Consider the following 60,948-nt stretch of genomic DNA (forward strand, 5'->3'; position numbering starts at 1 on the left):
TCGCAATAGGGGATCAGGAAATTTAGTTGTGAGAGTTCATAGTGTCTTTTTTTCGTTTTTTATTGTTTAACCTTGGTAGAACATTAGGCAGTATAATAGCAAGAGCTTGGTGGCGCAACCCACCGCCCCGTTCCAAAGGGGACGCTCATAACATCCATCCATCGTTGACGCGCCGCGCCGCTACACTGTAAACGGAAATAAATCCGAGGTGGGAGTATACTGCTTGTCCTCTAGCGACCCCCCGGTTCGGAGTTTATTATGCTCCGTATGATCGGAGTAGAATTTTTACTCCGCACGAGCGGAATTTTCGCGTGGAATTATGGGAGGTTTTTTCTGTCTTTTTTATTTTTTGCTTTGCAATTGACGGAGTTTTTTCGAGGTGCAACGGGAGTATAAAAAGAGGCATCGCGTCAGTTTGCGCGAACATGTTTACATGCAGAGGCTGCTGGTCAAATTTCGAAATATGCACACGAGACCGCGTCAAATTCGATGAAACAAGTCAATGAAAGCACATATATCATGACATACATAAACATTCCAGAAACGCCCAATGCAGAAATTTGAAAGACATCCCACGTACACGCGATACTCAAGATGCAACGGTGCCAGTATATATAGCCACGATACTGTGTGCCTCGAAACCGCCAAGGGAGCAGCTGCGCTGTTTTCAGAATTACGACTCACATGCTCGTTCATACGAGATCTGCCTCTTTGAAACTAACAGAATACCTTAATCAACACAAAACTGTTAATTCAAAATAGGGAGAGAAAAAAAGTTAATGGCGTTATTTTTCAAAACTATGCCATTCTGTGAGTGCTGAAGTGACTTCGCACACTGCCGGCGTTCGCGGCCAAAAAGTAGGGCGTTAGTTACAGTAGGCTAGAAAAATGTAAGTGCATGTGCTGCATAGCAAAATTACATTTTTTCGATATAGTGGTAGCGTAGCAAGAAATTATTACGTGTGAGCATGACCCGCAGCAGCCGACGTAACACCGAAAAATGCGCAGACATACATTTTATACACCGCACTACTTGCTCTGAGTACAACCGATCTGTCTCGGTTGCGAAAAGGAGCAACATCGCTGATCTGTCGAGTGAACCCCTAAACTCGTAGCCAGCAGGCATGCGTCTAAATCAGTGTCTCGGATAGAGCGTAATGTTAATGCAATATCGGAAGCAACGACGTGACCAAAACCTATATGCGCGATAACAATTCGATTCACATCGCTCAATAAGAAGCTTTATTTTAAGCACACATATATACTTATGTCCTACCGTTTTTCTTCGGGCGAGGATATCCGTTCACAGATAAATAAAAACAGTTGCTTGCACTCCGGTCTTTCTCACTGGCAACACAGCACCGCAACGAACTTGGGTTACGCCATTCATGCGCCACTAGCACGGATGTCGTCGCTCGAACAGTGGCTGCTGTTGCCATTGCTACGCGGTCCTTACAAACATTACACCGGACGTTGTCAGCATGTACTCAAAAGGACATAGAAGTGGCATTTCACGCACTGAAGAACACAAGACAGGGTGACGCAGCACGGAAACACAGCCAGAACGTGAGCCGACATCACGAGCCAGTGAGCAGCTTCGAAGTATACTTAAGCCTTTTTCCGCACTTGAAAACGTGGTTCTTGCAATCATCGTTGTCAGCAAAGTGATCACAGCTAATGTACTTGGAGCTGAGATACAGTGAGCTTCAGGCATGCCTATAACACTTTCTGGAAGGAGATACGGGAAACAAATTGACGAAACGCTGTCACGGAACGACACTTCACAGACGTAAACAAACCGTCAGCCATGAGCACTGCCCGCTCCGCCGAACGCGCCCGGTCGCTGGCGAGGCGCACAGCCTCATGGGAAGCGCCACGTGACTAACCTGTGTCGGCGGAGGGGATTTTTTCAAAACTCCCTGTCGGAGTTTCACGGGAGAACAAAATTTTTAAGCGGAGTAAAATCGCGTCATGTCGCCTTAATACTCCGGCAGCTAGCCAGCGGAGTGAAACGAGGGAATGGCGCTGTTTTGCTCCCATACATCGGAGTAAATATTTGAGGAGCGGAGGTTTTAGGGCACATCACCTCTTAAAAACTCTCAGCTGGGTTTATTTTCGTTTACAGTGTAGTGTCTAGTTCACAGGCGGAAAGTTTTCACTTTACCGAGGGGGGTGTAGCCCGACCAGCCTCATTGATATATATATTGTGACGTAGCAGTTGTCACTACGTTTATTCCGACCCGAAGATACGGCGAAGCGATCACGCCCACAGCACGGATCACACTCGAGAGCCAGCCCCACAAGCGATGATGAAGAAGAACCCCATATGAGCCCCACATGATGATGATCATGTACAGATGACAAAGAATAGCTTATATCTCGCTACACTAATGTCCCCTCGCGTGAGAGCGGCCATCCTGGCCGCAATTCAAAGGGGCGGCGAACGCCTCGTGAAAGGCTTCATACGGGACACGTGGACAACCTCAGCAGCGCGGCAGCGGCGGTCACTTGGAACAATAACTGGTACCACGCGATAGTTAACCGGGGAAGTCTGCTCCAAGACTTTGTAGGGGCCGATGAACCGAAGTTGAAACTTGTCACACAAGCCAGGAGTACGAACTGGTGTCCGGAGTAGCACTTCGTCGCCTAGGGCGGAAGCACACGACGCGATGAGAGGCGTCGTAATGCTGCTTGCGGTCCTGTTGCTGTGCTTCGGTGTTGATGCGAGCGAGCTGGCGACAACGCAGAATGCGGGACACATATTCTTCACAGGAGGATGGACATTGATTGACAGTTGGCGCGAAGAAAGATGCGTCAAGACAGGAACTGGGCGAACGACCATAGACAAGGTAGAATGGCGAGTAACCGGTCGTGCGTTGAACGGCGGTATTATACGCAAAAGTCACGAATGGCAAAATTGCGTCCCAGTTTCTGTGATCCGGTTCGATGTACATGGCTAGCATGTCTGACAGCGTGCGATGAAATCGCTCTGTGAGGCCGTTAGTTTGCGGATGGTAACTGGAGGTAGTCTTGTGGGTGGTTCCGGAGGCTCTGAGTACTTCGTCTACTAGTTGCGAGAGGAATGCTTTTCCACGGTCGCTCAGGAGGACGCGAGGAGCACCGTGGCGCAGTATTAAGGATTGAAGTATGAATGCAGCAACTTCAGAGGCTGAGGCAGAGCTCACACAAGTTGTTTCGGCGTAGCGTGTCAAGTGATCAACGGCTGTCACAATCCATCGTTTACCGGTGGGAGTCACAGGAAGAGGACCATACAGGTCAATGCCAACGATGTCAAATGGTTGCGACGGACAAGGAACCGGTTGAAGTTGTCCGCTTGGAGCTGATGTAGGGAGCTTTCGACGCTGACATAGGGCGCAGGAAGCGACATACCTCGCTACACTGGCGGACAATCCAGGCCAGTAGAAGCGACCTTTGATGCGGTCATAGGTTTTCTGGAAACCAAGGTGACCAGCAGTCATGTCGTCGTGAGAAGCCTGCAGGACATGAGCACGTAGAGAGCGTGGCAGGACAGGAACCCAGCGCTGACCGTCAGGGTGATAGACATGACGGTACAGGACGCGGTTGTCAATCCTAAATTGCGTCAGCTGTCGACGAAGGCGGGCGTTAGGTGGGCGCGAAGCTCCTTGAAGGCGGTCTATGATGCGCCGACAGTAAGAGTCCGCCAATTGATGAGATTGGAAGAATCCGTTGTCGTGTTTAGGCATCTCGTCTACAGTGGCCAACAAGAAAGCATGTGAAGAGGGGTCATGCGAAAGCTTGTCACGGATGGTAGTTGGAGGTCCATTGCATGGTGTCGTAGGAAGCGGACAGCGAGAAAGCGCGTCTGCATCCTGGTGTTTTTTTCCGCACTTGTAGGTAATAGTAAAGTCGTATTCCTGTAGACGAAGGATCCACCGACCAAGCCGTCCAGACAAGTTTTTCAGCGTCGAAAGCCAGCACAATGCATGATGGTCTGTAACGATGGTGAAATGGCGGCCGTGAAGATAAGGTCGAAACTTCTGTACAGACCAAACGATAGCTAGGCATTCCTGCTCTGTGATGGTGTAATTCCTTTCGGCGTTTGTCAGAACGCGACTTGCGTATGCGACGACCCTCTCCCCTAAAGCGTCGTCTGGCTGTAGGAGAATGCCACCAATGCCATGACCACTAGCATCCGTATGCAGGAGGGTAGGAGCAGCTTCATCAAAATGGCGTAGTACTGGTTCCGATGTGAGAGCGCGCTTCAGATGGGCGAACGCAGATTCACATTCGGGAGACCACACAAAGGGAACATTAGAACCCAGTAATTTGTGCAGAGGTGACGCTATTGAGGCGAAGCCTCGTATGAATCGGCGAAAATAGGAGGCGAGGCCTAGGAAACTGCGCAAATCTTTGGTCTTTTCGGGACGAGGGAAGTGCCGAACTGCCGAAACCTTGTCAGGATCAGGACGAATGCCATCTTTGCTCACGATGTGACCGAGTACCTTAATCGTCTTGCTCGCAAAATGGCATTTCTTGGTGTTTAGCTGAAGTCCAGCGTTGGCAAGGCATGTGAGAACTTCATCCAGACGTTGCAGGTGCTGAGAGAAAGTTGACGAGAAAACAACAATATCATCCAGATAGCACAGGCAAGTCTTCCACTTCAGGCCACGAAGAACGGTGTCAATCATGCGCTCGAACGTTGCGGGTGCGTTGCAGAGGCCGAATGGCATGACATTAAATTCGTAGAGCCCATCTGGTGTTGAAAACGCTGTTTTCTCTTTATCGTCCTCATGCATAGGTATCTGCCAGTAGCCGGAACGTAGATCGATGCTGGAGAAGTACTCGGCACCTTGCAGGGAATCCAAGGCATCGTCTATTCGCGGCATAGGGTATACATCCTTGCGTGTGATCTTGTTAAGTGCTCGGTAGTCGACACAAAATCGAACAGAGCCGTCTTTCTTCTGAACCAAAACAACGGGGGAAGACCAAGGGCTAGCAGAAGGGCGTATTATGTTCCGTTGGAGCATGTCGGCGACGTTCTCGTCAATGACTTTCCTCTCGGCTAGCGATACGCGATATGGTCTACGGCGCACGATGGATGTACCATCTGTCTCTATCCGATGCGTCGTAATCGAAGTCTTTCCCAACGAAGCTGAATGCACGTCAAACGAAGCTTCATGTTTCTGGAGCAAAGCAAGCAATTGTTGTGACTGCGAAGGTGTCAGGTCGGAACTGATGGCAGCTGCAAGAGCTGAAGGAGATGCGGTCCGTCCGGTACAAGGAACTTCAGAGGAAGCTGGTTTAAATGAAACAACAGATATAGACTCCGATTCGGTGGCGGAAGCCAATGTAGTGCCTTTAGGGATGAGAATTTTTTCGGATGTCGGGTTTGTAGCGTAGAGAAGCGCAGAGCCATGATCAAACCTAACCAGCCCTGATGCAAAGGTAATCCCTCTTGCGAGACAGCGTGCAGATGGTAATACGAGCACGTCGCCGCAGTCAATCACATCAGACGTGATAGTCACAATGCTTTGATGGCGAGGAGGTAGCGCGGTATCTTCTGCAGCAAGAAAGTGAAGTCGTGCGTCGTCTGCATGAAGTGAATATGTCGTGTCGGTCATGTGGAGAACGCGTTGCCCACAGCAGATGGAGGCGGAGGCAGTAGAAAGAAAATCCCATCCCAATATGAGCTGCTGCGCACACGAACTCAGCACTGCAAATTGTACGTAATGCAGAAGTCCATCGATAGAAATACGAGCTGTGCACATGGCGATAGGTCGAATGGCAGCCCCTTGAGCAGCGAGTAGCGTAGGTCCATCATAGGGGGTCGTAACTTTCCGAAGTCGCGAACACAATTCCCAGTGAATGACTGAAACACTAGCACCAGTGTCTATTAAAGCTTCTACTTGTACACCTTCTATGACAACCAATATCACATTGCACGGACTCGATGGAGGAATTTCTGTCCTGTCGTTCGATGCAGCTTGTCCTCCAAAAGCTGCATACTCTAGTTTTCCGGACGACGATCGGCGAATTGAGAAGCAGGTCTCAGTGGGGACGTAGAGCGGCGAAGGAAAGCAATAGCAATAGCATTTCAATAGCATTGAAAGCAATAGCTCCGATGCCTTTGAGAGTGTGGCGAACTCTGTCTGATTCGGTCATAGCCGGGTTCACACGTCGACAAAGAGCAAGCACATCCTCGATGTACGACGTATAAGATTCACCGGTTTGTTGCTTGCGAGTGTCGAGCGTCTTTTTTGCGAGGGCGGAACGAACAGCCGGTGTGCGGAAGATTTGGCGGAGCTGCTGTTTAAAAGCGCCCCAGTTCGTGAAATCAACCTCATGGTTGAAAAACCAAGTCTTCGCTACTCCGGTGAGATAAAAGGCGACGTGACGTAGCTTGGACGCATCGTCCCAACGGTTAGCCGAACTCACTCGGTCGTAGTCGTCCAGCCAATCCTCGACGTCTTCCCCGCGAAGTCCAGCAAACAGATGGGGATCACGCTGGTGTCCACTGACAACCCAATACGGGGAGGCTGGGGTAGCCGAGGCCGAGATGGTGGAAGTAGAAGTGCCTGTTGGCTCGTCCTGCGACATGGTGGCGGACAGCTGGCACAATCGGCGACCCGATCGAAGCTCCAGGAGGTTGAGCGGGGAGGCAGAGGACGGAGGACCGAAACGCACACTCCACCACTTGTGACGTAGCAGTTGTCACTACGTTTATTCCGACCCGAAGATACGGCGAAGCGATCACGCCCACAGCACGGATCACACTCGAGAGCCAGCCCCACAAGCGATGATGAAGAAGAACCCCATATGAGCCCCACATGATGATGATCATGTACAGATGACAAAGAATAGCTTATATCTCGCTACAATATTTCTTGCATTTGAAGAAACTTCGTGTGACCTCGAAGAATTGTTCACTGAAGTGACGCCCTTATATGAGAATTTAGAAGACCTCATAGTAGGAGACAATTAACTTTCACCGCCTGAGTCCTGTCTCACCACCAAGAATCTGGCGTTTCTCGGTGGTGTAACATTCCTTCGTGTAATTGTCGTATACTTCGCCAACACTATTACTACTTTGCCTTTCCGGTGAAACTGCAGCCTCTTGCTCTCTCTCTCTCTCTTTTTCTTATTCTGTGAGTCCAAGTACAAGCGCTACCGCGCGCGACTGCTGCGGACTCTTATTTCGAGTGAATCTTGCTTGGCCTCTTTTCGATTACTGAATGAATTATACAGGCTGTCCCAACTATCATGCACCAAGACTTAAATTAAGAGCACTTGCGTTGCTCGAAGAAAACCTACTGCATATTGTTTCCAGTACAGTGGAGTAGCCTACATTAATTCTTCCGTTCCTGAAATTTAATATGACAATTGCAATTAATCATCGAATTCGAGAAGCACTACCCTAATTATCAAAGTGTCAATGAGGCATTTGTAGGCACCCCCAGGCACCCCCGAACGACATCTAACCGCTGCGTTTTCAGCGACGTACTCATTGCTTGCAATTTTTTTTCCGACTGGCAAACAAACCTCCCGAAATATGAAAAATACCACGACGTCTACGCTCCCACCCGCATCATAAAGCAGCGCCCTCAAATAAGCTCATTGAAAGCAACTGTATTGCCTGTCGCAAACCCGAAGAGCCAGCGCATCACCTTGACCATGGTACGGAAGGAGCACCAACAGCAGGTTTCGCGGCTTTGCAGCTATTCCTTCCTCTCTACGTCACATTTATTATCCACCTCTCAAGGCGGACCGATCACACTGATAACAAAAGCCCCTTGATAACGCGGTCGAAGCGCCGCTCTGACCACGCACGAAACGCGAAAAGCAATGTAATATGCATAGAATGTTTCAAAATCCCGGCTTTGTTCTCACCGCATCGAAAGAGTGCGCGCGAAGCTATATTTCGCGCCAGAAAGTTGCTTCGGACCAAAGCCAAATTAAAGTGGCGGTTTTAGTTTTCATGAGAGTGTATGCGTGCTGCAAAAACAGGGTAGTGGGAAACAATAAAAGCGAAATAAACAGACTGGGAAGACCCACGTGTAGAGAAAAGGCAAAACCGATGCGTTCAAGAAAGTAAATATAGCACTTCTAAATGAGCCGAATTGGCAATCGTGACGCCTGCACGAAAAACAAACTAAAAAAAATACATCAGATTTCAGTGTGCCCTTATTATATATGAATTCGTAAGCGCCGTTGAACACCAGCTGCTGCCTAGAGGACATGTTAGCATAGGGGCCTCCTTCTGCAGCTACGCAGTACTGAGATCGCTTTATCACATCTTCAGTGGCTTTCTTGATGACCGACGCTGGAATTCGACGGCAGACATTCGTTATCCTTGCCTTGACCTAATCTGACGTCCGCCTCGATCATGTAAGCACGACCTTTCACATAACCTCAAAGAAAGAAATCGAGTGGAGAGAGGTCAGGTGGCCTGGCCGGCCAATTTCGCACGAAAAGTCGCATCCAGCCAGCTTTGATCGTGCTCGGCTGCTGCTGTGTGCTGGTGCCCCACCTTGCTGATACCACGGAAGGGGAAGACGTGATAGCGGGACTTCTCTGAGAAACTCATCCACCGCTCCTTCCAGTATTTCGTCCATCCAATGCTGTCCTATAGTGTGTGATCGAAGAATATGGGACCGATCATAGCACCGGCGTAAATTTAGAGAAACGCATGGTGACTGGGACGAAACAGAGCGCAACTTTAAACATTTGCACCGACGTTGTCAATTCGCTTTTGTGGTGATATAGGTCTTGTGGCAAAAAAGAAAAAAGAACCATCCGTGCACTTTATCTACGCTAAGATAACAGCTATCAGAGCTTGTTTCCCACTAACACCAAACGCGACGTGTTACTTCGACGGAGGCGCGGCAGATAAGGCACTAGCTCAATCACGATGTTTTACAGCCAAGCTGCATATGGCTAGTATAGCTGGCGACGGTACGAACGTATCCGGGAGCAAGCAGAAGCTGGCTGTCCTTCCGTATCTGCGCAATGTCATTTGCATGTTGGTTGTTTTAAAGGCTTAAAGAAAAATTCCGGCAGCAACCTTCTCAGGATGACTGCCGACGTTAACCCTTTACCTGACAGCTCAATAACAGTGTTGACCTAACAAAACCTTCTGTAAGAAACAAAAAAAAAACAAAAAAAACTAGACAAATCCGAATATTGGTATACGCCTTTACATGTCCATTTGTTCGGGTACCTGGTCAGCAGCGGTATTCGGGAAAATGTCGACCGTGAGCAGTATAGTGAACCAGATCGACTATAGTGAGCAGCAACAGGCGACGACGATGATGGTCATCTGTACAAATGGCACATACCTTACCGTGGGGGATCGGCCAAGCATTGGGCGCATTGGAGCAACAGATGTTCTGACACGCTTCGTCGTTCTCTTATTAGAGCACGTGGTGAATGGTCATATTCTCTCCACTGCGGAACTTAATTGCTTTATTTAAGGAAGTGCTTTTTTTCTGTCTGCAAAGATGCATCTCAAGTACACACACTGAAGTTGTCAAAGCAAGTAACAAGCACCAGTGTTTGACCATATACACTTACCTCAAACGCAGCTTAACAATATGTTTGACCTACTGTAGATCGCTTAATTTTTGTAGAAATATTTTTATATTTCATTTGGTGTCTACTTGAGCATAGCGTGAAGAACAAATAAAATAATAAGAAATGCTAGGCCAAGTCTTCCATATCTTTCCAGTTAAGTGAAGGGTTAAGCCGATTGGCATTGGAGAAATCGATGTAGCGACACATAGCATTGCCGTCGCAAAAACACGTCATGTACTAGGCATATGCTGCAGTAGGCCGGGCGCGCTTCCTATCAGAGTTACTTTACATGTTATCGAACGAGAAGAGAGGGGGTTAACCGAGGGGCCCGATTTTTATTAATCACACCTTAAGGAGCCAACAAGCAATGAAACCAAGGACAACGCGGGGGAAACTACTTGTACTTACTGATTGATAAATTAATGGCAATGAAAATGGATGAAAAGACAGGTTGCCGCATGTGGGGAACGATCCCACGTCTTTACTCATCGCATGTGCGAAGATGTGGCATCGTTCCCCACCTGCGGCAATTTGTTTTTATGCGAAGCATATTACGAGAGCTCAACCCAGCTCCTCAGGCGCGGCGGTGTCGCCTTGAAACCACGTGACACCGTGACGTCACGAAAGAGGAGAAGTGGCTTTGGCTCAACTCTTGCAAGACGGGCTGGGTGGGAATCGAACCAGGGTCTCCGGAGTGTGGGACGGAGACGCTACCACTGAGCCACGAGTACGATGCTTCAAAGCGGTACAAAAGCGCCTCTAGTGAATGCGGTGTTGCCTTAGAAACGAGCTGTTTCTAAGGCGTGCGTCTCTTGCTCAGGCGCACATTTCGTTGTCGCGCCGAACGCTGCTTTGTTCGACGCTCACCGCGTCCAATGCGGGGCGCGTAGTCGCTGCCCTGTAGCCCATTGTCTTACACCCCTTGGCGGGTCGACGGGAACGCTGTCGCGTTCCACTCTTGAAGGCGAAGCAGTAATGCATGAGTTGTTTCTTCGTCTAGCCGAACCAAATATAGCCAAGCAACAGCAGTTCACCAGGCTAAACAGTGGTTCAACAACTAAAATAAAGGCTAGTATGCTTCGCATCCTGGGCTTAACCTTACCTAAGCCACAGCCATTTTTTTATCCCCTTTCATTGCCATTAATTTATCATCTCTTTGATTGAATTGGTAAGTAGGAGTAATTTTCCCTGTGTTGTCCTTGGTGTCATTGTTGGCATCTTACGATATGCTATCGAGTAACTCTATTCGGATGGATGGATGCTATGAGCGTCCCCTTTGTAACGGGGCGGTGGGTTGCGCCGCCAAGCCCTTGCTATATTCCCAATGGATGCGTGGCGCCATCTGATGGCGCCGCCGTTATAAGTCCGCGAGTGGTTGAATATATTATATTCAGACAAGATTGCCTGAATATTCATGACACGAGTTCGATTGCTCCGATCATCATATATATTTTAAAGGATCTGTTTTTTGGCGGAGGGGGGGGGGGGGGGGTAGGGTAGTCAATCAAGGGTGACACTTATGGCGTTTTTCACTGGTCGATTCGGAGCAGGATTTCTTGCTCCGTGGCAACGAATCCGAATTTCACTGGTCGATCTGGAGCGGGTTCGCGCGTTCCGCTGGTCGTTTCGGATCAACTCGCTCCGCGCCGGATCGCTCTCACTTGCTCCGCCGCCGAGACGCGGATTCGGGCGGAAATAGCTCGCGTCACTTCCGCCTTCAAGCGAAATCGGTTGGTACCCTCCGTGGTTGGTACGCACAACATTGTGTTGCTTTGCAACATGGCTGCGTTCGGTGCTGCTGCAGCGCTCGCGTTTAGCGATGAGAACGCGGACGACAGCGATTACGAAGCGACGCACGTGCTGTACGAAGACTTTTAGGCACGTTGTCCATGCACAATCCTTGCGGGCGCGACATGGAAATGACGTACTATGCGACTGCCATGGTCAAATTACACACGGGGGACGGCGAGTTTGGTTGCCGTGGAAACGTAAAGAACGGAAGTAGGGCATGGTTTTCGGAACCGGTTCGTGCGACGTGTACGCAGACTTCCTGTCTGATCCACCGCAGAGCGTTTTTACGCTCCGCTGGGCGATTCGGATTTGTGAAACCCGAGCGCTCACTCGAGGATTTCGGCGGCCGCTCCAGATCGACCAGTGAAAAACGCCAATACACTGAGGCACTTATCCAATAACCCAAGTGGACACATACCGAGCGACCAAAGTTGGTGAGACGGCCGGCTTCGAGCCCGGTTCTCTCAGCCCGACGCTCTAGCTCTACCCATTAAATCGTAGAACACCCAGCGACACAAGGGGAAGTGGTGCAAGTGCTTAGATATGGATAAACAGAACAACACAGAGACGAACATGCCGGAAACTGGGTGAAATTTGCAGTGAATGCCGATCGCGTTGCAATCGAAGTAAATTCTGGGGTTTTACGCTCAATAACCGTAACCTTATTATTAGAAACGCCGCGTTGCTCGGAGGGCTCCGAATTAATTTTGACCATCTGGGGTTCTTTAATATGTGCCCCCAGCGCCAGGTAATCGAGCGCTTTTGCATATTGTTGTTGTTTTCTTGCCCCCCATCGCAATGCTGCCGTCGCGACTGGAATCGAACCCACTACCTGGAGCTCAACAGCGCTACGTCATAACCACTGAGCCACCACGCCGGGCGTTAAAAAAAAAAACTTGATCAAAGCAAAAGCAATATTTCTTCTTCGATGCCGTCCAAGTATGGTGCAGACGTCCGTCGAACTGCTCAGTGCAGCAACTTTACAGATAGTACCTGCCCATTTCATAAATAGAAAACGAAAACTATTGTTTTGCGATTGGAAATAAAAGAAGGGGCCACAAGTTTTCACCTGCTCACGTAGTGATAACTGTGCGGAGGACGCCAGACAGACACTCTGAAGCCTAAGCTTCGCACACCTTTCCTGTCGTTTGCTGCTGCTGTTCTGGTTCCTTGTGTCGAAGATGTGGCTCCCACCCGCTGTGGAAGAACTGCTGCGGACTAAGTGCTGTAGAAGGTGAAATTATCTGTTAAAATTAAAGCAATAGTAGCAGGATCGAAGAATCGATAATTAGCAATTGAAAAGTACACAAGGAAGAAGAAGAACATACGACTTTAACAGGAAATTTGGTTGGATTCGACGAGAAAATTCTCGACAGCGGAGCGTAGGTCCCTGTGGCTGAATCCCAGGTTGGCCGAAGGAAAGTCCAGGACAAGTCTTCGAAGTGGTAGCTCCAATATTCTTTTTTCTTGCCGCAGTAAAGCGGCGACAAGATGGCAGGAAGTGACGAAATGTTTCTTCCTTACCATAAAAAAAAAACCAAATGAGCAGAGCGGGGGGCTATATATATAAGGCATCAAACGTACCTTACCTGTACATGTAAAAGTTCGGGGAGCGAAAGCTTCAACGTCGCTATTCTTTCGCCTGCACGTTGGTCGGGTAACCTTCTTATGCATCACATCCATATACAGCATGTATCATTTGTGAAGGGTTAGGAAAGGAAGAATATTTATCGCTTCGTTTTGGCGCCGAGGCCACCAGAATTCCAGTTAGTCACGTATATATATATATATATATATATATATATATATATATATATATATATATATACCCACGTAGAGGCAATCATTACCCACCAGAGGCAATAATACCCTCTTACAATAATTAAAGTCAATCTCATCCATTTGCTCTGAATACTTTCTGGCAGATTGTCTTCTGGGTTTGGATCCCATATCAACCAAAGTTTATTCGGTAATTGGTAGAGTCAGTGCTTCGTAAGGCAATTGCGGATGGTAGCCCGTGGCGCCCTTAATAAATGCCAAACCAATCGCATGGTCTGTATGAGAAAGGTGCTGGTTTCTTCCGAACTAAGGAGTAATTACAAAACAAAGAAAAACTCCGGCAAAGCCCACCGGATTGTCGACCTCAATGCGATTAACACTGAAGCCACGTAGCGACATACCGTATATTGCCGAATTCGTCAGTTAACTGCGTATTGCCCGACTTCTTCAATTTTCTGTTACCAACGTGCATGTTCACTTCTCCTGCTCAACTCTCCTCGCTGAATGCACGGTCTTGTCCCATTCTGTTCACTTGACTTATTTCTTCACGCTCGGCTTGTTTTGATGCCGCGACTTTAGACTTCTCCGTAGCCGACTTCAATTCTTCCCTTGCCGACCTTTGGCCACTTGTTCTGCTTGTGTTTTGGGGCACCTGTTATGCCCAGTGGCACACTCACATTTAGAAGATTGACGATTATTGTTCATCTATACCTAATGTCGCGTGCCCAGTTGCAAATACCCCAATGGCTCAAGTTGGTCTATTCGGGCACTCACCCAGCGGCACATATGACCAGTTGCACATAGCATGTGACCCGAGTTGTATGCCTATTCTTGCTAGGGCTGTGCAAATAGTAATTTTTGTGACCGAATTGAATACGAAACGGATAGGACGTCCAGGAATTTTGGACATTCTCCCTTCGCCTATCCGTCGGACTTCAGAGCGGTGGACCAGCGTAACTCAATGGGAAACAAAAAAAAAATGTTTCATGCAGGCCGCCCGAATTTCAACAAGTTTTAGTTAGCAACGTCGAGAAGGTACGCCCCTTTTATTACCACGCGTATTAACGCGGCACTTAGTCGTAACGTCCTTGCTCGTTATAGCAGCGTTTTCTTCAGGTTTAAAACACTGCTATAATGCAGCAGGAAAGTTACGAATAAATGCGAATTAACGTCGTCATTCATCGTCACGTGGGTTCTGCCGGAACATTGTTTTCGCCGACATCTGCATGTATCTTTATAACGAGTATCGAATGCAACTAAGGTATTTTAGTGACCGATACGACTTCGTTATAACAAAGTTCGACTGTATTCAAGGCTACATACCCCTTCTGCCCTCTTGCCACATCCATTCTGGAGAACTGACCAAGCACATACCAACATCGCATACGTGGTGCCGAACTTGGCGGTTTGGGCGCCTACATTATGACCCATACCAAGTGACCCAACCTGTCTACTCGGCTCCATATCAAGTGGCCCATATTGCCTGCTCGGCAAGACAGCACCCAGCAAATACCTAGTGGCCCAAAATGGTAGACAGCTTGGGTCACCGGGTGAAAGAGATTACATCAAATAGAACTACTGAAAAGTGAATAAAGTTCCCAAATAAATGCTAATCGCATTAAAATGCACGCCCTCTGAACAGCGGTCAATAGGTGATGTCAGAATCCACGCTTCAGGGGCAACTACGGCGATTTTTCGATGTCACCGGGTGTCAATAAAATTCGCTAGGTACGTCCCACTGCTCACTTCCATCATATCCTGAAAAAAAAAAGCAGGTTAGAGATTTGTTCATATTTTTCTTTTACGAATGAATTTTGTTAACAACTTCAAACCAGCTCGCTTGCCTGCTCCTCTGCTACTGGCCGTATTTTATGACGTGAAGGGCGGCATAGGCAGTGCCATTTACGAGCTCGGGTTCACAGTTTCAGCGTATCTCGACATGCAAATTTTATTTATGCTTTTGTACAGGAAGGTATACACTGCGTGTATTCTACCAATAAAATCGCATGTCCTGTACACTCACTTGTGGCTTGCTTGAACGGGCGTCAGTAGAGGCTCTCCGAGGTCAGCTGGGCGAGCGCGGTGCGTATACCAGCGTACGCCACCTGTAAAAAAGCGGCCATATAGGAATTTTCACTAAAAGAAAGAAAAAAGATAAGTCCCCTTTCTGTTTGAGCAGCGCCATCTGTCTAGATCCTGCGTAAGATCCATGCGCTTCCGCTGCTTGCTTTCGTAACCCCTACCCCCCCCCCCCCTCTGTGGCAATTAAAGGCATTACAGTTTTCCCTAGGTTATTCTATGATGCCGAGGAGCCGCGAGAAGTTGCAGTCGCGAAAAGTTGCTGGCGCTAAAAATTACGTTATGTGTGGACGGGCAAGTGATGGGTGGTACAGTGATGTTGCGTTGTTGGCTGCACCAACTTCGCCGGTTCACCCTCGCCAGCCGCACATGCAGTTTGAGCCGATGTCGATCGCGCTCAGCCGAGGTTAGGCCTATCACAGTCGCCGAGTTCGTGCGGACGGACCTGAACGACTGGTCTGAAGCCAATCAAGCAGTGAAGCCAATTAATGTTACACTGACGAAATTCACCGACGATTACAGTACTGCCTAATGCGAAATTTGAGCGCAGCTCAGTCTATAGTGTTTTCATTTCGCGTCTCGTGTCTGTATCTGTCTCGTGTGGCACGTTGCAAACGGAGCCAAGTGCGGCGTGACTGCCTCGCTAATGTGGAGATCGCGAGAGGCAGCGCGTGGGTGACGCGCGGGCGCGATTCACAGCAGCCGCCGAAGATAGACCTCCCAGACGACGCGCGCTACCCTGGTGCACATGGCCATACCCTCCTCCTCTGCTTTCCACCTCACGATTCCGCTGCACCCTCCTTCTCCGCTTTCCTCCTCGCGTTCCGCTTTCCTCCTCGCGTCTTTCATCCCCCGCTGCGCTCCGCGTTCGCTCTCTCCTCGGCTGTGGTCGTTCCGACGCTCGCCGCAGCAATAGACAAGAACGGCACCGAGAGCGGCGCTGCTGCGCCGGCGTTGAGAGCGCCGCATGCGGAGCAAAATTCTATTAGCCGGTGGTACCCCTCTCCCATCTCTCGTTCGCGCCGCCTTGATTGCCTCCTGCACTGCGCGTGTTTGGGCACGTTTCGCGCCGCGCGCGGTGTGTGCGCGTGGACATTTCCTTCGATGGGCGGTGTACAGTCTCTCTGACATTTAGGGGAAAACTCGAAGCGCATTGCATCGCGATGCGGCGAGCGCTTGAGTCAGGCGGCGGCAGCAGCTCGCGCAGATGCTCGAGGAGCGGGATCTTGAACGGCGTCGTCTGCTACGGCGGCGCACGCTGGCCGCATTGTCGAGAAACCTTCTACTGTCAGGTGCAGGGCGCTGATCACATCGTTACTGCGTGAAATGAGCCGGTGGTCTTTGCTAAGCGTTGCGCGACGCCCACTGATACGCCTCGAATGTAAGTTCATCGCTGCATGGCAGGCATAGACGACGTACTGATTCCATACATTCTTGACGGCCCGTTTTTGGAAGGCGACTATATATTCTAACGCGATAGGACGCCGATCCACACTGCTCGTGCTGTGCAAGAACTGCTAGAAGAGCGCGCAGTCACTCTCTTGGAGCGGCCGCCTCAATCCCCGGGCGCCAACATCATTTAAAATGTGTGGGGCTCGTTGAAAGTATCTCTGGCGAAACATCCCCTCTATCAGTCGCCCGAGGATAGGCTTCGATCCACCATCGTCAGTGACTGAGACGTGCAGCGAATGAACACATCCCTGATCAAGTCATTCTACACTTCACTGCCTTCCAGGATGAGCGCTGTCATCGCTGCCGCTGGGGACATGACGAGATACTAACTGAAGTTCCGAGCGTGACGTGTCCAATTCCCCACCGGCGGGCAGGGTCTGTCTGGTGTAGCGAATGATTATCGAGAAAAATCACTTTCAGCTCATTGTCTGAACCTAAAACGTTCATTTAATCGTGTCCGTTTTTTTCATCGTGTTCGACTCCCATTGTTGAGTGCTTTGTTTTCCTTTCGAGTCAAACAAAGACTGAGCACGTTGCGCGCACATCTTGGTGCCTTTTGTCGCTGCTCATTACGGTAGCACACACAGTGAAGAAATATACGTGCACACGCTCAGTACTCCGGCCTTTCGAAAGAACAAATGAACCATGTTGTCAAAAAAAGTTTGTGGAACTCCATTATCGCCAATGAAGGATCAGAGTGTGGCGACGCACAACGTTTAGTAAAGAATGTCAGCTCAGATCCCGCAGTACCGATGAAATCGATGCACTGCCCCTGACAGTACCACGCTTCCCGAAAATGCGGCCAGCGCGCGCCGCCGTAGCAGACGACGCAGATCACGACACTGCCCCTCAAGCATGTGCGCCTGCTCGAGCTGCTGCCGCCGCACGACTCCATTGCTTGCCGCATCGCGACGCAATACGTTCCGAGTTTTCCCCTTAGTGTGAAACAAACTGCACACGCTATATTTGCCTTTAAGAAGATCGGTACGCTTGACGATTATTTTTATGGCTGCAATGCGGCGAAAGGGCAGCGTCTGCTTAACCATGTAAGGGACGCTGAGGAGGTAATTGGAAACGACATCGTATGTGCCGCCGGAAAAATCGTCAGCACATACGATGCGGCACATACATACGGCACCTACGAGCTAAAGTCATTTTTGCAGTTTCTCACATTATGTTTGCTACAAATCCGTGTTGTCTCTGATGGCGACAACGGACTTCTATCGACACTGTGCGGAAATAAACAAGATATATCGCTGCATAGCACAAGTACGACATGCGCACACAACTTTAACTAGTACGTCCCCTACAATATGGAATAGAGGCAGCAATGTAGACAGCTTGGCCATTTTTTAACAGTACTCAAGAGACGGAAGTTGACAGTATTATTAATCATTCCTGCTTCAGCAATGCCGGCGCGACCAAGACGCGGGTGTGTATCGTCCAGTAACCCGATCGATCGGTGCAGTGGTGAAGCGGGAATGAACTCCGGTCATGTTCAATGCATCATGCACATATTCAATTTCTCGGCACGTATGAACTTCGGCCACTGCTAGCGCATACAACAGACGTGGTTTCCATTCTTGGACAGCGCACACATAAACGAAACACGAGAAAGAAGACTGGACAAGCGCTCGTTTAACTTAATGTTTTTATATGAATGAAAGGATTATGTACCGAGTAATTATTAATTTCACGTGGGTTACATATAGAAACCGTCATACACTCAGGAGGGATCAATGAACGAGCTCGCTTCGTTTGCCAGATGTTTACTGAATTCGCTCGGCGCACCGCAGTAATCCATGTCTGTCGTCTGCTTCTTTCGTACCATTTTCTTGTGAATCGGCAGAATTTCACTGGTGGCATCAACCTTTTCATGTTTACATTGCTGTCGTGACAGTTAACAACACAATAATAATTCCCGGTCATCCGAAGAGGTGCCGTCGCAAACAAGAGACGTTTCGCGCGCAGCGCGAACTGAACGCGGGCGCGACCGCGAAGGGAAGCGGCGACGGAAACCCCCGCTGGCATAGAGTTTCTAAAAATACCCTAGAGGGAAATGTGGCGCTAGTGTCTACGGGGGTTATCATGAGCGTCGCCTCAACCTACATGGGAATGATGGGAAGTACAGGCTTCGGATTGACTTCGGTCTTTAGACTAGTGGCGTTTGCTTTTGGCGCAGTAAACAGCGCTATACTCAAATATTATCGCGTAAAATCTAATTATATTTCTGCAGTATGTTACATAATGCACAACACGCTACATAAACTTTGCATGACTTTGAGATGGAAGCATGGTTTACTATAGTTTGTCAGCAGGACACACCAGGGTATGCATACTTGTGCAATTCTGTTCCCAATTTAACGCCAAAGAATAATTATTTATTCACTTTTGCAACAGCAAAACAACCGTGCATGTACTTATATAAAAATACTCATCAAGTAGTTCTGGAAATAAAAATGTATTGTGACAAAGCGTTGCGCCCTTGAGAGGAATGCCAAGGTCGGGAATGCTACAAGTGTCGTCTGCTACGACGCCTGCTCGCTGCAAACGCGAGACTTTTCTCGCAGACGACAGGCACTTGCGAACTCTCTCGCTCTTTCGAAAGGTTGCGTCGGCTGTCACAATTGCTGAACGTCTTCAAGTACTTTTAAGCACATCTGCTGCAGTGCTAGCTAGGACGCTAGTGGCGTCCTACGAGTATGCTCCATCATATTTTATATTGGCGTACCGCTTCCGAAGCGTTACAGCGCGGCTTTGCGGGTACCCATTGTGCGACACTAGACTACAGCTAGGAAGCAGCTATCTTTTCTACCACAAGTAAGTTTGTGTTCTCAAAGTCCTAAAACACGCATTTCAATGAGCACATAATGAAGCCCTCAATAAAATTTGATTGTCAAGCCACTAGAAGTACAATTGTATATGTCTTGTATCAGTAGTGCCTTCTTTGTTCTATTCTGAAGTTTCATAAAGCACCTAACGCTAAAGGTCTAAACGCTCAAAACATGTTCTTTCAACGTTTACGATGCCGCCGCTTTCTCGTCACGGCTTCGACGCCACACCGCGACCCAAGCATCGTCCCAGTCACTGACCCAGCGCGCTATCGCCACTCCGAGCAACATAACAAACGCAGAGAGCTTTGCGTTGCACTGTCGAACTGCAGGTTATAGCAATTGCAGTTGGAGCGAAACCGAAACTTTTAAAAAAAATACTTGTGCACTAGTTCGCCAGTCAACAGAATGCCAATCCGAAGCCTGTACTTCCCATCATTCCCATGATGGTTGAACGATCGCAGCGCCAGATTTGCCTCTAGGTATACTAATATGAAACTCTATGCCCGCTGGAGATGAAATCGCTCCGCCAGGAGAGAAACGAGCGCTGGCGTCTAGGATGAAACTTGGCGTGCGGTCGTCTATGGGGGCGCCTCAGAGCTGCGCTCTAAAACTGCTTTTGTAGTTCAGTCCTACCACACGGATGTGAAATGAACTGTTCATTTTGAACAGCGCACACACAAAAAGCGAGAAGCGACGACACGGCGCACTGTCAACATCGGTGCGTTGTCTTTCTCGAAAGCTGCCAATCGCGCGCGGCCCTAAATTAATTATGTTATTTCGCACGTGGCTGCAGTATTTTTACGTATTGTTATGCTGACTCATCATTTAGCTTCCGAGATGCACCGTTTGCCTCTTATCCCAAATAGGCAACAAGCGGACGCCCCTTCGATACTGCAGCGTAAACAACTGCCTTGTTGAGCTGCCAACGGTGTCAGTACTGTCATCGTAATTTCCACAGCAAAACTACGTACGCCTTCGCAAAAGATCGTACGAGCAAAGTCTTAACCTACCCCTGCTTTACGGAACACATGAATTGCGTGCGTGAAAAAGAGTGCGATGGATGGTAAGTAGGTAGCATAACACATATACCACGGTCTTCCGCTCGCTATTTTTGAAGGTGTCCAGTCGCTCTACCAGCGCGACTCGGAGTAATGCGACAAAGCTTACCTGTACAAAAGCAGGGTGTTTCGCTATGATCTGACATTATTTGATGTCACTGACGCGTGGACTTGCATATATTTCAAGCGAATAATGAGCGATCGCTGCACCATGCCGATGTAAACAGATGCACCGGTCGGTGATTTGGATACCTGTGACGTACTTCCACAAAGTTACGCGCTAAGAAATGGACGTACAAACACGGAAAGCAGAGCTCCACAACATCTTATGGAGAGTATGCGAAACGCTTCCTTGAATATTGTTAAAATACCTTATTAGCAAGCACCACGTATAAACTCAGTGGTTAGGGCTATCCTTGGTCCTCATGTCGCAGCGCGATGTGTTGCGCTCGGCACTGGCTCTAAGTGGCGGCGAGTGAAATACGAGCGGCTATTCATGGCGTTGGAATTATAGCTGTCACTGTTTGACAGCTCCAAAGAGCTGGGGAAGCTGACATTGTCACCCAAAGACATTGATCAATGGTCCGACGCGGTCACTAATCAACTGAGCGTGTGCTCTTCACCGCTTTCGTTGTCCGCGCTGCGCCATCCTTGCGCGTCCTCCCCTCCCCCCCCACCCCCGCTTTCTGTGACGTCACGCAAAGTTCGCTCAGCAGCTCGGGCACGTTTCGGTTTCATTCTTGCATTTCTATTTCAAATTATTTTCGAATTTTCAGAACAGTTCCCACAAAAGCGTGACAGGGGGGCTCGGGAACCATAGAGTTTTCATTGGTTTGATATGGTCAAAAAATCGTCGCAGTTGCCCTCTCATCTGCGGTTGCTTATGAGTTACAAAAACAAATCTCGAAGGATATGCTTTTACAGTCTGCATACACCAAAAGCGAATGCGGAGCCAAAATGCATCATAGCCGCCCTGTTTCACGCAACACCTTTAAAAACTGAAGAAAACAGCATAAACAGGATAAACATGACCTCCCAGAATTAGTTTGTCTAGCAACTAACAGTGCTTTATCAATCCATCCACATGCGAATCCAAATCCACACTGAAGCCGAAAATGGCAGCTGACAGCGTCGATTTCGTGTTACGCTTCTGAAGCTGCCGGTAAACAAGGTAAACAGCGGCTATGGCTGAGGGCAACGATTGTACGGTTTTACCTACGCGATGCAGCAGCCCTTCTATCGACCGCCAGCGTTATAATGACGACGGTCACCCGACAGCGTCGTCTGAGGAGCAGGTATGACGTCCGTGACGGGACTTGTTTGATAGGATATAGAATCTTGTTTTGTTTTGAAAGGGTGTAGAGTCTTGTTTTGATCGGCTTTCTTTGATGCGCTCGACGACATCATTAGTCGAAACTGTTACAGCCACTTCCTCTGCGAAATTCGTAGACTTGTCAGTCTTTAGACGACGTTTGCGTATTCGAATCGCAAGCAGTATCGTTTCTCTGGTTACTGAGCCCGGGACGTGGCTGGACGATAACACATTGGTACTAACGTAGTTGTGCTACACTTTCAGAAAAAAGTGGAGAAGTCTGTTGACAGCTTCTTCAAGGCCACTCAAGCCGCGCTAAAGCTACACGAAGGGTAAGTCGTTACCACGCTTTGCTTTCCGTACTAAGAATTTAATATTGATGTTTCTTTGTTTTAGGATGTGACCGCTGTAAGAAGCCCCGCTTTATTATCTTGCCAGCGTAAACAAGAGAGAACATTCGCCGAGGCCACAGATAGACACTAAGATAGTGGGTTTTATTAAGTGATGTAACCTTACCGAATCCGTCAAGTTAATCGGGCCTTTGTGATTGAGGATTCATGATGTAAATGAAAGCGACATCCATGCCGATTTTAAGTATAATTTAGTTGCTCTTACGTAGAAGTTAGCATTAATAGATGAAGCTTATAAGGTCGTTGGCAGCATTTTATTGCTATTTCAAATTATCATTCTGGGTGATGGCTCTCTAACCTTCGAAAATGTGTTGTTACTGAGGAATGCTGGACTTGAGGGGTGGTGCTAATGTTCTAATTGGTATACTGCGTCCACCGGTCAACTTTGATTGCAGGTTCCCTCACCATGGGGCATTTGTTCACTCGGTTGTTCATTGTGTCGCTACACCTACAGCCGCAAATTGTACACTACGGTCTCCCGCAGCATTGCAGCTGCTGCCACATGCGGATCCAGAAGGACGCCCGAATGTCCTGACTCGTACCCCCTACGACCTATATTTTGTGAGCGTAGCGCCAGTGTACGGTGCTTGACAAAACTCCTAGAGTCCTTCCCAGCTGTTACTGTTGTTTTGCTCTGGAGAGACAAGAAAGGTTTATTCATTATTGAAAAGATCCCGCCAAAATATTTCTGTTCCCTTTATATCCAGCCAAAACTGGCATAGAGCTGCTACATTATTGCTGTCTCTGTACACGTAGAGAGATCAGTTGCGTCTGAGCCAACATAGAAGTAAGGTGGCATGCTCGAATGCCAACACTTGTTTAAAAAAAGAAACATGTTGTTACAATGCTGATTAGGATGCAAATAAATTTATTATGATTATTAACTTCACTACTACTTCTACTACTATTATGATAGTAATCATCTGTGAAGTCACGATCATCAATCCCATTCTAAATGTCAGAACCCCTCCATTGAGAAAGAACTGGATGCACACCCAGCTGTTGCTGTTGCTGCAAATGATCTTCAGTTTAGTTTCATTTCAATCATTCATATTTTTTTTTAGATGCCCCCGTCTCCAAAGAGAACGTCATGTCGCCTTCCTTATGAAGGGACTGAGCCATTTGCCTCAGGCGTATCAGGTAAGTGATTTATCTGCTTTTTTTGCACTGTTCTCTTTCTCCTTAGTAATGTTTTCATTACCTTCTGCTTACGAGAGTTTTTCATCATTCGGTTCTCTGGCATTGTTCTCACAACTTGACTGCATTAGTGAGCTCAAGGCAAGCTGCTGGGCATGTAGGGGAAGGAAGAAAGAAATGCCACCCGTATGGGAAAGTAAGGGGGCATTCCTGGAATATAAAAAAAAAATAAAAACGGGCAGAACCCATGTCACAACCAATGTCGACACTCATGCGATTAGCGTGGAATCAGTATAGAGGCGTACGGTATTGCCACCAGTGAAATGCGTCATGTGTGAGGTGTGTGTGCAGCCAGGCTTCTCTCTTGCACAGCCCTGCGGATGCACATGGTGCATGTCTGAATGTTCATTCAGACAAGATTGTTTGAGTATATATTTCATATAGCTTCGATTCTGCCCAGAACCAGAGAAATGTTAAAGGTTTTTCTTTTTTTTTTTTGGTCATTGAAGAGTTGAACATACCCAGTGACTCCAGTAAGTGTCAAGGAAGTATTTTGAAGTGCAGCGTACATCTAGTGGAACACACCCAGTTACCCAAGTTGGGATGAAAGATGTCCATTGTAAAGCAACACATACCCATTGTCACATACTCGGTGACCAAAGTTGGGCCAGCAGTTGGTCTCGAACACAGTTCCCCCAGCACAGCATTCCCTCGACCCACTCAACCATTGACTACCCGGTGAACCGAATTGGCAGGAAAACAATTAGAGACATAGAAACAAACATTCAGGGAAGTGCATGAAGTGTCCTAAGAATGCTAATTGGATTGAAATTAAATTCTGAGGTTTTACGTGCCAGAACCACGATCTGCCATGCCAATCTGTCAACCTGGATTGAACCGATGACCTCGAACTGAGCAGCGCAACACCATAGTCACTAAGCTACAGCGATAGGTTTGCAACACGCTTGAGCTTTCTTGGCTATTGTGTTGCCAAAAGTGGGTGGTGTAGCTTTTCATTGATAATGCATGGCGTTCTTATATGAGAGATTGCAGCACACATATGTAGTTATCAAAACAGCAACTAGTGCAGCCTCCATGCTTGCACAGAATGCACTAATTCAAAGTGACTGACATAGTTGAAACTTAAATTTAAATTGAATTGACTTTCATTCCTTTCAAGGAATTCTCATTGTGAACGTCGTTTCAGGATAGAAATGGCATGTCCTGACCTCAGTGGCTCACTGGTAATGGCGTTCTACTGCTGAAATGTGAGGCCGCAATCACTGCCAAGCAATCACCAGTAAACATTAGGTGTACGTCAAACGATCCCACATAGTCAAAATTAATCGGAACCTATACACTTTAGTATCCCTCAAAACCCCTGTGTTGCCTTGAGGTGCGAGACCGTGTCGATGAATTGGCATGGCATGAGCTCAGGCACATTGCTGCTATCACAATGCACTGTACTCTGATATCCCTCACTTGCATGAGACCTTGGTGCTGTGTGACGTCTGTTGTTGCTCTGCAAATCATTAGGTGCTGGCATGTAAGAATTGACAAGAAAGCCCATTTTTTTTCCCAGGACCTTGATGCCAGCCGGCCCTGGTTATGCTACTGGATCCTGCACAGCTTAGAACTCCTAGAGGTCTCCCTATACTCAGAAATGAAGTCCAGGTAATTGTTCTTCCTTTTTTGTGTGGTTTGTCCTCTCATGGTGGAAGTCCTATGTGCAAGTGCTTAGAATGGCCACGCCACAAGGAGCAGATGGTGCGCAGTGTCTGTCAGGGGGCCAAGGTGCTTGTTAATGAAGTGCCCTATGCAAGCACACAGCTAGCAGTACATTAGTCGCATCAGTCCTTAACTGTATTGTTCTAATGACATTTGTTCTCTTAATGGAACCTTTACTAGGCCCCCTTGGAAAATTTCATTATACATTAGAAGCTCTAAAGCGCCACACAAAGAGCATTTTACCGCAATAATTTTTCTTACCGCAATAATTTTTCAAATTGGTTCATTATTAGAGGAGATGTGAGAAATCGAAGTGTTGCGTTGCCATGCTGCCAGAAGGGGAGCTTCACTACCGACATTGACACTCTCCTCCTCTGCCTCGACTAGCTTTTGCAAGTAAGGTACCTTCCCCACCTTCTCCCATACTGGGGCTAAGGGATTGAATCACATTTGTGTCACGAGCCCCGCCTCCTTTTTTTTTCTTTTCTTCCTTTTATTGCAGCGCGGTGTGCATCTGCATTGGATAATTTGCTGAATTTAAGTGCCATAATCAGTAAAGTAGCAGGCCTCATGAATGCCTCATGCAGAGATGTTTATGGCCAGTGAAATATTAAAATACATGCAAAATGAGAGTTACACTCAACCCAAATTTGAACGGCTCTAGATGCTGCATTTCACTCTCCCGTAACATCATACAGTGGTGCCAGTGTCGGCATGCTGTGCTTGACAAGCCTGCTCAGCTTGTTCGTGGCCTTCCCATGGCCTCCGCGATTGGGCGGCGCGTGATCCTTTCTCCAAGGCTACGGCATCACTGCTATGTTTACAACAGCTTCCGCGTGCTGGCTGTGTTCACACCATGTGCTCAGCATGTTGATACGTCGTTCCCATGGTTGCTCATGGCTGTGTGGTTACTAGGTGATGCTTAAGATGGTTGTAAGGGATAATGTCATAGTTTTGTGCATGACTGCTTGCACCTCATCGTCGTCGCTGTGCACGTCTTCTTCACCGGTTTCGGGCTGCACGCGTGGACAGTGGCGGACTTCTCTGAAAAGAGGCGCTCAGGCGGAGAAATTGCCTTCATGCTTTGCAAGCCTAGATTTGCCTGCAGCCTACAACATCCTCCTCCTCCTCGGGTGAGCATCAGGCAGCCGTCCTGATAAAGTAGAGATCAAGCTAGCGTCATGCTAGCCTGATGATGAGGTGCAAGCAGTCATGTCAGTCATGAATGATGGCCTACAACAGGCACGACAGTTGTGCTCTTCGACTGTTCAGTCTTCGCTTTGCTGCATAAAATCAGCCAAAATCACTTACGCTGTAAAAATTAGCAGCGTCAACTTTCTTGTTATCTGGAAACAACTATGAGCTCCTGAAACAGAGCACTTCAAGTCTGTCATTGCGAACAATCCCAGGGCTCTATTCTATAGAAATCTGATTTGCATAATTACTTGTCTGATTACTACATCGAATCATTTTGAAATGTTTACTGCTGTAGTAAAAGTAATCCAGAGGAAATTATTTAGTTCTCAGCTTCCTTAATTTTAGGGAACTTTGAGTGCATTTAGTAAAAAGCCCAGTATATTATACATACATATAGACATATATATACAATAAGATATTATGAAATACCAATGCTGTTATAAATAATGATTTGCATAATGATATTTGATAAAGAAACATGAGCCACGAGAAGCCTTCATGTTTAGTGAAGGACATTATTCTAATAAGTTTGTTATTCTTGCTTTTGGGCAGTAAACCCCATAATGTAATTTAGAATCTGGGTGCATTATTTCTTATTACTGTATAGCTGCAAACTCTCCTGAATTACTATCTGTCATGTTTATTAATTCAAGCTCATTCTACAGTCTTACTTGTTTTTTGTTTTTTTGGTTTAAAAAATGATCGCTTCTTTTAGTGAAAAGTTTCATCATTTTGTGGCCATACCCTTGGGAGTCTTCTTATTATGAAAGGACACCAGAGGGGTGTAGCTGCTTGGAGCAAGTTTATTCAGACAAGTTCCTGAGTCAGGCAAACTTTGTAAAGGCCAGAAAGAGAGGAAAACTTACTAACCGAAATGCAGAGAGGTTGGCCTGATGCAGTAGTCCTGCTACTCTAATAACATGCTATGCTGCTCGGCAACAGCAAGGTCACTGTGCTCTAAAAAGCTCTCTTGCTTTGCAGTTAGTGCTGTTCCAAGTTTGCTGCTGCTTATGTGCTGCAACTAAAAGTACCGCATCTTAATTAAATGCATATGTACTTCACAAAAGGTGTGCTTGGAATATGAAACGTCTTTTCTGTTTCTTTCCATACAAATATAGCACCCCCTTTGCAACAATCCGCCATGTTTAACACTTGGGTGAACCAGTGATTCTCAAGTATTCAGCAGTCACGATGTTCCTGACTTCCTTAGAGGTTTGTAGATCTAGAGACTGCGCCGAGCATGTCTGTTCCTTCTGAAAGCATACAGTGAAAAGCAGATGTTTCCATGGAGCCACAAATATAAAAGGTGTGTTATATTTGTGTCTGCGGGGATTATGTCTTGGTACTTTCTGTGACACTGACACTCGTAGCTTACAACTCACAATGAAGACGTTGTGTGTCACAAATCAAGGAGCTGACTTGTTCACAGCATTTAAAATCTGGCTCAGCAACAATCACGTCTTGTGATTTATGTGACTTGGGTTTATGTCAAAAGTGCAGCTTCATACGAATAGATTGTTACAAATGCCCTGGCAGACTTTCTGTTCGTAATTTTAATAGATGGTGCTTGTCACTGTGCACCTTAAGCCCAGTCCCAGCGTGTTCCTTTGAACTTCTTCCAACGACTCTTAGGGGCCGCCAAGTCGCCACTTAAGAATCAGCCAAGGTACCATTAGCTGGAGCATAAAAATGTGCAAGTGTGAGTCGTGGCATAATGCCAATCAACACTTGACAGTGGCACTTAACAACAAGTTTTATTCGAGGTTTTTGGCTGCGTATGTGTCGATCATTCATTGGTATACCCCCAAAGACATGTCTTAGGGCTCTGACATGCTAATAGGGGTGGGTCATGGACCAGTTGAAGTGTTAGATCACCCATGACTTGCTGACTGACAGCACAAAGCAGTGTTCCGTTTTGTTCATTAGAAATTTGCACAGCTGGCTTCTGGGAAAGGCTGCACTTATCCACACGGGGCAATGAACTGTGTGTAACATTACTGGTGTTCTCAAACTACAGTTCTGGTCAAGTAAGATTTAGTTTAATTCCATCTGTCTTGACATTTGCCATGCTGTGACACCATTTCAGCATCGCTGGCTTTTTGGGAAAGTGTCAGCACCCTGAAGGAGGCTTCAGCGGTAAGTTTTAGTTTATTTATCTCCAATGAATATCTTCCCTCATTTAAGATATGATGCAAGTTACTGTGTACAGTCCTCATGTAAGTGCAGGCTTTACCACAGACCCTGTTGAAATGTATATTGTGAAGCGTCAAAATTTTCTCATTAGAACTTGAAATAGATATAAATTGCATTTGCTCAATATAAAGCAAAATAAAATGCTTGTGAGTGCTGGGAACGAATAAGGCCCCACTTTCTTTATCTCATGAAAATTGTGAGCAGTTGGAAAATCACATAAAATAGAAGCATTAGGCTTGCAACTTTATAACTCCACAATAGAAACAAAGATCAGTAGACTCTTTCCAAGAACAACAGGCTAGCTTCCTTACACAGTGTCTTGTCGAAGATATGCCACTCTACACATGTTTACACGAGGGTGTCAAACCAAAATCGAATCGAAAACCGCATCTGAACCAAAATTTTAGCAGGAAGTGAACCCAACCCGATTTTCTTAAAACATGCCTGAACGAAACTTCAACCAAAAAAAAAATAATAAGTTACTGCTTTGGCGCAAAATGGTTCAAGCATATAGGGTGCTCGTTAGACAATCGATTCTTCGAAATATTTACTTCTTCAGTTGGCACACCCCGCTAACAGATTGTTACGACTCATGCATTGTGTGTGAGAAGGGGGATAGACCTAGGAAGAGACTCTTGTACTTCTGAGCTCGGCCATGCCACTTCTGAGCTCGGCCGAAACTTTGTTTCGAGCGCACTGCGGAATCACCGTTTCTGTTGAAACTCCCAATTACGCCATTATAGGTCAGCTTGTTACTATTACTATATAAACTGTAAAATGCGCTTGCCAGGATACACAGAGAGAAAGAATTATGGTTTTCTCGGGAAGTGAAAATAGAAGAACCAACAAGTTCATCAGTACGGCTTCTTGTAACAATAGCACTGCATTCGCTAATATAAATGCCATCATCATCTCTGTGCTCGTCAACAACGGCTCTTATCAGCGTGGCAAATGTGCTTTTTGTTGCTTGCCATGGTTCAGCATACGTTTGGCGCCTCCGAGCAGATTGCAATGCTCGTTGATATTTCAAATCTTTCCCAGTGCACAATGTGCATGATTTGGACATTTTTGGCCACACTTAGTCAATGCAAAACTTTGGGCCACGTGCAGTTGTGTAAGAACGTTGTGGTATTCAGCACGAACTGTTCTTGTTTATCGTTCAGGAACACCAATGTCCTCACCTGCTTTTATGTTTTAAAGAAGCTGGAAACTGGCCGAGAAGTCAGTCTCTAGCTTCTTTCTTTGATACAAACTGGATGTTAATTACAAACTAGGAGTGTTAATTCATGTGGTACAATATGAATGTGCATTGTCTTTGACAAAGAAAAACATACACAAAGTGTACGAAGAAATAAAATGGATCCAGCACAGAACCACGCGGCCGCTGTTCACATTGTCGGTAGCTCAACGCCAAGTCTTCACTGCATCCTCAAGGCCAATTCTTATAGTTTCATTTAAGCACTGTAAGAAACAACTACAGTTCTTGCAGTCTACAGAGAAAAAAGACGGCTGCAAACGGACACTTGGCTGAATGATTCTTATTTAGGAGGACCGCAGTTGTTGCGCAGACATTCGAGCTTCTGAACAAATGTACCCAGAAGGTGTGTTATGCACAATAGTTACCGACCGTCAATTAGGCAAGTATTATCTTAGGCAGCCTGTGGATTCCATGTCACGATTTAGACAAAGCACTTTATTTTTTTATCAGTGTCAGCATGTTTGGATTCCTTAAAAATGATGCACGGGGCTGTGGTATTGCCTTCAGCCTTTTCAACAAGTTCTACAAGTGCACCTGGGACATCTCCTTCCTCTTTTTCATTACTTTCATTGTCATCATGCATCAGATGTGATCGTATGGTGCACGATCGCATCTGGTGTACATGTATCAAATAATGTGAACAAGCCTTTGTTGCCGTACAGACACCACGAAACCTTTCATTTCACTTTTCTTCTTTTTTAGAAATCGCGAGTATTCCATATTCAACACAATACTCGACATTCGTCCTTTTTACTTTCTCCCCGAGTATTTGTATTCGATTCAATCAGAAAATTCCACTATTCAAATGCCCATATTGATTTATACTTCAGCCATGAGCCAGAGAGCCCCCATTCCTCCCACCTCTAACACCATGCAGACAAGTCAGTAGCAATGTGTAATCTGTTACCATCATAGGACAAGATTAGACGCATTAGAAAGCTTGCTGAGAATATGCAAGTCCCAATTCTACAGCAAAACCTGATGACCCCAGCTAAGCCATTGCCGCCATGGCAGTGGAAGCCCATAGAATGCGATATATCATTCGTAGAGGTGACGAAACACGCTCCAGAAGCACATATTCGAATGCATTTCTTGGAACTTCAATCTAAATAGTCGTGCATAGAATTTTACACTGACGCTTCTAAGTCGCATGCCGGCATGTTTTATGCTGCAATCGGACCATCCTTCTCCCAGTCCGGCGGACTGCATCCGGAAACAAGCATATTCACTGCGGAAGCGTATGCAATTCTATGTGCTGTTAAACAAATCACGAAAGCAAAGTTGCACAAAGCCATTATATACACGGACTCTCTAAGCGTTGTAAAAGCCCTAATGTTCCTCCGCAATCATCGAAACCCTGTACTTACCGAGCTTTATTCTGTCATTTGCACATCTTACATGTCTCAGCAGCAAATCATAATATGTTGGGTACCTGGACATAGGGGCATTGAGAGTAATATGCTGGCTGACCAAATAGCCACATCAATTGCCTCACAAGATATCCATCCTACCACTGCACTACCTGCCTTAGATCTAAAGCCTTTCATCCGAAAGAAACTCGGAAGCCACTGGCAGCGCTTATGGGATGCTGAAACAAATAATAAGCTTCACTTGATTAAGCCAAAACTGGGTTATTGGTCCCCCGCATCAAAAACACGACGAACAGAAGTCCTATTCTGTCGTCTCAGAATAGGACACACATATGCCACACACAGTTTTCTGCTAACTGGAAATGAACCACCATCCTGCGGTAGATGTGGTGAAAGGCTCACCGTCCTCCACACTCTCCTGGAGTGTCGCGAAGCCGAAACAGAGAGAAAGAAACATTTTCCGCTATCATACCGGCAGTACATCCCCCTTCATCCTGTAATGTTTCTTGGTAACGAACCGTTGTTTGACACCAGAGCAGTCCTAAATTTCCTAAACGATGTTGCCTTACATGTTGTTAGCCCTACGAATTTGTAGCACATCCTCTCTCCAGAGGATCCTGCTGCAATAAAATATTTTTGTATAGCACATGCCTTCAGGCCCTTCTGTTCCAAGGGCTCTTTTAGGCAGTAGTGCTTCTTGCAAACGTTTACCTTCATGTATTTTTAAATATCATCATTCTATCACAATGTATCTTTTGTGTGCTTAGTAGTACTCACTAGTCATTGCTATAACTTTATTACGTATAGCGTTTATGCGCTTGATTTTACATCATTCTTCTACGATGGATTTTAATGTTCATAGTATTCGTCATTATTCATCGCCATAATTTTATAGCATGTAGATTTTACGCACTTTACAGCGACTATTTTTAGGCCACTTTACAGCCAAGTCACATCTTCCGCAATTCATCGTCAACATTACCACATGTCATGGCGCTCTTTGGCCAAACCTGGCCCTTGCGCCACAAAACACCACACATCATCATCATCAGGACAAGATAGTTTGCTGTGCCGCACTGGTTCCCAAACCGTTATAAAATTTTATTTCTCCAAACCGGAACCTAACAGAATTGAAGTCTGAGTTGGTTGAAGCCAAATCCGAACCGAACCCCAATACTTTTTTCACCTTGACAAAAAGGATAGAAAGTTGGGCGAGTTGGTACGGTGACATGATCTTGGAATGTAGCGCGAAGTGACACGGACACAGAAAGGAGCAGACAGGACGAGCGCTAGACAGGTAGGTAGGACGAGACAGGTAGCGCTCGTCCTGTCTGCTCCTTTCTGTGTCCGTGTCACTTCGCGCTACAATCCAAGATCATGTCACCTTGACACCCTGGTTTATACAGTGGTGTATGTGTACTCCACCAGAGTGATTCACTTCGTGCAATATGTTTGTAGTGTAACTGCTTGTACACTACATCTTGTCTTTACGTGCAGTGTACGAATATTGTTTTAACACACTTAAGCTGCTCTCTAAATGATGAGCTCTGCCATCATATTCCGGTAATCTGGATGTGCAAGAAAGACAACTTTACGCCTTTGAAAGGGGTTGGTTCAGTCACTTGCAGCTCTAGTGTGCCTAAAAAGACAGAATCAACGTATGTTATTATCCTTCTGTGCTGTACTGATACTTTCTCATCTGATATTAAAAAGCAATGGAAGTTGTAGAGGTTACACTTTCAATAGTGATTACCTAAGGAGAAAAAAAAAACACTACCATCTATCCTTACCGACAAAGCCTTGTCATCTTCTCTGCTCAGGGGGTCCTGGTCAGCAAGCCCACCTTGCACCAACATATGCTGCGGTGAATGCGCTCAGCATACTGGGCACTAAAGAGGCTTACAAGGTCATTAATAGGTAAGAATCAGATTTTTTGTTTCGCGGTACTGACCACCTTGGCTACTTCAGAAAGAGATACTTTACACAAGAGTCAAGGGAAGTCAGCTTGCAGTATGTCACTCGGACGTGCAACTCTGCATTAGAGAACGGCCCAGTGTCCAGTGTCTTAAGATGCCTTACAAGGAGTGCTGACGTGGCATTTGTGAGGTCTTTTTTCTTCCTGGTAAATGAAGGTACAAGCCCTCTAAACCCTGGAAAAAATACTGGGCAGTGCTGGATCACCTTAAATAATTTGGTGTAATGGTTGTACCTGTGAAGCAATTTCAGTTTTGGTACCCAAGACCATAGATCATGACACTGTGATACTCCGGCTCACTCTGTTTCTGTGTTCATCCAAACTTGACTGCAGCCATAAGAAATGAGCTCACCACTCTCATTTATCATTATGAGCAACATAATCAAACATAGCTTTATTGCTACACGATTTCAGTAAATGTTTGTTCTGAGTCATAATCTCGACAATGCGATGCCCAGAATTTTGGAGACCAACTTTAGCATCAAATTAAAATGCAAGTGTTTCCAGGCCATCATATTTGCCATGTGCCATCCTTTAATGTAGAAGAAACATGTGGCAAAGTTTCTACAACTTCAAAAATAAGTGCAGTACTCCTTTAATCTAGCACTTACAATTCCATTGCACAGTTTGTGTGAGGTGAAGGAGCCAAAATGTTGTCTTCCGGGGGTGATCGACTATCGACGTGGGCAGTTGTAGGGGTCAGCGTCTGCTGTTCTTGCATGTGTGCTGGATACATGCGTAACACATTCGCAAGTGTTTGAGGCTTCTGTCAGTGTTCACAGTTTGGATCGGTGTTTCGTAACCGATAAGTTGTGCGTAGCTCCTGGTGAACGCAGCAACAAGGCAAACTCGGTGGGCAATACATACTAGTTTTCTTGTGCTTGAAACTTTGGAGCCATGTGGAATTTCATTTAGGGGTCATACTTTTGAAGACGCGTGCGACTGACTCAACACTTAAATTTCCAGGGTAAGCATGCTTTGAATGTAATGTCGTTCATGTGTGTACGCCAGTGCACATATTCGAAACCACATGTCACAAAGAGAGAAACATTGCTGTGTCTTACTGCAAACAATTGGGTTAAAATGCTGCGTATCACACATCATGGCTTCAATGGGCACAGGCCTCTGAGAGCTGTTGCCTGGAAGCTGTTGGGTAGTTTGACCCACTCAGTGTGTGCGTTCAGTAGCGTAAACTTGACTCTATGACATCTAAGAACATTGTAAACAAGCTTGGAGAATGTGGGGTCTCGGGCACTCTAGCAACAAAGGACGCAGTACACAGTAGTGTGAAGAAGTGAAACAGCATTTATTCCACTTGTTGTACAATAAGCCAGCTAGCTGAATTGCACAACAAATGGAACATGCCGATGAAATACGCTGAGAAATCCAAGACGTTCTACTCACAACATAAAGATGCCATGTTAAAAATTTTTAGGGCCCTTAAGTTTCGCCTTTAAAAGTGGAATGCGATAGCATTCAAAGATCCCTGACTGCTTCTCACACTTCCAGGTAACTGCAGCTTATGTAACCGTAATGGATGGATGGATGGAGTAACTTTATAGAAAGGTCCTGCGAGTTACGGGGCGCAAGGTCTCATAGAGCGGGCTACTCCCACGTTGGGACCAGGAGCTGTAACTCCCTGGCCGCATCGTGGGCTCGCTGGACGGCCCAGAGCTGCTCCGCCAGGTCCGTGCTGCGTAATGCGCCTTGTAGCCTGGCGGAGTCTTGATCCTTGTTTGCGTGGGTCCGACCACACGGCCAGAGCCGTAATGTTTACCGGGAAACGCTGGTGCCGAACGCTATGCACCAGGGCAGGTTTTCTGTTAAAAAAGCAGCTTCTTTCAACTGCCTGCTGACAGCTTCTCAGTGATGTCACGTGGTGCTCCCTAGCATTTATTCAATTACTTATTTCTTTATACTTGTAAAGGCCCCCTAGCATCCCGTTGTGGTAGCTTAGTGGTTACGGCATTGCACTGCTGAGTGGGGGGCTCAATCCTGTCTGTGGCAGCTACACCTTGACAAGGATGAAATGCGAAAATTCTCGCGTACTTATAGATTTAGGCTTATAGATTTAGGTGCACGGTAAAGAACCCCAGAGGATCAAAATTATTTCAGACCCCCTCACCACAACGTTCCTTACAGTCAGATCGTAGTTGCCATTGGCTGTATTACTTTAATGCATCCTGTGCCTAGTCGGGCAAAATCTCATGAAAGTGATCGGATTCCCAAAAGTGGTCACTCAAGAATACTACCCCACCTGACCTCATTGTTACAAGCAGCGCATGCAACGTGTCAAAACAGTGTGGTTGCAAATACATTGGCCACCTCCGCGTGACCGGTGCTCAAACTTCAGGGTGACGTGCTTTGCCTGCAGGAACACGTTGTACAGTTTTCTGCGGCGAATGAAGCAGCCCAACGGCTCCTTCATCATGCACGACGGGGGAGAGGCTGACGTCAGGTAAGCATTGTTAAGCGCTTGTTCATAATCATCCACCTGATAGGTGCTCGACCTCACCCCCTGGCCCACCTCCATGGCCTTCTCCCTTGACACAGTGAATACCATCCCATTAGCGTGCGTCGAGTCAGTTTATCGTCAGAATTTTCTGTTTGCCAACCAAGCCAACATGATGTCAGTGAAAAAGAAATATACAAACAAATCCAGTATTGCAGATACAGAAAGCGTGTACAGTAGACTTCCGTTAACCTGACTCCAGTTAATTTGATTCTTCAGTTAATTCAATCCAGACCGAAGGTCTCGGCTGGGGCCTATGGGTCTAAACTTTCGTTAATTCGATTATAAAATTGGCCTTTGCCGAATAATTCGAACTTGAACAGTTAGCATGCAAGTGCCTGAACTCTATGGTGACCTCATTAGCAACCCCTGTATTGGCAGCGTCTGTCTCTGCAGAGCTTAGGGCTCGGTGAGTGCATTGAATGCATCATAGTCTCCCGTCGAAAGCGCATATTTTCGGCTTGTCCTAGGAATATTTGCAAGCAAATCACAATGTCTGATACGGTATTTACCGCATTATAATGCACACCTTCTTTCTTTTTCTCTTCTTTTGTATGTTTTTCTTTTAAAGGAAAATGTGCCAAAAGTCGCGTTCGCGGCGTTCGGGTGCTTTGCCGCATAACACATCTATGTTACGGCGAAGCTGTATTTAAGAACTTGTCGCCACTGTGCAACACGTATTAGGCCCTTGCTCATTTTTCTTGCTAAGAAAATCGGGTGCGCATTAGCTTTCTACTTAGCTTAGGAGCTTTAATGTTATCTCTACCGCATCTTCCTACTTTGGAGACCCAGAAAGTGGGCACATGTGTGATCGGGGCACGTGTAAGAATCTGGTAAATAAGGCCAAATGAATTGACAGTGTGTTCTTACGTTTCTTTTTATCTTGTTTAATTCTACCCGCCGAATAATTCTATCAGTTTCGTAGTTCCGTCATGGTCGTATTAATGGAACTCCACTGTATACGGAAAGTGGCAAATGCAAAATATGAACAGTGTTGCTTGAATATTGCCATTGTGCATTTATGTGAACATATGTTATATGCAACACAATTATTACTTTCATCTTTCTGCCATATAGTATGATGTATGTTTTTTTTCCCATTTTACAGTGAAGCTGTTTATGGTTAGGTTCTGAAAATTCTTCCATCCGTCTATCGAGTCGGTCATACTCTACACACCGATCGTTCTGCCTTGTTTCCTTCTGACGTAGACATTGCCCTAGCGACGTTATCAGCAATTACACTTTGGACTTGCTATAAGCAGGATGTGCATAGTTCACTCTGAAGAAAAAGAACATGCCCTCAAAGAGCACCAACGTGAACAACAGCACGAATGGGCACGAAAGCGGCGGGAAGCTGCCGCCACCGAACAAGCAGCAGCCCACGGGTCAGGACCATCGAGTAGCTGCTTTCTTCTTACTTACGAAGAAGTACACATGCAGATAGCTGAGGCGAGCGTACGCCAACCGTTCTATGCCACAAGTATCATTTCAGTGCCATCGATAGGTAGAGCAACAGCTTATTCCGTACAAGGCATGGGTAATTGTGTAACGCTTTTTTGAAGGCACGGTCACCTGCTTTTTAATACAGAGCCCTTTGTCCAAAGCGTCTAAATGCAATGAGCTCTTCATGGCTTTGCTCCGCATTCTTTGGCTTAGCGTTTCGCGTCATTTGTTTTTCAAAGGGGGGCATCGCGTCTCATCAGTAACAACACCTATTGTGTATTGTATCTTCTGGACTGTAGATGAGAGGCAACCAAGTTTAAACGTGGAAGCATTCACTGAAGGCCCAGTGACTCAAAGCAAAGAAATTAAAAACACAGTAATTGCTCTAAGACTGCAGTAAATAAGGCGAGGTTGCTTAACCGTCTGCGTCGAACAGCCGCAATCCGCCAGCGCCATCGCTCTTGGTCGTGAAGCAGCGCCGGAAACTTATAGAAGTGTGTTCCTGGTGAGTTTTTGTACGTGTTAGAGCAGCCAACTGCACAGGAGTTGTTTCAAGACATTGCTGAAAGCTGACAGAAGCGTTAAATCACTAAGAACTAAAGCATGACAGCATGCGCATAGAAGTTGACGGAAACAGTGCTCGCTCGAACCCGTCTACGCTTCACAGCCTTGGTGACAGGCGGTGTTGTTGGCGTTTTGCGCATGGCGTATACGGCTATTGAGGTGTGGGCCACGGATGCCAGGCACAAGCGTTGTGCCTGTTAAGACCCAAAGTACTGTGAGTTGGAAAATGCAAGGCATCGATGTGGTTACAGTGCACCAGAACATTCCCCCAGGGCGACAACGAGGAGGTTCGAGCAAGAGTTTGTGGGCAACCCATTTGATGCCAGGTGTGTGGTGTGTGATCAACTATGGTTTGAGGGGGCTTGACCACCATCGGCGGCGTGTCTGATCAACATCAGTGTGAATGTGCGGTGGTGGCATAACGGCCAGGTGTGCACTCGGGGTCCTGGCGGGCACAACGCTTGTGCTTGGCATCTGCAGCCCGCTCCTCGTCGGTCCTATTCACCCGCCATCGCCGCACATATTCTCACTACTGCTGCCGCCGACGCTACAGACTCTACTTTTTTTGTCCACAAAGCTATGGTCACTGTGGTAACAAATGAGACAAAATAAAAGACAACAACCATGAAGTTACGTGTATGTGTCTTTATTCAATCAATGTAGCAATAACTATACAAGTCAATATAGCTATCATAGTATCACAATACAGCTTCACTGGTTATCCTTCTTCACAGAGTGGAAGGGCACTAAGTCTATTTTTTCTCTTCTTTATTTTGTGCTCACTTTTGTGGTTTCGACACTTTGTTAGACGCTTATTTGCCTTTACGTCGATCTCTTTTACAACAATGTTTTTGGTGTCAAAATGAACTTGAATTAACGCGATGGACTTGTTGGAGAACTTATCACTTCAGCTCTAATTAGTATTTGCCTTGAGTGTAACAATTTAAGGGACAACAGCACATGTTGTTTTGTCAGGGTGGAAGCTTTCATACAGTGTTGGTATTTGCCCTCTCCCTGGGTAAGAATTTCATTACTTTTTGTATAAGTTTAAGGTATGCATGAATGTTTTTTCAGGGGTGCCTACTGTGCTCTGTCCGTGGCCAAACTAACAAACACCTTCACACCATCACTATTCGAAGGAACGGCAGAATGGGTTGTCAAGTGAGTGCTCAAAGGTTTCTGAATGAGTATCCACGTGCATGTTTTATTTATTTCATTTTTTGCTCCTTAAGCTTTGCAACTTTGTCAGCGTTAGAAGGTTTGCATTTTTGCAGTCCTCAGTGTTTATACTGTGTTTCATACATGGACTGCAACGCCATGGAAGTTGTATTGACTTTCTGTACTGCCCACATCCACTAAATGGTTTGATAATCTGAGCTTGTATTAACATATGTTACAATAGTTGTACATTGAAAAATTTGGTAAATGATTTCTAATTACGTTCTCTTGTTTTTATGCTTGCTTGTTTTTCCTGCTCTGTTCTTTTTGCCAGCATTTCGCTACTGCTTTTAATTGCACCAGGGACGTCTCGGCAAGCATTTCTCTTGTCTTGTTAGACGATAGTTTCTGCAGTGTCACCATATAAAAGAAATAGTATTCACTCTTAACTTGACCTGTTTTACAAAGTTCACGTATGGAACAGAGGGTTCAAAAGGCATGACAAGGCATCCGAACACAAGTTTGACTAAGGAACCCAGAAGCACCATGCTGTCTGCAGTACGTAGCAGTGCAGCTGCAAGACAACCTTGATGCACACGGTGGCGTGAAAATGCCGGTCTTATCGTAGCTCAACTCAGAGGCAATGCAAGTTCGATGCTGTTGACAGGCAGCAAAGACTTCATTAAATAACCATGGCTTGCCACATGCTTCATAGTGCTACGTACATATATTCTTACAAAACTCTATCATGACATTTAAAAGACATTGCAGAAAGTTCACTTGGGGCTGCATTAAGGCCCGTAAAAGCAAAAGGAAAAAAATTACCCACATAGCATGTCGAACCCCAGTCCTTTTGATTCAGAGTTGGATGTCAAAACCACTTGACCACAATACGTGCAGAGTAATACATTTTGATGACAGAACTTCCATAGTTTCTGCAGCATCGAAGCCGAAATATGAAATGAAGTGCAGTTGTGACTATTGTGTTAGATGCTCTTATGGAGATGCTTTCACATTATTCTTTCATCACAAGTTTTATGGATGCTAGCTGAAGGCACTAATATTTTTAGATGTATAGGATGCATGTTGTGTGTTGTGAAATTGCTGCAGTGACCATCATTTGATTTAGACCACATGATGACATTGTATAAATGGGAGCCTAATTGTTAGCCATGTTATCCGATTCAGCAACTTATTTTTGCACTGTCACTGAGTGGCATTTTCTTTAGCAGGCAGAAATTAATCTAATCAAGAATCTCACTTTTCATGCTTTCAATAGGCAAGTAAACAATGAACAGGGTGACAAGGACAAGGTTCTTTCGTGTTTTACATTCAGAAGTATGCCTTTCCAACTTGCCCAGTGCTATATTCCATCTCTGCACATTATTTATTTATTTATTTATTTACCCACAAGGCCAATGGCATTACAGAGGGGAGTGGGGAAAAAATACAATCATAAAGAGAAAAGCAAGGTACACATGAATTACAATAACAATTTCAAACAGGCATGAACTTAAACAACGGTGGTTAGTGCCTCACGAAGATGTTGGTTATCAATGATTGATGCCATCACCTGCCTTCCTGCCAGCATTCCACTCGACCATGTGACAGTGTCTCTTGTTCTCGACTGTTCATCTCTTATCTGAAAACCTGTAAGATGCTTGTATATCTGACGCAGTAGTAGCCATTCAAGAGCTTTCTTGCATAGAAGTTTTTGTTCTTTGTAGGTGCCAAACATACGAAGGGGGCTTCGGTGGTGTGCCAGGCATGGAGGCCCATGGTGGTTACACATTTTGCGGTTTCGCTGCTCTGGTTTTCCTCGAGAGGGAGACGCTCTGCAACATGAACAAACTGCTGGCAAGTTCATCGTACACAAATTTGTTATGCCATAGACATGAACTTATGAATGGCACGACACAAGCGTGGCAAACATCTGAAAGATGGCTGCTTTTTATTTATTAGGACAAAGGCTTGTCATACTTTAGAAATGCTAATGTCCACACATGCCTAGCCTAGCTTTCATACTGTTATACAACAGCACTTCCGGGTGGAACATCCGTTAAGCCACAGACATTACAAAGTGCACATTCACACACATGTGCACACATGTGCGTGCACACACCCACACGCACCAAGCATGCAAGCACGTGCACCAATGCACATGCAACTGGCACACTGGCCTACGAATTTGTCATCATGATTTCTGGAAAGAAATTTACTATTTGGCTAATCCCGTCATGTTGGGTTTGTTTAGCATGGCCTAGGGTGCCGTTAGTATTGCTGTTAACTCCTTCAACGAGCACAACAGTCTACTTCACGCACCTGGTGACCTGCTATTCCTCTGTTTCATCACTAACATATTCATGGTGCACTAGATTTGGTAGCCTTTCCATCAATTCTCATCTACAAGCTTATGTTTTGACGTGCCATGTAGTTAAAGCATTACATGTTTCAGATAACATAAATGAGCTTCTCTTTCTGTTTTTGCCCAGCGTACTCCATGGAAGGGTTACATATTGCAGTTTGTTTATAAATCGCAAATCCAGTAGACTTCATTAATTCAATTTTTCGGTTAATTCGATCACGACCAAAAGTTCCCAGCCAGTGGTCATACGTTTCTGTGAGCCCATACTTTCGTTATTTTGATCCTAAGATTGGCCGTCATCGGGTAACTCAAACTTTATCAGCCAGAACACACGTGCATGACCATTACGGTGAAGCCTAGTAGTGAACTCTCTAGTGGCAGCATGGCTCGGCGGAGCGTAGGAAACGGCAAATGCATTGAACGCACATCAATTTAACATCGAAAGTGCCTATTTCTGGCCCGCTCAGGAAAATATTCAAGCACTAACCTTAACTCATAATGTCCCATTGTGGTATTTACCTGATTCTGACACAGACATCTTTTTCTCCAGGAACATTGAGCCTAAAATTGCCTGCGCGGGGCAGTCGGATACAAAACCAGAGCCGTGCTTACAATGTTTGTACGTTTTATCGCATGATGTGACTGTATTGTGGCAAAACTGACTTTATAAAACCAGCCGCCATTGTGAAACACCCTTGCCCATTTTTCCTACTAAAATATAGTTAGAGTTCTACTTTCTTTAGGAGCTTTAATGTCATTTCTACATTAGTTTTCTACTTTAGGCCCATAGAAAGCATGCGCGTGTTTGATTCGTAAGAGTGTTAAAATTGGACAAATACTGCCAAATAAATCGGCGGTGTGTTTTGGCATTCTTTGTGCATTTTGTTTAATTTGACCTGCCAGCTAATCCAATTTTATTGGTCCCGTCAGGGTTCTCAACAGAAGTCGACTATTCTATTCAATATTAAAGGTAATTTTTCTCTAATGTTCGTATTCAACTAGCTTAGAAAATTTCGCTATTCAAGCACCAACTATAGTAACTTGTTTTTCTTTTTAACCCTTTAACTCCCAAGTGATTTCGTAAAAGGGTATAGAAAATACCAATATCTTTCTAATTTAGCTAATTATTGTGCTTGTTGTACTTCTGGATTTGAAGAAAATGTATGTGAGGTTGTTTCTCTCTTATATTACAGTTCAATGAAAGAGATCTCACCACAAAAAGCAACTTTTCCTCAACACATCTGTAAAGATTAAAATTATCTGAACAGAGGATAACGAAAGGAATCAAAAGCACAGAAGAATATTTGTTCAAGTGGAGAAGCTCAAACGCACAAAACAATCTGTATTGAGCAAAAAAAAAGAAAGCAGAAGACGTTGCCTGGATGACTACAACTCGTCTTTGGCAGTATTGGTACAGTCAGCTAGGACAAGTACAACTCACACTTAGTAGTTAAAGGCTCGAAGGAATCAAAGTTGCCTTGATGGCCGCAGCATCCTAATTTCATCCTCACATCCTCTCCTCCGGGCCATCCCCGAACCTGCAGCGGTGGCTGGTGAACCGACAGATGCGCTTCGAGGGTGGCTTCCAGGGCCGGACCAACAAGCTGGTGGACGGCTGCTACTCCTTCTGGCAGGGGGGCGTCTTCCCGCTCCTGCACAAGGTGCTCTTCTCGCTGGGCAACGAATGCCTGAGCATGGAAAGCTGGATGTTTGACCAGGACGCCCTGCAGGAGTACATACTCATCTGCTGCCAGGAACCTGCCGGCGGCCTCATCGACAAGCCCGGAAAGTGAGCCTAATTTGCATGCCTAGGTTGCGATGCGCGTTTGCAGCACGTTGGAGTGAGCTGACATCTGTGAACTGGGGATGTTATTATTACCATTGTCAGGGCGATTGGCCTTTTTTCGGAACTTCACCCAGTGTGCTATAGGGTGGCCTTTATCTAACCACTTTCACGCCCACTCGCGTCACTGGGTGTGTGACCCTGGGTATTTACTGCTCTTCAATGCAAAAAAATGCCTTTAAGATTTCTCCCGTGCTGAGCAAAATCTGACCCAAGTCATATTGCTACACGCGTGTGGTATTTGATTGTTTGAACGAGGCGCATGGGCGCCATCACTCGAGAAAAGAGGAGGAAGAACAAACTGGGCTTGCGCTGTAAAATCTAACCGGTCAGTGCTGCAACCGCTGTTGTAAATATAACCTGTAAATAGTTGCTCGTCTTACTGACTCGTCCTTCGTGTAACAATATATATTCAGATGTGTGCCACGCATGGGTTTTGCGGGGATGCTGCTAGATGGTGCAGCGTGTCCAGAGGGAAGTCGTAAAGGGGATCGTGGCTGCAGTAAATGCCTCAACGTGGTGACAACACTGTGTGTCAACACAGTGTTTCAGTGCTAATTGTGTCGCTGTCAACAGTCTGTGTGACATAGGTTCGACCAGAATTTTCTCATCGTTATTATTGTTATTATTCGTTTCAAAGACATGTATACAATTGACAGAGAGGCCACCACAGTATGGCCGCCGCACGGGACGTAACGCCTGCCTATTGTTTAGGGAAGAGATGGAATGGGACCGTTGACGAGTGAAGACAAAGAAAAAAAGGCAACAAACGAGGAACTAAAGAACTGCATCACTGATGACTGCAGGCTGAAACAAAACAACAACAAGGAATGGAGTATGCCAGTACAAACACAGCAAATAACCACCACTCATACAAATTACAAAAGAATTTAACAAAAAAAGAAAAGAAAGGTCTCATCATTTACACAAGCACAGAAGCTGGAATGAACTTTTTTACACATGGCATTTTGTTAAAAGTGGAGATTTCCGAAAAGAGCCGTAGTAACATGGGGACGTGCATTCCAGAAATGTGTGAGCTTGTGAAAAATGCATTGAGACAAAGCCGCCCTTTGTTCCAGTGGTGCAATTCTGCTTTACGCCAGCAAGCAGCTGCTTGTCTCTCGGTTAACATCACGGGATACAGTCATAGACCCACGGAGCTGCTGCCTTGAGGAGCAGTCTCTTGTGCCAATGAAATCTATAAATTATCGTCATCATTGCTGTAAAGTAGCATTCATGCCTGTCTTAATGGCTCCATATTAACATAAAGAAAAGCGAACGACCACAGTGTACTTTGCTCCAGGAGGTTCTATGCAAATTTCCTGCTTCGGACTGCATACTGAGTCCAGCGCTATTTCATTTAAAGTTATCTAATCTGAACTACAACCGGGTCTATCAGGAATACAGAAATCATCAAATAATGGAATGTTTCCAATAAAGCAATTTCGTTACCAGGAGGATTTACTGTACTATTATAGAATCAAGGTATTCAGTTTGAGAATTTTCTATTCTATTAGTTTCAATACTGGCTTGTGATGGAATATGTGCACTTGTTACGACTATTGGAGCCTGTTTGTCGTTGAAAATCCCTCATGCACCAGAACAGTTTTGCCAGCCAGTTCACGCGCCAAAGGGAGGCCAAGAAGGAACTGCTGCGAACTTTTACAGTTTGCCCATTCATAAGCCGGCCAGTATAGTGAGTTTCAGGATGAAATCTTTTTCTTTATTTGCATGTATTGAACGAACTACGATTTCCTACCTTTCCTCTTTGTGTCTATTTTCCCATTTTTAGTAGCGATGAAATGTTTGGCGTTTGGTTCAGTATACTCAAAGCAGTTGTTCTTCTTATACTATTCGTAGTTGATTTGAAGGTTTCGTTATGCAAGCACTCCTACTAAAGTGAGAAGCTCTCGCTCTTTGAAAGGCCCCGGGACTACTACCACACCTGCTACCTGCTGAGCGGGCTGAGCGTTGCACAGCACTTTGGCGGGGGAATCTTGGGCAGCACTCGAGTCCTCGGTGACCCCAAGAACGAGCTTGTAAGTTTGGTTCGCACATCCTTTCCCTCGCTCAAGTGCGTGTTAGGTGAATCAGCCTTCTAACGTTTTAACAGCAGCTACTACCGACAGTAAGCAGAACAGAGCAGCAAGAAGTGTATAAGCACACAGAATTGGGCATTTGTAAACACGAAGAAGTTCGTGTGACAAATTAATTAATAGATTCTTCTTCTTCATATATTGCACATTGCAGTTTTGCAATAGGCACTTCAGACATTAAAGAAATGTCACAAGTACATCTAAAAATCAATGGGGTAGCATTACAAGCCTATTATATAAGAAGCGTGAGGATGACATCGAAGAATCATTAATGAAGAATGACGTGGACTGTATAGTCATGACACACAGCAATGCACTCCCGAACAAAACACAGCTTTTTATGCGTCACAATGTACAGGAGGCAACTAATGAGTTCACTGCACCATCAGCTGATGCTGTGCTTAAAGTACCTAGATGATTAACTTTTGGCTTAAAGAACATAAGTTACAATGACCTAAATTTGTACTTTGTTCTCACTAACGCACACTGTTCTTACTTTTAGCCTTAAGTATGTTTGCCGAATGAGAGGAGGGAAGATAACCGATGGTCATTGAGGGTTACGGACTGGATTCCAAGGGAAGGGAAGCGTAGCAAGGGGCAGCAGAAAGTTAGGTGTGCAGATGGGATTAAGAAGTTTGCAGGGACAACATGGCCACAATTACCACATGATCGGGGTAGTTGCAGAAGTATGGGAGAGGCCTTTGCCCTGCAGTGGGCGTAACCAGAATGATGATGATGATGACGTTTACCGAAATGTTTTAACACAGACTTCTGTCACTGAAGAAAAAAAAATGAACGTGAAAAAGAATTCAGTTCAGGATCAAGTGGGGACGCATCATCTTCAGTGATAGCCTCTGAACACGGTGGCAGCATTACGTCACTTGGTTTGAGGAGTTCCAACTGTGCCTTGTCGAATGTCTCCAGAGAGCAGCATTCTTCAGCTTTACTTAATGTGACACAACATTTTTACCAATGGCCGTCATAGCTGCTTAGTGGCCATGGTGTTTTGTGGTTGTTTGATTTCTGTCGATCAGCATGGAATTTCAAAAGCGCTGCTCTACTGAGCATTGATTTCACAATAAAGAAGCCCAGCTTGTCAAAACCAATCTATAATGTCTCTTATTCTTGCACTAGTGCTTTGTAATGTTTAATCCAGTCAATCAACTGATCAATCAACCTTTTTTACAGAATGGAGGTTGTGCTGTGCTTTTAAATTAGGGCAAAGAAATTAGATGCCCAGAAACATTCGTCAGGGTCTTTACAAATAGCTCATGCACATTTGTTGTTGTTATAACCGAATTGCATAATGATGCCTTCATACTCTGTGAAAATGGTCGGCATGCTCAGTTTCATTATTCAAAAGTGCATTGGTCTGCTGTAGCATAGCCCACTGGTTCTCTGGCTTCAGTTTCACTCTTGGGTCAACAGGGGGCTTCATGTCGCATGCAGTGTAAGCCTTTCGAAACGGACACCAGCTGTTCTGAAGTCAAGTTGCTGCAACATGCAATGTCGTCAAATGCATGACGTCAACATAGCATCTACCTAGCAGAAACATGGTATCTACATAATGTTACGATATCTGTATAACACAATGTAAGCATCAACATCGAAGAAGCTTTGTGTCCACTGACTTTCGTAGTGCACGAACTCTGCATAACCTTCTTTCTTCTTTTCTTCCCTCTCTCTTTACATCAGTGCACAATCCATCCACTGTACAACATCGGCATGGAAAATGCTGTGGAAGCCCTCAAGTACTTCAACTTACAGCCCGTGCCCGAGGACGGTGAAAATTCCTGAGCCCTGCCTCACAGCTGTAGAACGAGCCAAGTTACTTTTGCAAATTTCCAGGAAGCCGGCGCAGAAGGGAGAGAGTGGCGGTCCGCCAGAAGCGACCGGGATTTCAGCGACCAACTGCCGCCAAGTAGTCTTTCAGACATCGGCTGTTACCTGGAGCAGTGAGACCGTTGTCTTTTCACGTGCAGGAACTCTAGATGCTCCTGTGTACTCCGTTGATGCTACAGTGGTGTAACCAGTCCACACTTCGGTCTAGCTTGGCAAAGCCTTGTTACCTCAGTTTGACTGGTGTGCATCTTGGGATGGCCTGCTCGGCGTGATTTGCTAACGGCTGAAAATATTTATCAAATCAAGTTTTGGCAGAAAAAGCAAAAATTTGATACTGCCTTAAGGCAAGTTGTATCAGCGTACAGCCGGTCAGGCATCTGGCGCTGACTGACGTGGAAGGAAGTTGAAGCAAGAGACCACAACCTTGAAAGAGCGATCCTTTACACTCTAAAAACTGTTGCACCCTTTGGGGTGTATATTTGCCACACAACAATAATCGTCATCTGTCTTGTCTGCATTTCCTTTCTTTAACGCGACAAGCCCGGTACTTTCCAGTAACGAACGGCATGCGCGTTATCATCATGACATAGCATTCCCGACAGGAAAGTAACGAGCGCGGCGTTTTCAAGAAAGGAAATGCAGGCAAGACAGATGACGATTATTGTTGTGTGGCAAATATACACTCCAAAGGGTGTAAACTTTTCTTAGAGTGTATTCCCGAAAAAGCTTTTATATCTCTGGCAGGGAACGTGGCGTAATCCGAGGTGGCTGCCCACGCCAACATTGTTACTTGACTAAGGAGGTGGTATTTGCTAGCTGGTAGGATTTTCTTTGCAGGAATAGGACGTCGTAGCCAGGGTGGTCAATCTTGCACTGTGCTCGCAAAAAAGGATCTAGTGCAGGCTTGCCTGCTGCGAGTTGGAATTGTATGTTAGCAGCCACATTCAATGGACACTTCTACAATAGTGCACAGCTGGTGGTGGCTTTACATCACAGTGTGAGGAAGCTTGCTCAAGGGATTTTGAGAGTCATCCGTTGAGGCCCGTGTTTACGCACTCACACATACACATGCGAGCGTAGTTGTGGCTTGCACCTTCCATTGGCAAGGTGCGTCAGTGTTTTGTTCGGAGAAAATTTAGTTTCGACCCGGCTATGATGTTCTGTAAACTTTTGCAGCCGGTAGCACGCTGCTTGCGAATGCTAATTCTTGGAAAAGTGTGATTGCAATTATGTTTCTTGTATTTCTTTTTGCGTTGGCTTTCTCGAGAAGGCCATACCTGTTTATCGGCTTTCATGTTTTGAGGGCCCAAGTTTGTGTGGCACATTACACATTTCACTACGCTCATTGTATTAAGTTATATAGCGCAAGGAATCGGGAATTATGGTGATCAAATTGCCTGCGAAGAGCAGGAAATCAATCTGGTTTATCCAGGACTGTATGCTCACAGGACGAAATTATTCAGCATTGACTTTTTTACATAGTAAAGACAGAATGATGGTAGTGTTCAAAGGCAGGTAAAAGGCGCAGTGGACAACAATGATTCACAGGTTTCAGTGGTGAAATTGACGTTTGTGTAGGTGCAGCTTGCACAGGGCAATGGTAGTCTTGTGCCTGACATAATTTAACGATTTGTTCTTATCTAATAAATCCGGAGAACTTGCTCATGTCTAGTGTTGAACAGCTGAGGCAACAAAAGTCTCTCGAGGTTACTTAAAACAGTTTCCAATTCTTACTGTCAACTTTGACCTTTTAGTTAACTTCTAGCTGATGCCTCGGGTGCTGAGTAGAAAGAAGTAATGTTGTGGCTAGACTTACTTTTGGCAGCTGATCATGACAAGGACTGCTGTCTGTTATTCAAGCACATGTTTTTCGTAGTGCTCTTTCTTGAGTTGAATGTTGTGGAAAACGTTTCCTCTTTCTATTAACCTTCTTTTTTTTTTAGATGTCTTGAATGTTTTAGCAGAATCACTGTGTTCCACGCTGCCTTCAGGCCGTTACAAATGGTAGTTGGAAATGGCCCACTATAGGTTGAAGATGTAAATTATGCTGATAGTGTACACTCACAAAAAAAAGGAGCTTGTGTTTTTCAATGTCTCTTTTGTAAAAAAATAACACATTGATGCATCGTCATTGTTTGCCTTAAATATTACCTGACCAAGTTATTGTTGAGCTGATGGTTGTTTGTGCAGGGCAACATGTAATTTTCATTCCTGTTTCTGTTAAGAAATTTACGTACCTATTGATGCAGCTCGTGTGCACCTGTCCTGTAAGAAAAAAAGAACGCTATCCTAAAACGTCTTTGCAGAGCCTGTAAAAAGTGGTTGCAGCACATTTTGGTTCAGCTGCAGCATTCTTACGAGAATTTTGTGATGCCGCTTAGGTACATAGACTTGCAGTTCTTGACTCACAAGTAGGACCAGTTTGAAATTGCCAGTTCCTCGACTGCGCAGTTTTAGTTCTGAGACTCTCCTTCAGTGCAGCCTTTGTTGTAAGTACGCGGACCACTGCACTAGTGACAAGAGTTATTGGGAAGCTTTCCAAATGGGTCGCTTGTGTCGATCCCTAACACTAGGAATTTCTGGAGGATGAGGGCAAAGTCCTCTTCTACTTTTCAGGTGTTTGAGGTGCTGATAGACCCCGCATGTAAACCAAAGTTAGCGCTGGTACTTAGAAGGGTGACAGAATGAGCTAGTTGATATTCCGTCTAGTTGCTGGAATGCATAACACGGGCAAGAGAACAGGACAGCGATGAACACAGAGTATGGTGTTTGTATGTTGCCAGCCAGTCCACTGCTTCGCACTGTGCGCCCCTTCAGCTTATTTAGTGCAGGTCACTCGCTGTATAGCCTCTAGTCTTGGCAAGAGAGATATACAGTTGAGCCTCATTGTAAGTCACACCTGACACGAAAATATCTTCGCTATATCCAATATTTGTTATATGCATATGTTTACTACCTACTGATAAGAAAAATTTTTACTTTGTTATATCTGATAATTCGTTATATCCGTGTTTGTTATAACGAGATTCGACTATGTGCGAGTGCAATTTTATTGAGCCCACTGCTCTCGAGATTTTAGGTTTTGCAAGTCATGATGGCACTGCAAGCTTCTTTTTTTCTTTTTTACCTTAAGTTTACTTGAGGAGGTAGCATTAGATGGTAGGGAATATAAGGAGAAAGGAAAGCAGCATGGGGCATTTTCCCCCTTTGCCTTCAAGACAAGTTTGTTTCAGCAGGTCCTGCTTTACTGAGGCTTATAATGATGCATGTTTACAATGTGTTCCATTATGAAGGAGAATGCCTAGTTGGCAGTCAAAAAATGCCTACAGTAAGAAGTGCTGGTAGTGATGTCACTTGGAGGTACCAGCAATGCTGTCATTGTCATTGTGTGCACAAAAGTGTGCTCTCCATTTTTCTTCGGCATCAAAGTGAGGACAATTAAGCCTCAAAATGTCCCCCTTCATTTTGGAACATTTTGGTCTTCGAAGTCGAGGCTTCTGCAAGAACAGTACGACAAGGCTCTGCCTGGTTTGCCACTTTCGTGGTGTGCAAAAGTGTTTTCCCCTTGCCAAAGATCAATGCACATTGCATATCCTTTAAAGCAATGTGTTTACAGAATGCAATGGCTTGCTGATGAAGTGGTTGCTCTCTTGATTGTCCTGATAGAAATACGAGTTCTTAGGAGGATGAAACTTAAGCTTTATAATTTGAAAATGTTGTCAGCTGTAGTTAAGCTCAGTGGTTCTGAGGACTAGGGTCAGTCAAATGATGACTACAGTAAGCATAGAAATCATACAGGTGTATTGCACAAACAGCAAATGAAATCTCTTTAGTTAGATTCTGGGATAGAATCGTGCTTAATTTTCCTAATTAAGTTGATGAAATGTACGGTTATATGGTGAACACATATAGGTAATTTGAGCTGGTAAAAAATTCGGTGCTTATTGTTTTGTGTCAAGTGTGGTCTTGTGGCAACATAGTAAAAATAAGGTCGCCTTGCTTATTCCTGAAAGCAAGCCCTGATTTTTGTCTTTACGAAATCCATTGTTTCCTCCAAAGCCATTGCATCAATGGCTTTGGTCATACTTCTCACCTGCACCGATTTTCCTGGTTTATATTTTGCACCTAAGAAGCGATGCTAGTGGAGCCATTGTGACATTGCAGACTTCGAAATAGTTGAGCCTCAATATAACGAAATTGCAATCTGTGCAAAGTTGTGTTCGTTATATCCAATATTCATTATGAAAGAATGAAAAGTGGCACCAACAAATTTACAGTCAGCACCGTGCAACAGAATTACAGTCATTAGTGATTCATTATATAAAACACTTCATTGCATCGAGGTTCGACTGTTGTATTTTCTAGTGTACTGACTTTCTTTCAAGCAGGACACATTCTTAAAACTTATAAGATCCAGTCCTTGCTAAGTTTAGCAGGTAACTCAACATTCTTTTATTAGAAGATAATTAGTTCCAAAATGTCGCTGTTAGAGACTGTGGCATCATGAGAGCTATTGCAAGCTTTTGTTTTTGCATTGTTTCCAGCCTACCAAGCCTCTTATTGCAAGACTGCTGTCTACCTCTCTAGGTTAATTTTACATGTCTCTTTTTGTGGCCCTTTTATCTCTGAAGTGCGGTAGGGGGAGAGGGGGGGGAAGCCCTCATAGCCGCACAATGGTGGAGCAAGATAAGCCTTATTCTCAGGACTATAAGCGCAACCGCGCACTGTGTGTTCCTTTCTTCTATAATATATAGTGTTTGTTACCCAGTGATATCGGCGAGAAATTTTTTTAGATTTACCTTGTTACATTCATAATTCATTATATTCATGCTTGTTATATTGAGGTTCGACAATGTATTGGGAGTCTGATTTTATGGAGGTCACTGACCTTGGTTTTTTTAAGGCAGTGCAGGTTGCGGTCAGTAGACGTTCGCGATAGTAGCAGTGGCTTCATTGAAGGGCTGCCTTCTATTGTTGCTTGTTTCAAACTTTTACAGTTTGACTGCAGCCACTGAATGCTGAAGGTGCTGTTCCTATGCATTTGAGAGCTGTTTACAGTGCGATGTTGTATGCAGCAAAGTTTATATTTGCTGCAAAGTGGTTCATGCTTGTCATCACTTGGTTGTGCCACTTTTGTTTTCCACACTGGAGGATTGGCCATATTTAAGGAGTCTTAAACTGGTACAGTTATGGCGGCTTACCACGAGACTACAGTTTATTTTGCCCTTGCGAATTGTTCCCTGCAGTGCTGCAGCCATCGAGCCTTGCTGTTCTTTTGTTAAAATTCATGTTCTCTCAGTCTTTCTATCTTGAGAATAAATGCTTCAACTAAAGAGGCTTTTATGTGGTCCTGTGTTCCAAAGGTTGCAGCGTCCATGCCGGCAAGCTTGGTCACCCTCTTGTTTCTGAGTGTGGTTACAGCAGAAGGCACAATAACCTACAAGTGTATAGAACTCTCCAGCTGGAACCAATTTTGATGTAAAAGATTGTTTGACAAAAGAATTTCACTGCTAAGTACAACAATGAGAAAGCTACATACATGAGCTTGATGCATGTATGTATGTATGACCTACCTTCATCTGAACACATCAAGAACATGTATTTCATGTAAATTACGGGACAAAATACTATTTCTTTCCCTTGACTTACCTCACTGCCAAAAATGCACGCCTGGAAGTTTTCTGAGTTCATGAGCGCACTGTTGCCACACCCTGGATAAACGGTCCGTACCGGCAGGAGAATCTGGGAAACTTAGAGAGACGGGTACTGCGCAGTGCCTTTACAGACAGCGCCCGTTTGGGTCCACAACACGAGGCCACTCAGGAATGCAAAGATGACTGCTTGTGCCTCCCTGCATAGGTTAACCACCATTCCTCTTCCACGACGTCGCACGTGAGCGCAAACAAGGGGAAATTTGATGAACTCGCTGCCACATGCTAACCCGCTTTGACGTGCCTATACTCTCAACCCTGGATAGGCCTTCGACTTCCACCAAAACTTCCTCGAAGGGACGTGTCCATTTTGTGTAGGCTAGGGTTGGATGTCGCGTTCACCAATGCCTACCCGCTCTGCACAGGAATGGTCTACACCACAGCATGTGGCGATTGCGGCAACGCGGAAACAATTTGGCATGTTTATTGTTGCGAGTGCCTGCAGTACCGTGTGCAGAGACAATCGCTTGCCATCGTGCTGAACCAGTTGAATGACCAGCCTCGGTCGGAAGAAAGAATTGTGAAACGTCGACACGACTTAACATCGCATTAGAAGGCCATGCAAGTGCTACTGCGCTCCTTGAGATCAACCGGCCTGTGTGAATGCCTGTGACTAGAACGCCTGTGACTGGAATGCCTTTTCTGTTACCTCTTCCATTTTCTTTCTCTCTCTCTCTCTCTTTTCCACCTTTCCAAACCCTATATCCCCCACCCCAGTGCAGGGTAGCAAGCCGGAAAATCCTCCGGTTAACCTCCCTGCCTCTCCTCTCTCTCTCTTTGTCTGTCTGAACGTTCCTTATCCTAACAGGTTGCAAAGCGCCACTCAGCGGCAGCCAACTGCGCCCTGCACGTACACCGGAAAGCGGAACGCTACTGTCGCTCCACTGCCGAGCCCACCGGGCGGAACGCGACGCTGCGTCCGAGTGGCTTCTTATTTTACTCATCTCGAGACCGAGCTGACCACGCCCCCACCGCTCGTGTCTCTGCAACGATCGGTGTTCTCCGCAGTGCCCCCGAGTGCGTCGTCTTCACGACCAACGTGATTCGGGTACGGTTTGGTTACGCCCGCAACATCACCGCGACTGAGCGTCAAGGCCTGTCCCTGAATCCTTCTTTTGTAGCTATAAAGTGGAGGTTTCGTTCTTTTATTTTTCGCTTAAGGTACTAACCTTCAAGGTTGAATTCGCCACGCAGTTATCGGCATTCTTTTTTTCACGCATTAGTCTGATGAAGCAAAATGCGCGCAGTCATGCAAGCGCGGGTTTGGCTCCCGCATTGCGTATTGAATCCGCGGCGACCTCGGCGCTGGCCAAGGCGATTTCGTGCACAGTGCGCGGTGCAGCCACCTGTGACGGCGGTCGTGACTTGCTTTGCCGTGCGAACGCAGCTGTAGTACGCACGCTCCATTGTAAGTAACGCTCTTTATCGCTTTTTTTTTACAAGCTTGGTGGCGCAACCCACCACCCCGTTCCAAAGGGGACGCTCGCAGCATCCATCCAAAGGAAGCTTTACAAAAAAAAATTTGCAGTGGCAACTCCCGCAGATTCTTATCAGCAGAGGTGAAGCCAGCGCCTTCCCTTACTTCCATCGTTAAAAGCGTGCCGAACCAGGCGGAGTATAGTAGCAGTGCAGCTGCTTTTGCTCTGTGACAATAAATTCTGGAGTGATTGAAAAATAAAAGCTTGTTGTTTCTGGCTAGAATACTGTCATTGGCTTGGTCCCATTGGCTTAGTCGTCATATCGCGACCTCCCATAACAAGTTGTCAAGACGTTCAGTTTTGATCCTAATACGAGTGACACAGACAGACACATCAAGGATCATCTGCATGGCAAAATTGGCCGTTTCAAAACCACTGAAAGCTAAAGGAAAACGCTTCCTCTGCCACATCCTAACGTTAATCGATTCCCTGACTAAGATGGCGGCGGTCGGCTTCTATTTAAGGGCACCATTTCGACTCCAGAATATGTTATCCCCCCATAACGTTTGTATGAATATGAGCACGGCGCGAAGAATCCACTTAGCTCCGGCGTTTTGTGCCCACGTTCATCGCTCAGAGATCGCGAGACCTCACGTGGCATCGAGATTAGGGCGTTTTCCCCGATTGTTGGCCGCTCTGTAATTACCCCCACGGCGGATCGCTAATTAATGTAAATGCATGACCGAGCTGCCCGGGTGTGTATATACGCACTGCCAATATCTTTGGAGATGGGCGTGGCTTCTGGCTGCAACTCGTTATTTTCACTCCCCACAAGTGGTTGCGTTACACCGATCTCGACTTGGCGCCATACGGAGCGCCGCCTATTATCTCGGTTCAGCTTCCGGCCTCGTTCGTTACTGATGTATACAGGAGCTATGCTTTAAAAAGGTGAACCTTTTTCCCATGCGACACGTAGGACACGCGTACTGTGGAGCCATTGATATTTATAATCTTATTTTGCTGAAGCGCAAGCTGAACAAGTACATCAGAAAGGCACAACTGAAACACACAGCGCTAACTTTCAACAACAGATTTATTTCCCGTTCTCGTCGCTATATATACACCCTCTAAACGTCATACAGCACGTGTAAAATTTCAGTAAATATCAACGGGGTGTATATATAGCGGCGAGAATGGGAAATCAATCTGTTGTACCTTTCTGTTGTCTTTGTTCAGCTTGCGCTACAGCAAAATATGATATGCCGTACCAACAAGCCCCTACAGCTATCCTCGTAGATTTGAAGAGAGAAAACCTTTTTTTTTCCCCCGATTACCAGGAGTATTTTTAAACAGCGGACCCAAAATCAGCGGACGCTATGGTCAGTGGCGTAGCTAGGTCGTCTGGCACCCGGGGCCCATAGGTCTTCTGTCAACCCCCTCTCCGGGTGTTGCCGGCGGAAAGAGGGGTGCCTTCAGACGTATATGACCCCCCCCCCCCTCACTGGCCCCTTGCACCCGGGGCCCACGGCCCCCCGGCCCCCCCTGTTGCTATGCCACTGGCTATGGTTAATATCATACGAAAAACTCCGACACCACCACCTAGGGCTCTCTTAACGTGCAACTAAATCTGAGTGCACGGATGTTTTTGCATTTCGCCCCCGTCGAAACGCGGCCGCCGCGGCCGGGATTCGATCCCGCAGCCTTGTGCTTAGCAGCGAAACACCAAAGGCACTAAGCAACCACGGTGGGTGTCTGAGTGGAAGGAACTATGCCAACGGGAAGCGCTACACCTTCGACCAACCATGTCTACCCAACTAGACGCGGTCATGGACGACTAAAATTTGTTTGGGAATGATTTCCGAAAGCGGCCGACCGTGGAGACTTGCAAAAGCGATCGCGAGCGACTCTGTCCGTGGGCTGTAGCGAGGACGACGGCAAAGAACGTGTTCGATGGTTACCTCGCTGCCGCATTCGTCACAGACAGCAGAGTCGGCCATTTTTATACGGTAACCCAACATCTGGTAAACGCTATACGCCTAGCCACAGTTGGCAAAGAACTGCGGTCTCGGCTCTGGATCACTCACATAGGAGACGAGAGAAGGGTTCAAGCGATGCGGATGGGTGGGATGGAAACTTTGCATTTTCCACAAGAAACGTATGGTGACTGCCATGTCAAGCGAAGCAATACAGGTGGAACATGCCAAGCTAGCGTGCGAAGTATCTTTGCTGCATTTGCTCTAGACGGTGGGATGGTTTCCTGCAAGCCGTCTTCATGAACAGACCGGGCAGTTTTATCGGCATTTTCGTAGCCAGTGGTGCCGCAGTGGCATGGAGGCAAATGCCTGAATTCGTGTCCTTGTTCTGCGAGACGATGCTCAAGCACTATATAGCACCGTATACTCTCTTTTAAGCTACAATAAATACTAATAGCTTACTAATTTAGTTCAGAATACACATTTGGCGTAGGACAGGACAATATGCATGCAGGGAAAGATAAGCAGGATAATGCCAACATCAGCTTCGATTACATATAGTAAGATCAGCAGAAGAATTCTATACTGACATGTGCAGTAGCCGGAGCAGCCACGCAACCTTCTTTGGAAGTAGTGATGAAGTGGATACAGAGGCTCCTTCTATAACTAGCGCTTAAGTTTGAAGGGTCTTGCAAGGTATGTCCAGGGGGAAAGCGGCAGGAGATGGAATAACAGTCAATTTAATCAACGATGGAGGAAATATACTTGAAAAGCTTGCGGCGCGTTATACACACTGACTCGCGACTTCGTGTGCCACAGACATGGAAGAATGCCAACAGTATACTAATCCAAAGAAGGGCGACGTTAAAGAATTGAAGAATTGTAGGTCCATTAGCTTGTTTTAAGTACTATATAAAATAGTCACCAAGATAATTCCCAACAGAATCAGGGCAACACTTGACTTTAATCAACCAAGAGAACAGGCTGGCTTCAGGAAGGCATGTTCTACAATGAATTACATCCATATCATCTATCAGGTAATTGAGAAATCTGCGGAGTACAATCAACCGCCGCTCTATATGGCTTTCACAACTTACGAAAAGACTTCTGATTCAGTAGAGACACCAGCAGTCATGGAGGCATCGCGCAATTATTCAAGCACTATAGGAGGCATACGTGAATATCTTGGGAAATATCCACAAAGATTTCACGGGTACCTTGGTGCTCCACAATAAAAGTATAAAATTATGTATCAAGAAAGGGTATATGGCAAGGAGACACAATCTTTCCGATCCTTTTCACCGCCTGCTTAAAAGAAGTATTCAACGTACTAAGACTAGGAATTCTTAGGAGTGAGGATCGACGGCGAATATGTCAACAGCCTTCGATTTGCAAATTACATTGTCCTGCTCAGCAACACTGGGGATGAATGACAACAAATTATTGAGGACCTTAACCGAGAAAGTGTAGGAGCAAGGTTGAAGATTCATAAGCAGAAGACAAAGTTACTGTTCAATAGCCTGGCATGGAAGCAAGAACTCATGATCGCCAGTCAGCACCTCGAGTGTATGCAGGAGTACGTTTATCCAGGTCAATTACTCACCGGGGGCCCTGATCATGAGACATGACATGACAAGAACTTTATTGAGGTCCTGAAGAGCTCACGTCTGTGGGAGACCCGTGATGAGCCGATGGCTACACCCATGACGGAACTGGCAGGCCGAGACCCACCACAACATCATGGGCCTTCTGGACGGCCTGGAGTTGTATATGTTCTGGAAACTTGAGGGCGGATCCCCAGGAGTCCTTGGTTCAAAGTGAAGAGGCCTTTAAGGCCGGCTTCTTAAGACTATTATTGGCTAAAGCGATAGCAGCCTCCTCCGCCACATGGGACGTCTTGACCCTTACGGAAGCTGCGTTAATTACTTTTCCCTCTACGTCCGCCACTGTTACGGAGAATCTTTCCCCTGTGGAATACTGTGCTGCGTCGACCAAAAGCGCATATAGCTCGCGTTGATGTAAGTTTGTATGATCATGAGAAGGGAATTTACAGAATAAAAATGGCATAGAGTGCATACGCCAGACATTAACAAATTCTGACTGGAAGCTTACCATTGTCGTTGAAAAGTGCACAGTCACTGCATTCTAGCGGTGCTAACATATGGGGCAGCAACTAGGAGTTTAGCAAAGAAGCTCGAGAACAAGTTAAGGACCGAGCAAAGAGCGATGGAAAGGAAAATGTTGGGCCTAACGTCAAGAGACCAGGAGAGATGTGTGGATCAGTGAGCAAACAAGGATAGCCGATACTCTAGATGACATTAAGAGAAAGAAGAATGGAGCTTGACAGGCCATGTAATGCAGCGTATAGGGCAGATAACCAGTGGGCCATTGGAGTTACGGAATGGGTGCCAAGGGAAGCGCAGTCAAGGACGGCAGAAAGTTAGGTTGGGGAGTGAAATTAGGAAATTTGCAGTCGCAAGTTGGAATCCGCTAGCGCAAGACAGAGGTAATTATAGATCGCTCGGAAAGGCCTTCGTCCTGCAGTGGACATAAAAAATAGGTTTTTGTTGATGATGATGACGACGAGATTGCCAGGCGACAACGTCTGGATCCTTAGCCGGCGACTCTAATTATAGATTCCTGCAGTCGTACAAAGGATAATAAACGAATTTCGCCGCCTAGACGGCGCTGTGACTGTTTATCGGCGAATGATCGAACCAATCCAAGAAGATATGGGGCAAGCGGAGGAGGTGCGACGAGCGGAGAAAGCTTTCCGGTGCCCATACCGCTGCGCTGTGAATGTCGCACAGAACCAACGGGACTTATAAATAAATACAGAGGCCATAAGGGAGCGTGCAATACATATAGTTGCCTCAAAAGAGAGAACAAGACATTCCGAGAAAACTTGCTAGATCACATGCTGATAACACGATGACGTGAGAGAGCCCTGCAGGACGCTTTACTATTTTTTTTTTAAACTCCAACCGATAAGAGCCTTGCTTTTAAACGGGCAATAAATTAAGGGCTACACTAGTTATTTCGCTTTATTGCGGTGTTCTTTCGAAGCTTTTTTTTTTCGTTCGTTTGGTTGAACCCGCCATAGCGGTGCACTGGCTTTGGCGTTGCGCCACTGAGCACGAGGTCGAGGGCTTGATTTCCGGTTGCGCTAGAGCCGCGCTTAGATAGGGGCGGAAGGCAAAAAAAAAAAGAAGAAAATGAAAGAAAAAAATGCTCATCCGCCATGCTTAGGGTGCACTATGAAGAACCCCGAGCGGTGAGAATTTGTCCAGAGCCCTCCACTACGAGGTGACACGTACCACCATGCAATCTTGCTTCGGGTCGCTGTAAACTCCATGAACCAATCAAATCGTCTGACTGGAGAAGGTTTGGTTACATTGGGAATACAAACGGGAGGACAACTTTATCTTTTTCGAATTTCGCGCCGAAACCTCGCCGGCTGTGACGTCGATGTGACGTCACAGCCGATGAACCGCTGTTCGCCTATTTTTAGCCGTTCTGGTGCGGGAAAAGTTGACAAAACTTGTTAGATTGAGTCTTTCGGTTTCCTTATAACGCAGTGTAGACCTCATATGCCGATCAACAATGAGTTAGACGCCCTTATATGTAGCTGCTGCCGAAAATACTTGACGTCAAGCGGCAAGCTGGTGCGGTAACTTCAAGAAGGTGGCGCTGTACCCTTCTTAGATTTTGACTGGTTTCTGGCTTGGCAAGCTGTTTAGAGTGGCCGTTTCTCTATTTCAATAATATATGGGGTTTTACGTGCCAAAACCACTTTCTGATTATGAGGCACGCCGTAGTGGGGGACTCCGGAAATTTCGACCACCTGGGGTTCTTTAACGTGCACCTAAATCTAAGTACACGGGTGTTTTCGCATTTCGCCCCCATCGAAATGCGGCCGCCGTGGCCGGGATTCGATCCCGCGACCTCGTGCTCAGCAGCCTAACACCATAGCCACTGAGCAACCGCGGCGGGTCGTTTCTCTATTTCAGAAACGCGTGTTCGTCGTGAACCTAAATTTCGTTAATGCAGCTTTCAACAGCCGACTTCCTACAGCCGCGCTCTACAGTGTGTCCCAGCTAACGTATAGGCAAGCTCTTCAAGGAAAGAAGAAAAAGAAAGATTTAGAGAACATTGCACAAGATGCGGCTCTAAGACCTACGGTGTTGGATCGTCAGCGGCCTGCTGACCGAACACCGTATAGGCTTTAAAATGGAATCTTGCACCGTGTCTTTTAAATCTTTCTTACTTCTTTAAAATTTGAACAGCTTGCCTATACGTTAGCTGGCACACCCTATAATAGCGCCAGAAAAGTTGTTCGTTGTCAGCGTCTTCGTACATGCACGCCGAAATGGCACGGATCGGTTGCCGAAGCGTCACACAATCACCGCGCTAGTCACGTCAGCGCATTTAGCGCCACGCATAAAAGCCGCGCGTACACACGCTGGTCGCGCGCGTTCCACGACGAACGTTCGCTCGCGACGGCGACAGTGCGTGCGAAGCGCAGGCGACCGACCTTCCGTGCATCACTGACACCACTTTCTCTTCTTCTCTTAATCTTACCCTCCCCCTTTTCCCTTTCCCCGACGAAGGGTAGCCAACCGGGCTCAGTCCTGGTTAACCTCCCTGCCTTTCATTCATCATTCGCTCTCTCTCTCTCTCGCCCTCTGAAGTGGTAAACAAAAAGCAAGAGCTCTTCTTCCAAAACCCTCGGTCGCAACAGTCGGCGCGAGACGAGAGACAGAAGTGAAAGAAGACGCGTCTTCTGCTCTGTCGGCGCCGTCTGCTGCTCTGGCGAAGAACCGCGCCGTCAATTAACTGGCCCGAATGTCGAGAGACAGCTCGTCCGCCGCTACGCGATGCTGAGCATGTGGCGGGCT

General features: G+C 46.0%; 1 protein-coding gene across 1 annotated transcript; it reads left to right on the plus strand.

Annotated features, from left to right (window-relative positions):
• The first annotated feature begins 21,654 nt into the window (after window positions 1-21,654).
• Window positions 21,655-52,286, plus strand: Fntb (Farnesyl transferase beta subunit). Its single transcript, XM_065455902.1, has 12 exons — window positions 21,655-21,840; window positions 22,122-22,189; window positions 23,332-23,407; window positions 24,987-25,078; window positions 28,416-28,465; window positions 32,971-33,067; window positions 35,500-35,583; window positions 38,719-38,805; window positions 40,530-40,659; window positions 42,712-42,956; window positions 44,935-45,049; window positions 46,802-52,286. The coding sequence occupies exons 1-12, from the start codon at window positions 21,730-21,732 to the stop codon at window positions 46,901-46,903; spliced, it is 1,257 nt and encodes a 418-aa protein (XP_065311974.1). The 5' UTR covers window positions 21,655-21,729; the 3' UTR covers window positions 46,904-52,286.
• The last annotated feature ends 8,662 nt before the right edge of the window (window positions 52,287-60,948 follow it).

This window comes from Dermacentor albipictus, chromosome 7, assembly GCF_038994185.2.
Source record: "Dermacentor albipictus isolate Rhodes 1998 colony chromosome 7, USDA_Dalb.pri_finalv2, whole genome shotgun sequence".
NCBI lineage: Eukaryota > Metazoa > Arthropoda > Arachnida > Ixodida > Ixodidae > Dermacentor > Dermacentor albipictus.

Bases quoted from the DNA above. Each gene is read 5' to 3' on its own strand.
- Fntb (XM_065455902.1), top strand. From the start codon at position 21,730: ATGGCTGAGGGCAACGATTGTACGGTTTTACCTACGCGATGCAGCAGC. The intron at 21,841-22,121 runs GTATGACGTCCG...CTACACTTTCAG, and splicing joins CAGCGTCGTCTGAGGAGCAG to AAAAAAGTGGAGAAGTCTGT. The intron at 38,806-40,529 runs GTGAGTGCTCAA...TGTTCTTTGTAG, and splicing joins ACGGCAGAATGGGTTGTCAA to GTGCCAAACATACGAAGGGG.